Source organism: Chlorocebus sabaeus, chromosome 3 (genome assembly GCF_047675955.1).
Source record: "Chlorocebus sabaeus isolate Y175 chromosome 3, mChlSab1.0.hap1, whole genome shotgun sequence".
In the NCBI taxonomy this organism is placed as follows: Eukaryota; Metazoa; Chordata; class Mammalia; order Primates; family Cercopithecidae; genus Chlorocebus; species Chlorocebus sabaeus.
In genome coordinates, this window is record NC_132906.1 from 28,885,928 (window position 1) to 28,958,016 (window position 72,089).

Below are 72,089 nucleotides of genomic sequence, written 5' to 3' on the forward strand. Positions count from 1 at the left end.
GCTTTAAGGAGGGCAGAAGGAGAGAAGGGAGGATTTGTTCTGTGTTAGTCAAATGGAAATGGAAGGAGACACAGCAGATGAAGAAGAGGGCTTTAAGCCACAATTCTTCACCAAGAGTTTGGTGAATCTTCCTAGTATATAGCACAGTGGCCCCTTTATGAAGGAGATGCTTTAGGTCAAATTTTTAATCTATCTTTTCAAAATCTCAAATCAATCCACATTCCTTTGAAACAAGTGAGTCATAATTGCTAGCTGGGTCATAGGGAAACTGTGGCCTTGAGGCACAATTGACCCAAGCAAAGGCACCCCCGCTACACAAAGAGTTGCATAATGTTCCCTCTTAAAGTCTCATTGCTGCTTCATAAATCCAAGCTAATTCACGTTGCATGGGGTAGAACATATAATAGAAAATAAGAAAGCACATTTGGAGTCCAAATATTAGAATTAAAATTCTGCCCCTGTTGATTTCTAATCAGATAGACTGTGATTGCCTGAACATTTCAAGCCTCAGTTTCCTTATTCACAAACGAGAGGAAATTTATGAGATTTAGTTGAAAATCAAATAGTAACAAATGAAAGCACAACAGGATGCTCAATAACTGTGACAGGCAGTGCACATGAAAGGGTCATCATCAACGCCCAGCTTGTGGCTGACTGCTCCTCAGGGGCCAGCTCTCTCCCATGAAAAACCAGGGAGTCCTTGTACTGATTTTTTAAAATTTATGAAACATGAGCTCATTGGGAAATCTTGAACAAACAGAAGCTTTCCCACTCTTTTAATTCAAAACATTTCTAAAAGGTTCATTTGGCCCATTTTCTGGCCTTATTAAGTTAAACATAAGGGACAGAACAGAGTATTGATTTCAGCACTTGCAGGAGTTCCAGCATTGCTGATTAACGCTACAGACAGGAACATAGAAGAGGAGGTTGCACTGGGAAGGAGACAGAGAAGAAACTCGGGTCCAGGGAGGCCAAGACACGTCCTGTAGGCCCATCTGTCTGTGCACACCCAGTTAGGATGGTGCTGATTGCCCAATCCCTTCAAGCCTGCTCCTTTCCTAGTTCTCTCCGATTCAGTCAATGGCAGTTCCCTCTTCTGCTAGCTCCAGCGAAGGCCTTGGGAGCCCTCCTGGGCTCCTCTGTCACACCCTTCACGTTCACTTCATCAGCACAGTCTTGGACTTTACCTTGATTTCAAACTGAGAATCCCACTACTCCTCTCCACTTCACTGCCCCGCTCCATCCAAGCTGCCATCCTTTCTCCATGGATTGGCTCAGTAGCCTCCAAATGGATCTCCTCACTCTGCCCCCCACTTTCCCACTCCCCTTGAGTTTATTCTCAACAGGGTACCGAGAGAGATCCTGCTAAAGTGTGGATCAGATCAAGTCACTCCTCTATTCAGACTCTCCAAGGGCTTCCCCACTTTAGAAGCAAAAATCCTTACGATGATCTGCAAGATTCTCCACACTGTCACCCCTTGTTTTCTCTGTGCCTCACCTTAATCCCCTCCCCCACCCCGGCCTCTCTCTTTTAACTCTTTTCTGGCCTCTTCACTGTTCCTTAAACACACAAAGTAACCTGTTGCCTTGGGGCCTTTGCAGTTGCTGTTCTCTTTCTTGGAACATTCTTCCCCGAGACACCTGCAAGGCTGGCTCCCTCAGCTTCTTTCGGTCTGGATTCAAACGTTACTTTCTCAATGAAGCCTTTTCTGACCACATGGCCTAAAATAGTAACCTACTCTCCACTCTCACTCTTCCACATATACTTTCTATAACTGTTTTCTGCTTTATTTCTTATTAGCATTTAGGATTATCTGATACATTATACATTTGACTTATTGTTTTATTTTTCTTCCCTATAAAAATATAAGCTCTATGGGAGTAGGAAGCTTACATTTTGTTCAGGACAGTGCCTAGCACAAAGTAAGTACTCAATAAACAATTTTTAACAGATGAATGACTGAAATGACCAAATAAAAATAAAATCCCGACCACAGTTTTCATTTTTTCTTTTTTTAGAGACAGTATCTCGCTCTGTTACATAAGCTAGAGTGCAATCATAGCTCATTGCAGCCTTGATTCCCTAGGCTCCTGCGATTCCTGCCCCCACCTCAGCCTCCAAAGTTGCTGGGGCTGCAGGCATGCACCACCACACCTGGCTAACTTTTATGTAGAGATGTAATCTCACTGTTACCCATATTGATTTCAAATTCTGGCCTCAAGCAGTCCTCCAACCTCGACCTCCCAAACTGCTGGGATTACAAGCATGAGCCACCATGGGCCCTTGACTACAGTAGTTTAAACAGAGAATAGAAACCTAACACAACTAGAAGTTTCAGATTAGGCAGTCTAGGGCTCTACAACGATGCCATCAGAGGCCCAGTTTTTGTTGTTGTTGTTGTTGTTTTTTCGATTTTTTCATTTCATCATACTTAAGTAAGTTTTTGCCTCATGACTGCAAAATGGCTGCTGCCCCACCAGACAACACATGATCTTTCCAAAGCAGGGGGAAGAAATGCAGTGCAAAATAGGAAATGGCAGCATTTCTATTAGGAAAGCAAAAACTTTCCCAGAAATTCTCAACTTATATCTCATTAATCAGAACCTTGTGGCATGGCAACCCCTTGCTACAACACTAAACCAAAACTGGAATTTCGTTAATGAGGAATGGACACAGGGCAGGTGTCTCCCAGTATTTGTCATAGAGCAAAAGTCTCTGTCACCCTTCAACTTCAGCTCATGCTTCTCTGCTTGGGATAAGAAGGCGCTTATGAGACCCCAAGTCAAGAGAATGAGTTTGGGGAAGCCTTAGATCTAGCTGTTGCTGGAGAGAAAACCTGAGTCCTCCTCTGGCAGAGGAGCTGTGGAATCAGACACCTACAACACTTTGGCAGCCATGTTCCCAGTGTAGGAATGAAGGTGACCCAGAGGATAATGAAAATGTCCAGAAAAGGCTCACATTGTCCAGAGAGATAGTCCCATCAGCCTTCACCTCTTTGCTTCCAGGTGTTACGGAGGCCCCACTGCAAATTATTCTAGCTGTGGTGACAATGATGCTTTTATTGTGTGCCTTGACATACAGGAGAGACATCTGAGTGTAGACTTGGCTCGCTGTACCCTCTGAACCAGTGGTTCTCAACAAGGAAAGATCAGCTGGGAGATATGGCAGCTTCCACCTGCCCCCAACTACAATAACACGTAGAGAGCATAGAGCATCTCTGTGCAAACCCACTCCCTTTTCCCTCAAGGGAAGGAAACATCTCCCCAGGCAATTCTGATACCCAACCCTCTGGACAGGAAGTCCCTCTGTTCTCAACCCAGAAGTTTCAGTGTCAAGGAGCAAAGTGACAGGGGTTAGTCCTGTTCCCTTTTTTTTCTTTTTTATTGATACATAATATTTTTACATATTTTGGGGCTACATGTGATATTTTGTTATATGCATAGAGTATGTAATTATCAAGTCAGGGCATTTAGGATATCCATCACCTTGAGCATTTATCATTTCAATGTGTTGAGAACATTTTAAGTCCTCACTTCTAGTTATTTTGAAATATATAATCTATTGCTATTAACTATAGTCACCCTACTCTACCATCAAACATGAGAACTTATTACTTCTATTTAACTGTACATTAGTACCCACTAACCAATATCTCATCACCTGCCTGTCACCCTCCCACCACCCTACTCCATCCTTCCAAGCCTCTGGTAACTATCAGTGCCAGGAATATGGGCTTGGCTCACTTATGGTGTGACTGTAGACCTGCACCTCCCAGTCACTATCCTGTCCCAAGACAAAGGCGAACACCTTTGCAAGCTGCAGAGGCCACCCAGGAATGGGCCGTGTGCAGACCCAGAGCTTTGCTAGCCCAAAACATTAATGATTCTGCAGAGCCTTGGGTGGGAAAGCAGTCACTGGACTTCTTTATTCAGTTCCTTTTTCTTTGCTGAAAGGCCAGAATCCAAGACTTAGAGACAAGGTCTGATCCCTTTGGGACTCTTGTAAGAGAGGCCTACAGCCCTTCTTCAGAGAGGAGGAGATCTATGCCCTGTATTTGCTATAATTATAATGACGGGAAGCCAAAAACTTCAGCCTCCTCCCCCAGTGTTCCCACGATGCTGAGGATGGAGGATGGGACCCCAGTTTATTCACCTCTTCAGAGACCACTGCTCAGGCTGCCCTGAGAGACATCCTTGTCTTTGCAACTCCAAGCCAGTTACGGGCCAAAGAAGCCCAGCATGTGTGTTGGTTTGTGGGGAAAAGGAAAGGTGGGGACCTACATGCTGTGATTGTAACATCTAGAAGCCTTGAGAAAGGTCTCAAAACCTGTCATAAAAGAGTTGGTGGAAAGGCCTGAGAGGCTGACATGAGAGAAGATTGAGGGCATTTAATAAGGGACTCTAAATATTTGAAGGAAAAATTAGGCATATTCTTCAAAGTATCAGCAGGGAAAGCAAGGTAGAAGTTACAAGAAGTTGCAGAGGCGTTTTCTTTCTTTTCTTTTAATCAGCAGGAGCTGTAAGACAATGGAACAGATTTCCCCTGACGGTGGTGAGTTTCCTGGTTCTGGATGTGTCCGAGCAGAGCCTTATCTAACAGGCATGTTGCTGAGTTGACTCTCATTTCATGGAGGCAAAGACTAGATGTCCTCTTCCAGCCTTGAGATTCCTTAAAGGTGTGATATCCCCTTTGCCCACCCCCATGTGACCCAGGGCTCCATGTCCATCACTGCAGATGGCGGATCTCTCCCTCTTTCCCACATTGCCCTTTGAGGGAACAAACATTAACAATTCTCACCACAGTGTGAATGCTTCAGAAGGTTTTCTCCTATGACAGTGGCAATGACTCAGGGGAACTTGGCTGGGCTTCAGCTCACTCCTATCTCAGTCAACTCTTACAGATTAGTGGATAGCTTCAGTAAAGCCAGTGTGGTTACTCGGCAGGCTGGCTTTGGGACAAGTTCTCTAACTCTTACAAAACAGATTTCTGATATCTCTGATGCAATGTTGATTCAGCAGGTCTGGGATAGAAAGTTGTAAAAGTGCTCCCAGGTGATTCTCATAGTCATGTTTGGGAACACTTTCCTAAGCTTTTCCTCAACCAAACCCCTAAAGAGCCACTGGGAAGAATTATTTTTACTTTATTTTATCAAGCTTGAATCAACAGGCACTATGCCCCATAAGGATGGCTAAAGTTTTTCAATTCTTTCTACACAATGTTCACCTGGGATTTGAAACTAACGTACATGTTTCACTGGATGGTCATTGTTTGTCTGCACATCCTCCTTCCCTCCTGTCCTAGCCCCTACAATGCTCTAGTTCTGCCAGGGCCAGAACTATGTCTTTCTTCTCGGGTTTTCCTGCATCCAGCACAAAACTAGGAATAAACCAAGTGTTCAGTATTTGAGGAAGGAAGAAGGGAAGATGGGAAGGCAGGATATGCTTGTCCAAAGGATCATGTCAATTTCAACAAAGATTGCTTGAGTCTTGTGCAAAAAAATGCAAGGGACAGAGTGGGTTGGGAGTGGTTCTGTACTTGTGCATGTGAAATGGGCACTAAGTGTTACTAGTTTGTTTCTATGTCTCACCAAAGTCATAAGGCCTCCCAGAGCTAAGAGTGCAATTCACCACTCTTGCCTTTCCTCAGCCTCTTCAGCATGTTTTTGAGTGTTTATGCCGCTCCTCATAAAGATAGCTGCTGCTATCCTGATTGCAGATTTTTCTAAAGTCATTCACTTGCACTTTTATTTTAGTTAAAAACCATGAGTACCTTGAGATGAATACATTATGGAGACAACTGTCATCACGACCACATGTGGTATTATTTACTCATGTCAGTTTGAATGATTAATGTGGAAAAATGGCTGGGGAGCTAATATGATTGAGGGCTGGATAGGACAATGTCTGTGTGATTTCAAACAATGCCCATACTGTGCGTGGTGAGTCGCAGAAACATGAATAGCTGGCACTACTGCCTCCTCTCTCTGCCGACTCCCTTTCTTGGCTAGATTCTCCCCCAAACTCCCCACCCCCAGAGACTCCAATTTTCCATCTGCAGCCAAGGAGGAGAAAGCAGGGACCCTTTAAACTTTACCAGACTGGGGGTTGTGTGTGGTGTCAGCCATCTGGCTGATGTCATTGGTGACTCCTCAGCCAGCCAGAGGGCAGAGGAGACTCACGAAGCCTTGAAAGAGAATCCCGGATTGTTGGTTGGTCTTGGCTCTCTTTAATGAGTGGACAATATCATAAACCAAATGACGGTTTGTTCTTCAGAGAAGCATCGTTGCAGTGGAAGAGTTTTGTTGAGAACAAGGCGCTACAAATCCATCAGGGAATTGTTCTGTAGGCCTGCCAGGTCTATAAATATCTAGACTCCTCTTACCAAGCAGTGGATGGATGTACTTCTCCAGGTAATAAGAATTTTGTGTTGTTTTTCTTGTGGCAAGCCTGAGAGACCACAGGATGAAACCTTTTCTCAGCCTCCATTGTCATTGCTACCCCTGCAATCGTTAGTTGCCTCCCTTTGGCTGAGATATTGGGGTGGAGAACTTGCTAGATCCATGCTAAATGCCTTAAATGTGTTGCCTCATTTAAACATCAAAGTTGATGAAAAAACTGAGGTTCAGGGGGTTGAAATAACCAGCTTGAGGTCACACTGTGGTGAATGACCCAGTGGAACTGGAATCCAGGGCTGTCTGGCCCTAGAATTCGGGGATAGAGCTGGTCACACATCTGCCTTGTGTGTCATCAGCTTTAATCCCATTCTTTTGGCTTTGTGGTGTGTGTGGGAGGAAGGGCTCACTGTTAAGAGAGGAAAGTAGAGGGAGTGACAGAGGGCAGCCCCCTTCAGGCTGCCTACTACAGAGTGACCAGCAGGCCCGGGGGTGGGAGGGATGATGGGCAGGCAGGCTAACAAACAAAAGAGACAGTGAAAAGAGACTGTGGCTTTTTCCGTCTGGGTTACAAATCATGGTGCCAGTCTCAGCAATGTTGGTTAGGGAGGGTTCTTTTCTGTGACGTCACTTCAGCTTTGAGGCACAAGTTGTCTAGTGCATAAGATACAATGAGAGATTCAGCCAGCATGGAGCACTGTGAATGTCTCCTAGAAATGTTACTGCTTTGATCCTTGTCAAGAAATTCCCTCACCTTTTAAAAGGGACCTCATGCCAATGTGGGGCGCTTGGGGCTCACATGTGGCCATGGCTATGCTGCCCTTGGGGTCCTTGGTTCTGCTACGGTATGCAGATGGCTGTCAGGCTTTTCCCCAGTGCTATGGAATAACCCTGTGCACAACACTTGAGGACATGAAGATGAGTTTTCTGCAGAGTGCTGACACCAACAGCCCTTTGTGTGTGGTCTGTGATATGGTGTCACACAAGACCTGAAATCAGGTTCAGCAGCTTGTTTTCTCACAACATGGAAAAGCTCTGTCTTTCACACCAGTAGACACCAAGAAACAAAAAACAAGACTATGATTCTGCCTGAGAAATTTGTAAAAATGTTCAAGCAGGGGTGTAAAAGAAAACCAGAATGGAGTGACAATGTGGGATGTAAACATTTGACCTGTGACACTAACTTTTATTTTTTTCATTCCTATTATTTTAGAGTTGCTCATTTTTGAAATTCCTGTCTCCTTCCTGTTCTGATTTTTAATCCAGCATTAGTCATTTTGACCCAGAATAATCTCATACCATATTGCATCAGCATTTTCCTATCTTTATTCTACTTCGGGGATAGGGCAGGAATCCATATATACCTTATAAAAAGAAAAGTGATTTTGTACTTATTTCATTTCACTAAAATGTTCTGGCTAGAACTGCCTGATTTGACCTCCATTCTTTTTGATGTCACCTGACTTGAAGACAGCCCCAGGGACAGGCACCAGATAGTAAGGGATGGAGGCATAAATGGTCACTGGAAATCCACACTACTGGTCAGAGCATTAGTTGAGCCAGCATCCCAGGTTCTTTACTCTTGATAAAATTTTAGATGAAATTTTAATTAGTAATGTGACCACATCTCTGAATGCCAGTGATCTATCTGGATTGGATACTAGAGCTTCTCTCAAACTATGCTACAACATCTTCTACCCATGATTTGAATGTGGTGTTTTTCAAAAAATGTCGTTTCAGGAGAAAATCCTAGGGTGCTAATAAAAATGCAGATTCCTGGTCCCCACTCTAAACCTACTCAATATGACCCTCTGCAGATGGGCCCAGGGATATGTGTATATTTTTTAAAAGCCCTGAAAGCGATTTTTGGGCATACTGAAGTGAAAAAACTACAGGTTTAGACTTAAGGTGACTTAAGCAACACTTCTGTAGTTCTGCATAGTCAATATTAGTGATTAGGAAAGGTTCAGATGTCCTGAGAACTGGCATTCATCTACTCATTCAATTTGCAAGTCTTTATTGAATACCTTCCGATATTCAGTCTTGAAAGGAGAAGACAAGTGTGTGTCTAGGATAGTGGTTCTCAAACTTGTGTGTATGTCAACATCATGGGGAGCTTTATAAGAATAGTCTCTCTCTAAAACAAACAAATACAACTCCCTCACACACACACACACACACACACACACACAGCCCACACACACACTGTGCCTTTGTAGGTCTGGGATGAGACCACTACATATTTGAGATGGTGATTCTGATATGCAGTCAGCATTAAGGAAACATTTTATTAGAGAAACTCTCTGTGCACCAAAATACCAAGTGAACAGACTTTTATAGGGAAAAACTTTCCTATAATTGTGGAAAAAACATGTGGCACATGACTTCATCTTGAGCAAAATCAGTTATAGCTTCCTTGCAGATAATATTGGTCTTACACAAAACTAAGTCATGACAGTGATAGAGAGAAGGTGGGTGAATCATTTCAAGAGGGGCCACCAGGAGCCCCAACGGGCCTATCGAGGCATGTTTGAAAGACAATGGGAGTATCTATTTAGTTAGATGCAAGAGATACAAATTGTCATGTTTTGGTTGGTGTAAAAATACTACCATCCTCGTGATTTAATAATATTCATTATACTTCTGCCACTATTCATAGTACTATCTATCTTCACAAAATGGAAATAATTGCAACAAATATAATGGTAGCAAATTTTAATCAAACTTCCAAATAGAAGTATTGGTTTAGTGAAATATAAGTTTCAAGCTTTTTTCTAGAAACTTTGGAACACATAGGGGGAAAAATCACCCAGTCTTACCATTCAGAAATGATTATAATTAGCATTTTCATAGATAACCATTTTTCTCAATTGATATTACACTGTGATAATTTTCATTTTATTAAACATGATGCCTGAAAATTACTTTCAAATGGTTCAGCAGAGAAAGATAGAAAGAATGAGATAAAGCAGCTTTGTAAGATTTTAACAATTAATAAGACTAGGTGAAAAGTATACATTATATTATTTCAGCTTTTTGGTAGGTTTGAAATTTTCAAAATAAAAAGCTTTTTAAAAATTTTGAAATTTTCAAAAAAATAGGAGAAATCTATTCAGTGCAAGAAGTAGACAAGCAACAGGATGGATTACTCTAAACATCATGTGGTTAAAGGCTGGAACTAAAGATAATTTTTAAATAGTTAGAAAACTAGCAAGTCAAAAAAGTATAATCTATTATGATTTAGTGGGGAAATTTAACTGTAGGGAATGATTCTACATTTTTATCAGTATTCATGCAATAGCCCCAGTGAGCCCTCTTATTTTTATCTATCATCTTACTGACATTGTCAATGAACTGAGAGTCATGGTTTCAAATGTACACCATTAAATAATGATGCCCAGCTGAGATCAAAATAACAAAGGCCAAAAGACTTTTAAATAAAAGAGTCATCTGGTTGCAAACTAAATAAAGCCAGTTAAGTGCATGCAAACATTCTCTCTCTCTCTCTCTCTCTCTCTCTCTCTTTCTCTCTCTCTCTCTCTCTCTGTTTCTCTATAAACATGATTTTTCCCCCAATGGGCACACTTTAATTCTTCTGTGGAATAATATAAAATGTAAATAGATAACCCATATTATAATTAATTATCCCACTATTGGTCAAGTTGATTGAGTTCAATTTTTAGGTTCATAAATAATACCATGATTTTTTTCTAATTTCAACATTCCTTAGGACAGACATCTAGAAATGAATACTCCATGTGGTATTGAAAGTTGGCTTAGCTCTGCCTTTCCCACTGTTAATGACAAAGAGACAGGGTGAGTCAATGTCACTAGAAAAGCATGAATGCATCTTTTGGCCAGACTCTGACCCCACACCATGGGGGTAGTTAGTTTGGGTTGAAGTAAGCTGCTATAACAAAGAGATCCTAGGATATTGTGGCTTAATTAAGTTGGAAACTTTTTTCTCTCTCACTTTACCACTCAGATGTGAATGGTTCAGAGCTGATGGGGAGGCACTACTGACATTCTCAACAAATGGCTTCCATTTCTGGGTCCAAAGTGGCAATGCTTGTTCTTGCTGTTTTACAGACACTGGGAAGGGGTAAATGATCTGGGGAATGTATGTCCAGTTGTTTGAAGGGCGAGATCCACAAGTGAAGTACATCATTGTAGGTCACATCTCATTGGTCAGAATCTAGTCGTTTGTTTTACCTACCTACAGAGCTGATAGAAAATGAAGTAGTTACCAGGACAGCCATGGGCTCAGCTAAAACTGGGAGAAGAGATCTGGCAGCACAGTGAATGGATCTGCCTCAGCTTCTAGCTGAGTTCTTGGAACCCAGAGGGTGAGCAACTGAGACACTGTGTAATTGCTCTTTTTTTCCTATGATTTCTGTCTCCCTCAACATTGAGCCTCTGAGATCTAAGCATTGGAAACATTACAGTCAGATAGTGAAAAGTTTGCTAATCTGACAAGGAATCAAGGTTCATTAAACTCTTCCATGTGCATTTTTATAGGGTATGGCCAAACCGGATTTAGATAAGTGCAGATGTCGCTAGCTACAGGTTCATTTGAACTCCACAGTTCAATTCCCGCCCCCCACCTCTCTCTCTCTCTTTCTCATCCTCTACATTTTCTTTGTGCTTTTGGAACTCTCCTTTTTGTTACAGATAGGTACACAAATAGAAAATTCAGGGGTTCAGTGGAAACAAACAAGCTTTAAAGTAGAATTTACAATGAGATGCCTAATGAACAATGGTCTATTCGCACAGCTGAAAGCTCTACTCACAAATCTCTTTCCCTTTTAGATTTGTGAGGAACAAGGGATTGTATTCTCTGCATGGGATTTTGCTTCTGGGCTAGGGTTGACTGCAAGTTTATTGGACTGAGCACTACGTTTTGTTTTGTTTTTACCATAAGGGACTTCTGCAAAGAGCCCCAGTTCTCATCATGTGCTGCAAGAAAAATGGAGACGGTTTGCAGAACAGTTCTCTCTCTTTGTTCAAAATTAGGTTCAAGCTGAGAACCACTGTGGATATTTCAAGTTCTGTTTTGGATAAAATAAGCAGACGTGTTTGAATTAATTAACTTTATAAAGCAGCTCAGCACCGAGACTGAATTAGTGCTGAGGGAAGGAGCACTGTGTCAGGAGTCCCAACACTTCTGTCTCCGCCTTGGCCTTGCCACAAAATCTTCATAGGACTGTGGAAAAGTACCCAACATTTCTGTGCTGTGGTTCCCCAATTACATACATTAAGAGATACTTACAGTTCTAGAAGAATGATTTTATAGATACTGCAGTCTGCCTTTGTTATGGTAACAGGAAGACTGAGGTGAGCCTATGCCAATCCTTCCCTCCACAAACCAGGTACCATCAATCATGCATTTCTTGGAGACCCCTGGGACCTACACTCAAGCACCCCACACTGTAGATCCTACAGTATTTTGTGGCTTAGATTTTATTTATGGGTCTGCTTCCCCATGGGCTTTTTAAAATCAGAGCCCATTTCTTATTCATCTGTGTTGTCCCTGAAGCGCCAGTGCTATGCTTGGCTACATACTGGATGCTTGATAAATACATGAAATAAAAGTATACCTGATATCAGAAGGTTGGTTAGTGGCAGGGCTGGGTCAAGAATTCAGGTTTCTTTAGTTTCACATCAGTCCTTCTCATGCTTGACCTCTCCCTTCCCTTAAAAATAAGGATAAAATGTAATACCATGTGCCAGAAGTTCTTGGGCACTAGAGATGCTGGTGTAGAAAGAGATGACTGGTGTCCTCATCCTTTGCTCAAGATTGTTCTGCTTTTTCAGTCTCTTAGTCCTTAATGATGATTTATTCTCATAACATGTTTGTCTTCTTTCTCTCTCAAGAACCTCTGCTTAGAGTTGTCCAGGGAAGACTATATTGCAATGGGGCCCAGAGCACTTTGTAGGAGTTTCGATGCCAATATCAAAAGCCCAAGATGTCCACTATCTTAGACGAAGGCTAACATCTGCTCTCCAAGATGTAACCCTCACATGCTGCCCTAAATAAGGCAGAACACCTCATGCCTGTGAATTAGACACAAGGCACCAAGAGGCAAGTGCCTGGGGCCGTCACCCAGGTCATCTATGCTTGACACTGCTCAGCCTGCTTACAAATGGGGTTCTTGCTATAGCAGTCAAAATAACCACACAAGCCAAGGAAAAGACACAGACCAGAGTCTGGGGAGGTTCTGAGTGGGGCCGATTTTAGCACACAGAAGGGAATGAGGCAACCACAGCCACGGCAATGGGCCGGGAGGAAGGAAGGCCACTGTGGGTCACCAAGAGAAACACTTCCTGCCATTGTCTGGCTATACAGGCTCAGATGAAAATAAAAATAGGTGGACATTGAAGATATGCATGTGTACATCTTGAGCTAGACCCACACAGAGGATCCACTGGGGCTGTGTTTGGAGGCCATAAAGAAATAATTCAGGGCATTTTGGCTCAGTGAAAATGGGACTTAAGAAGCCATGTGCAAGTCAAAGACCCAAGGAGCAGGGCTGATGAAACCCTAACCATGCTCTAAGGCATCTGGAGAAGAGTTTCACATCTACGGGTCTCAGGTTCTCAGCCTGAGAACCATATAATAAAAACAGTATGGTAGAAGATACAGGGCAAAGCATGGGGGCACTATCAAATACTCTTTCATAAATGTTGGCAAAAAAAGTGGAAAGCCATGTTTCTAAAAGATTCTCAAACTCTTACCCTATTTCCCTAAGATTTGTTGATAGTCCAGAGAGGACTATTAAGGGATCTTGCATTCTTCTCAGGCACTTTTTTTCCTTCAGTTAAAATAAATTATATCATGGAAAATATCAACTATGAATACAAAAATATGCATAGTAATTTAATGTACCCCTGTGTACCCACCAATCACTCTTCAGCAATAATCAACTCACAGCCAATCTCACTTCATCGGGACCCACATCTACTGTCTCACTCCCATATTATTTGGAAATCAATTACAGATAATATATAATTTTATCTAAAGTATTTCATGTTGTATTTTTAAAACATAAGGACTCTTCATAGAAACATAACTATCCATTCTGAAGCTTAGAAAATTAGAATTCTGTCGTGTCATCAAATAGCCAGTACATGTTCAAATTTCCAGTCTTTTACATCTAATAATGTCTTCCTCATGGTTCCCTTCAGACCTACTCTACCCCCACCCAGAGAAAAAAAACCAAAGCAGACTTACACAAGCAAAGAAGCTCTGATACCCTGGCCCTTTGGTTTCTATGCTATAGTAATGTAACAAACACATGATATGCCAGGAACAGAGAGGTGACCCCCAAATTGCAGGCAAGCACACTGGCAACATAAAGAGAAAGTAACTGACAAATCCCTAATTCTGGAAGATGCCCAGAGCAGCTGGGCCTGGAGCCAGGAGCTTAACAAATTTCCATTGTTATTGGCAGCGGACAAATTTAGAAGCAGACAGGGGACCTTCTTATCATGGGGAATTTTGTTAGCTGAGGCTGTATGCATTTAAAAAGCACAATCAACCTGTAGTGAGTTGAGGGATTAAACATGATTTTTCTCAACTTGAATGACCCCTTTCCCTAAATTAAGCTGCCTATTTAGCGCCCTTAATAAATACATAGATAATTTAAACCATGTGGCAGCAAATTGAAAACATGGGCTTTTTGAACTATGTATTTTCTTTCTCATGTTGGAACACTTCCCTCGAGAAAAATCTCAGGTCTCATGATTATGGAAAAGAAAGATCTGTATATCTTTCTGATTAAGTGTCTCAGGATACACACATACACGTTGATCAAGTTTTTTCTTCTTTCTTGGCTGAAGTGAAGCATATGCTTCTGAGAAAAGTGTTCCATCGACACTTCTTTGGCGGCTGCCTGGTCTATTTGTCAACAAAACAAAATGTGAAAGGATTTTATTTCTATAAAAGTCATTACATTTCAAAGCAGCTTGTCATTATATACCATGTGGCATTACATTGAACCAAGATACAATTTTCTGCCTGATTGTTAGAAGTAACAATCTGTATTCACAAATCAGTAGAATACTCAGATGTGTATCTTCTCTGTTGCTTGATTGGGAAAAATAATACTCCCAGCTTGAGTACCTTGAGGTTGGGACCACATGATTTGACATGCCAGTTTTAGGATCTCTGTATTAATCTGATTCAAAATACAGCTCCCACCAAAAACAAATCACTATTTACTTTAATATTAGGCATCTTGATTTTGACCCCCAAAAATGTTCAAAAGGTGACAAAGATTTTCCTTTCTTTTAAATAAGTGAGTGTCTCAACTTTTAGCTACAGTACAACTTGCTTTTTGCCTCTTTTATGTGTGCCCCAAAAAAGTTCATAAGCGTTTCAGTGTTCATGGGCCCGTGAGACTCATCTGGTCTCCTCACCTTCTCTGTGGTTAGAGTGCTTTCTGAGACAGTTCTCACCACAGATTCTCAGAGATAAAGTCTACAGCTTCTTTTTGGTTCCCTGCTTTTAACCTCTCCATTATTGAGCAAAGAGTCTTAAACAAAATTCCATAATAGGACACATCTTTTTCATTTCCTCCCCAAACCTTTTTTTCCCAACTTTTACTTTAGATACAGTGGATACATGTGCAGGTTTCTTAGACTGGTATATTGCACTCAGGTAGTCAGCAGAGTGCCCAGTAGGTAGTTTTTCTACCCATATTACCCTCAATTCCTCCTCCCTCTAGTAGTCCATAGTGTCTGTTGTTCCCATGTTTATGTCTGTGGGTGCTCAATGTTGAGCTCTCTCCTATAAGTGAGAACTGCAGTGTTTGGTTTTTTGTTCCTGCGTTAATTCACTTAGGATTATGACCTCCAGCTGCATCCATGTTGCTGTAAACAACATGATTTCATTCTTTTTTTTATGGATGCATAGCATTCCATGGTATATGTGTACCACAATTTCTTTAGTCAATCTACCACTAATGGGCAACTAGATTGATTCCATGTCTTTGCTATTGTGAATAGCATGGTGATGAACATACGAGTGCATATGTCTTTTTGGTGGAATGATCTATTTTAATAGATCTTGAACTTCCAATTTCAAACTACACTGACTTTCTCTTGCTACAGATGCAAATAGAGCATCCTATGGGTAGGCCGTTCTTGGCTTATGCAAAAGGACATCCAAGACATTTTTTAAAAAGGTGATTCAGTCACCCCAGAATGGGGGAAGTAGTCACATGGGCAGATTTTGTCTGGTTAAAACTTGGTTTTGTCTTGGAAGACAGACATTGAAAAACAAGTCGTGATGGCCAGATTTCGCCAGGATGAGGAGGCCTAATTGTCTGAGAGAACATTGGCCTTTTGAGCCCATTAAGGAGAAACATGCCATGGAGCAAGCGCCCCCCTTTGAATTTGTTTTCAGAGTGTCCACTGCCTGACTTCTCTATGGCAGACTGTCTGATGTCCGGAATCAATGGTATCGTTTGAAGGAGCCGGTTTTTTAGACAGAGGCATGTGAACTCCTTAGGGAGTCTTTATACTGTATTAGTTTGTAAATCTAAATATTGCATGCAGCTCTTGGTTCAACAATGCTCCTCTTTTTCTAATAATTTGCTGAAACTAATTGAATACAGGACACAGCTCACTGGTGGGCAAGTAAAGATGTTTTACTTAGCTTCTAAGGCAACATATAGCTAAAGAAATCAAAACTACCTGGCCTAGGTTTTAATGAGGTGATTAACTTAGAGTATATCTCTACAAAGGATTATTTCACTGTCGAGAGGGTGAAAGATTGGCCTTTACTAATTATTTAGAGGTTATATTTGGAATAAATAATTAGTATTCATTTTATAGATCATCTGAATAGCTAGAAAATAAAAAGATGCAAGAGGGTTAAATATAGCTACTACACATTTCCATATTTTTACTTCTTTACCAGGATTACAGAAATCATAGACTTAGTAGGAGCAAAATAACTATTTGTGATGGCTTGACTCTTAATGTTAGATTTAGTGTTACTCATTTAATCACAAATGCAGAAGATTTTTCTCTTCACTTTGTTATATTGAACTCCTGTTTTTTGTAAAACATACATACTGCAGTGTTGTAACAAGTGGTATATTTTGGTAGTTTTGTCATGCCCAAATCCTAACTGAGGATAGTACAACAAGGCCAGTTAATGGTATAACTAGATTCGCTCTCTAGAGCTGTGCTATCCAATATGGTGGTCACTAGCCACAAGTGACTACTTTGATGTAAGTTAACTTTAATTTAAATTAAAGTTGAAAATTCAGTCCCTCAGTTGCACTAGTGCTTCAAAGCTACCGTATTAGACATTTTCACCATTGCAGAAAGTTCTAGTAGAAGGTGCTGCTCTGAAGAATCCTAAATTCACTGAGTGATTACTCTAGCTTGATCTCTGCATTTTCTCACCTAGGAAATAAGTAGGTGAGATCACCAAGTCTCTAGGATCCTCCCACTTCTGAGATTCTCATCACAAGCATTTTCCTAATACCTGGGGGCCACATCTGTACAACTCTCAGGAAGCCCCTGTGGTGAGAAAAGGCACTGGTGACCTGGTGAAAACTTCTTGGAACTTAGAGGACTTGCATGTAGTCCCAGCCCTTCAATGCAAGCTATATAACTCTGGAAAAGTCACTCAATTACTTTGAGGTTTTTTGCCCATTTATCTAATGAACGGACTCGGACTCTGCTAAACAATTTCCAAGGCCTGATTTACTCTAAGATTCTAGAATGTCATTTTTAAAATACTCCTCCCTGATGATGCTGGGTCAAGCAGATTTTGGTACTGCATCGTCTGTGATGTTTTCTTTGAAAACATTCTGAATTCTCACAGCACCCGTTCAAGGAAGGAGAAACTTATTACCATTTTCCTTTTGCTGCAGTGGAGCCTTCCCTGCACCCAACAGTTGGAAGATGTGTGAAAAATTGCCAGTCAAGCAGCTGTTTTCAATATAAAGATTCTTGGCATGTGTGCAGGGTATCAGAGGGATCAAAGTTTTCACTTTTTTCCCCAAAAGTTTGGGTGTCTTGTAGACTTACCATGTGAAAAATACTTAATTTAGTATTTGTGTCTGATCGTTAGCTAAAAAACTATTATCTTGACTCTTCAATATTATGAGCAGTATAGAAAAAAAATTAGTCATTTGATTTGAAAGTTTTGGCATAAATGTTTCCACCAGGATGGCCTTTGTTCAGTTGATGTTAAGTGATTAATTATAGAATACTTTAATTTGAGGAGTTTATCTAGGACATTAGAAGACTAGCGCTAAAATGAAGGAGAAAGATGTATATATTCATTTGAATACTTTTTAATGGCAGCCTTCTGTATGGAAGGCACTGTTCTAGTGGTGAGCACTCAGAAATAAACTAAAGAAACAGAAAATTCTGTTCCAAAGGTGCTTCTATTCTAAAGAGTCTCCTGTAGAGTTTTCAAAGCATGTTCCAAAATTTTTCAAGACATTAGAAGAGACTACACGAGCAAACACAGACTGTGCTCATATAAAGTTAGGAAATTGAGTGTTAAACAAAATTAAAGTTTTGTTTGTTTATTTGTTTATTGTGGCAGGATTTCCAGAGTTTTAAAAATGCTAAGTGCACTATGGATTTCTAAGACTAAAATATCATGGGCAGTGGAAAATAAACCATTTTTATTCCCATAAATAAACACTTTTTTATTTCCCTAGAATATTTCATTAACATGACTGAAGCTCTGTTGAAAGGAAATAGCTTGGTAGAAAGCCTTTATTGCTAGATAATGGGCTAAGTCATTAGGACTCAAACCTATTACATTCCTTAGATAGAGTCCATCTGATACTTTTAATTCACTACTAGTCTCCCCAGCATGGGGTGTAGCCTGGATTCTGTTCCAGGCATATTAAATGCTTGGACAGCCCATCAAATGCACAGCTGGTGCTCAGTCATCCTCAGCAACCAAAGGATGCCTGAGAAGGGTCGCCAGGGATGATGGGGATTTTGCTTTGTTAAATCAGAGCTGTAGCCAACACCATGCCAACAGTGTGGAGTACCCAAAGCTCTTGGATTTTAGACTCAGAAGGCCTGGGTTAAAACCTGAATTCTACTCCTTATTTGCTGAGCATCCTCAGATGAATTGCTGACTTCTCTGAGCCTATTGCCCTGTCTATAAGAAAGAGGAGATTATAGCGGCTCCATGGGTTCATTATGAAGCTCAGATGGGATATTGTGTGTGAGGGTGCTTTGCAGTTTTGACTCTGACTACAGAGCAGGCCACACTGGCATGGGCCACGTGGATGTACCCCTCATCTAAAGGGGTATTTTGGCAATGGAGGAAGCTGGGATCCACATTGTCTTCTTACATCTAACTGATAGAACATGGCTCTTCTGCTGCTTATAAAGGATTCTTACTCCAGCCGAAACACTCAGCATTGAGGATTCAGTAATAGGTACAAATAATGTTCAGATTTATGTAGTTTAGGTACAAAAAGTATGCTTATATTCCCAGTACATTTTCAAATATGACATTGCTTATATGTCATTCTTCTTTTTTTTTGTTGTTTGTTTGTTTGTTTTTTTGTTTAGAGACAGGGTCTCACTCTGTTGCCCAGGCTTGAGTGCAGTGGTATCATCATAGCTCGAACTCCTGGGTTCAAGTGATCCTCCTGCCTCAGCCTCCCAAGTAGCTGGGACTGCAGGTAGGCACCACCACACTAGGCTAATTACTTTATTTTTCATTGTTTTGTAGAGACAGGCCTTGCTATTGCTCAGGTTGGTCTTGAACTCTAGGACTCAAGCAGTCTTCCTGCCTTGGCCTCCCAAAGTGTCATTCTTTTTTAAAAAGGGAGCTTGATTATTTCTGTATGAATTATGCTATCACCTGATTTTCCTCAAGTAGACCAGTGCAATGCAGAAAAGATCACATAAATATTCTTATCATTCAATTATTAGAAAAACCAGAATTTCCTTGGATTATTCTGTGGAATTTACCATCTCCCAACCGCTATTGCAATTATTTGGTCAGCTGGTGGCCTGTCTCAACAGAGAGGTCAGGAAAGCAAACAGCAAAACAAAACTCTTGAGTAGAGTTCTCTTATCAGTCTCAAGTGGTTAAAGCTGCCATGCAGGGCCCTCTGTGTAAAGAAATAGTTCTCCCACTTCAACAACTCTGAAAAGTAAAAGAACAAAAGTGTGCTGTCTCCAAAAAAAGCATTAGTGACAGTTAGAAGGCTGAAGGGGAGAGATCTGCTGACTTGACAAACCATGATTACTTTTTACAGCTCATGAAACTGTCTTTTTAAGAGCCGTGCTCTATGACCTTAAGTTTATTGCACTCACGATTCTAGAAATGTCATCTTTTGGAAAGATGAGAAGCCTCAATGAGAAAAGACAAGATTAACAGCATAGCTTTTGCCCAGTGCTAAGCATCTTAGCATTTGTTGCCAAACAGGGAAGAAAATGGAGAGCAAGTGTGCTAGGGGACTGTGCCATCTGTCCACACAGACAACCCGTAACCCCACTTCATTCCTTAATAGCAAGGTCTGTTAGTCCCCTCTGCTTTATAAACTGATATGTAATGGCCTAGATTGAATCACAGCTTCCCTCCCTCATAGATGGTGACCTGGAATACATCACATTACTTTTTGTGAGTCTCCATTCCTTCTAGTATAAAAAGGGGGTAGTAACAGCCTTCTCTCTGAGAGTTGGGATAATTGGCAGCTAAAAAGATCTTGATAAAATGTAAGTCACATAATGTCACTCCTTTATTCAGAATCCTGGAATGGCTGCCTGTGTCACTCTGAGTAAAAGCTAAAATCCAGACAGTGGTCCACCAACAAGACCAGGTAGGATATGGTGCCCCATCCTCTCTGACCTTTTCTCTGACCTCTTTACCTCCAGCCGTGTTGGCTGCCTTGTTGCTAAGGCAGGCCTCTGCTCGTGGTTCTGCCTCAGGGCCTTGACACAGACTATTCCTTCTGCCTCGAGCTCTTCTCCCCTAAGTGTAAGCATGGCTTAGATCCTTAGCTCTGAGGACCTCTACCCAAATATCACCTTCTCAGGGATCCTATCAAGCCTATTCACAATTGCAAACTCTTTTCCCAGCCCCTTTCCCACTTTTCTGCTTTATTTTTCTCCAGAGCACTTATCACCAGATAACATGTGTATTTTACTCATTTATTACATTTATTATCTGCCTTTCTCTTCTTGAATGAAAGCCAGTGAGGGTAAGGGTTTCTTTCTGTTCACTGCTATATCCCAAGCTCCTGGAATACTGTCTGGCACATAGCACTCAGTAAATATGTGTTAGATGAATGGATATTAAATAATAACAAAATTAAAGCATGTAGCATTGTGCCTTTGGTTTAAAAAATGGTGGGAAGAGGTAATAGAAGAGGCACTTGAATATGTAGCATGTTCTACATTTTATTCCCATGACTTGTTGCAAGTGTTAAAGAATCAGCCCAGATTATTTGCTAGTCACAAAAGGAACACATGTGAAAGGTGTTTTTTTGTTTTGTTTTGTTTTGTTTGAAAGAAAATGCTTCTTTACAGAAGAACACTGTCTGATAAATACAGAAGGAATGATAAAATTAAGAATCACCATTTTATAATCCCTAGTGAAGTCACTGATTCTGGTATGGGTTTACAATAGATGCTAAAACCATAAGATGAAAGATGGATGGAAAAGTGGAAGCTGAGTGAGGCTAAAATATCAATCCACTGATTCCTCACTAGCCACATAGGTTAAAATATTGAAGAAAAAAACAAGTATCCTGTTGCCTTCCTTTGCAGCATCAGACGCCCCAAGAGATAAGAGGGAGGCAAGGAGGAGGAGCTCCTGGAAACCCACTTCCACCCATCCTAGAGCCACAAACAGAGGCCCTGAACTTTTTTCAGGACAGGGCTCCTGACACATGACACTGGTATGGGTTTAGAGCAACTTGCAATCTTTAAACTTAGCAATGGAGCTTATGAATGAAATTATATTAGCTAATGAAAGCAGTGAAATGCTGAGCTATATTTCCCCACTTATTCTATTTTTGCTTCTACTTTTCCTTTCATTACTAGACAATTTAATTCAAATTCTATTTAAGTTTAAAAAGAAAGCAACCAGTTACCAATTTCAGTGGTCTCATCTAGCCCCCTTGTGCCTTGTCATGCTTATCCTACAGTGGATCAATAGTTCAGAAGCCACTGCTGAGGAGGGAGCTTTGCGAGCCTGATTTGTCCACCCTCCCTCTCTATAAACTGTCAGTGAGAGCCTGGAATAGGTATTAATATTGCTGGTAATTGCACAGCCATCGAGTGCTTAGATTTTTTTGCAAAGAGAAAGACAACAAAATTCAGTTGTAAAGTAACTCCTGAGGAAACCAGGAATTCAGCGCCCACCCGTAAAGAATGGAGTCATCCTGCCCTAGGCATCCTGACGATTAAATACTCTATGAGGAGGTCCCACTAAGCTTAGTTCCTTTTTCTTTTCCCCATGTTCTGTTTATTCCTTTTGAAAGGAAAAGCAAAACTAGCTTTCCATACCCAGTGGAGAGTTTATCACGGGGAATAAGATGTCAACAAGTCTTGAGAGTAGCTGGACTCTAGACTGCATGGGGACTGGCTTGTAAGTGATAGCATTTTAAAAACCCATGTGACATTTCACAGGAAAGCAATACAACGTCCCAGCGCACAGTGCAGCGAGGCTGGCCAAACCCCAGAACAGAGCGGCCTCACTAACCACATTCCTTCTTCCTCAGGCCAGCCTTGGGAATTTTTCCTCCTGGGTTTGGCAGGCTAGCTTTCCACTAGAAAATTTACATAAAATTTAAAATAAAGAAGAATACAATTACTTTATAGATTTAAGTTTGCTGGTGTTAGAAAAAATGGACAGTGAGAGACCAGAATGCACTACCCCAAAATATGAAGGATTGCTGAGCTGATGGCATTTAAGAAAGAGCAATTACAAGAAAACTCTCCTCCCTCAGGAAAATACTTTTACAGAGACAAAAAGGTATCCTTTTCCCTCTCTTCCCCACTCGTCTCCCACGGAAAGCAAAGGCTAACCACTGAAGACAAGCTTTACTAACTAACCCTTCCTCCAGATTGACACCACCCCATACAAACTCAGAATCCTTTCCCTCTGTTTTATCATTTCTCTAAAGATTTACTGTTCTTTGTTGAAGATGCTATATAAGCTGTACTTCAAAGCCATCTCTTTGGGATGGACTCATTCCCTGTGTGTCTCCTATGTATATATAAAATATACATGTTAATAAACTTATTTTTCTCTTATTAATCTGTGTTTTGTGACAAGCTGGCTGGGTGGCCAGCTGAGAAATTAAGAGGGTTATTATTTTTCACCTACAAGACCAAAGGTGTACTTCTTGTTTCTGATTATGTCATAGCCAGAGGGCAAATCTGTGGAGGCCCCCATACCATAGATCCCCTAGTCTCTGGCTTATTTTCTTTCCCTCTTTGAGAGTAGAACTCCCAACTTTTATCTCCTTGGACTCCATACTTAAAAACTTGATTTTTAAGCTTGCACTGTGTCTTAATGTCTTAAGTGATAGCCCAGATGGACTTCTGGTTTTCATCTAACTGTATAAAATAGGCCTACCTGATATTCTCCTTGGATGAATGCACTGGGAAGTCTAGTTGATGAGGTCCTGGAGGGCTAGTCTGAGCATAGTCAGAGGTGGGGTGGAATGATCTGCCAGACATCATTTCCCATGAGTTCTCATGATCAGAATCAAGGCCTAGAATCAGGAGGGAGCCCAAGAGAATCAGCTCAGAATGGGGAGCCACATGGTCAGAGTATGAGGCAAATGATCAGAACAGAAGGTCAGGCTGAGACCTGGGGAAGCTCCCTAGATCACAGTGTGTCATTGCAGAGGCTCCCAGTGCCTTGAGCCTGAATGGGTGGACTGATGAAAAGAGCTAAGAAAGCAAATATCTCCAGGCACCAAATACCAATTTTGAGGACCTGCCCCAGACCAGGAAAATACACAAATGGACAGTTGTCAACCTGTACATGCCTGTAGGGCTGTGACCCATTAATGAAAAGAGTCAAACTCTGTAAGATATTTGAAAAGATTTATTCTGAGCCATATATGAGTGACCAAGGCCCGTGATACAGCCCTCAGGAGGTCCTAAGAACATGTGCTCAAGGTGGTTGGGGTGCAGGTTGGTTTTATACATTTTAGGGAGTCATAAGACATCAATCAAATACATTGAAGATATATACTGGCTTGGTCCAGAAAGGTTGGACAACTTGAAGGAGGTTGTGGGGGCTTCCAGGTTATAGGTAGATTTTAAAATTTTCTGATTGGCAGTTGGTCAAAGGCATTATCAATAGAAAGGAATGTCTGGGCTACCATAAGAGGTTGTGGAGATGAAGGTTTTACTATGCAGATGAAGCCTGCAGATAGCAAGCTTCAGAGAGAATAGATTGTAATGTTTTTTATCAGACTTAAGGTCTGTGTTGATGTTAATGCTGGAGGATATAGTGAGGCAAGTCTGACCTCCACTTCCCCTCATGGCCTGAACCAGTCTTTCAGGTTAAATTTTAGAGTGCCCTGGCTTAGGAGGAGGTCCATTCAGATGATTAGGCAGCCTTAGAATTTTATTTTTGGTTTATACCCACAACCTCTGGAGCAATTGACCCAGAACAATAAGGACTTGATCGATGACGGTCAGCTTCACTATTTTCTTGCCTCCACTTTCAACTCTAAACCACTCAGAGAAGGTCAAATATGGTCCCCAAACCAATCACATAAGATGCACCACTTCTATTTAGCCTGACTCTGAATGGCCTATGCCAGTGACCTCCAATCAGAGCATGCCTGAGGCTTCTCTTTTCACCATGGAGGATGCCCACTCTTCCACCTCTCTGTGAGTCTGCTAAATATTAATACAAGTGATGTAGCTGACTCTCTTACTATAGACTTATGTGTTCTCATTTGGATAGTCTTCATTTCCACAAGATCTATATCTATAATAGACATATGAAGATTCATTATTTAAACAAATATCCCAAGAACCCACACATCTAAATAGTGCCATCCTTTTCAAGTAGTCTCTGAAGAATTAAAATATACTCCAATGATACCATTGTTGGGGCTTTTTCACTCCTGTAGTTTGGCAAGCAGGAGGGAGTGGCACCCAGCAGTTTCTTCTCTCCTGTTGTTTGTTGAGCAGGAGGAAGGGTTACAGCTCTGTTATTCCTGCTGCCTGCAGCTTGGCAAACAGAAGCATTACAGCTCTTTCACTCCCACAGGTTGGTGAGCTCTAGGTTCTTGTCCTGCATCCAAAAGGAATAAGGTACGCAGACAACAGAGAGTGAGTAAGGCAGAGTAGAATTTTATTGAGTGACAGAAAGAAAGCTCTCAGATGTCAGAGGAGACCCGAAAGTGGGTAGCCATCTGTGAGACTGAGTCTAGGGTTTTTATGGGCTTACAATGGAGGAGTGCATGCTGATTGGCTCGTGGGTGGTCTTGGAAAGCACCATTCGATTGGTTAAAAGGCATCATTCAGAAGGAACCAATAGAGAGAGAGGGAGTAAGATGGGGATGGAAGTTCTCACTCTGGTCAAGGACTCTATCTGGAACTGGCAGCTTGGTTTTCAGGTTTTAAACTGTTCTTGGCTTGAGGGTCAGGTTTCACCAGGGACTCATCCCTGTCTGCCTAGGAATTTGTCTGTCTCCTGTTGCTATCACCATCATTTCTCAAAATATTTTTGGCACTTTTCTTTTTAGCATTGAATTTGGAGCCAATATAGAATTGTGTAGTGAGTTTACTCTTCATCTGATGCTTTCACATTTTCAATCATTCTCCCCTCTCTCTCTCTCTAACACACAGTAACATACAGTATCCCTGCACCCCTGTACTTTTCATTTCTGGCCTAGAATATACCCTCTACAAGTGGCATTATTAATCTTATTCACCAGCCTTGTCTCCAAAATAACTTCTATTTCCCCGATTAACCCACTCCCCTGCAAGAGTTTGTACTTTACCAAAATGCTATTCCAAAGAGTGACTCAAGGTTTTTCCATCTATTTGAGAGGAGACTTCTCACAGACTCTACCTGTCTTTGCATTTTGCAATACTGGAGAATATAGGCAAATATTTAATAAATTTTGCTTTGTCTCAGATACTCCCTAAGTTCATTCTCCACCATGTCCTTCCTCAGATGGGGGACACTTTCAGTGTGCATGCCAGAGTGGAGAGAGCAGACCCTCTATCACTGGCAAAGCAGATGGTGTGTTCTCATTTCTTTGACACACATGTGGGACAGGCTTTTTTGTGCTTGTTCTGTTCTTGTCTTGCAAATGGGTGCAGCAGCATCTGTGGCAGAGACTAGTTTGGGGGAATTATAAACTGCATGAACCCATGTGAGTTGCAAGCAATCACTTTTCTCAGTGTGAATTCCTACCATTAAATGGTACTTGTCCCTATACATCACTGCTTTTGTTAGTAAGGTTCAAACATTAGAAGTCTGCCAAGTGATTCTCTCAGTTCAGGTGAGTTTATAATGATTCTTTCTGGCTCTTGTAAAGAAACTGAACAAAGCAGCTCTGAGTCAGCTCTGGGGTTGCACAGACAAATGTTCAGGGCATGCTGGAGTGTTTACTATGTACGAGGCTATAGAGCTGAGAGTCCGCTGAAGCACAATTGCTGGAAATGGTCTATAAACAATTCATAATAAGGATATTCAAAAGGGGCACTTTGCTTTGAAGTGATAAAATCATTGAATTGTTCACAATGTCCACATTGATCCTTTGTAATTCTTCAGTCATTCCCCTAGTATGGTATGCTGTGAGGTTGGAGATGCCTGGCAGGATGTTTGAGCAGTTCCATTTTAATTCTTTACTCTATATTAGCTCTTGGGGGTGGGTGAGTGGAGAGGAAGTCTTCCCAATCCTTCTCCTCTCATTCTTGTACCTCAAGAAATTTCCTGCCCTGTCATTCCTTCGAAAACATCAATTAGTGCTCAGAGATGTGTATTGACACACCCTTCCTGTCTGCACAAACGACCTTGGGGCTGACAGGAAAAAAGAAGCCGACCCAGAGTCTGGTGACTGCCAGTCTGCACATTATCTCCTCGCTGAGACACCACAAGGTAAGGACATTTCCCCACAGATGTCACCTGAGCGGGAGATGGCAGCCATTTTCAAGGGCCCAGGCAGCACTGTGGAAGAGGTCACCCCCAGTCTGCTGTCCCTAACCTGTGACTGAATACCTGTCGCCTATTCTGTAGCACTCTATGCTGATCTCCCTCATAAGGATCACTCTAATTCCTTGTTTACACATCAGTCTCCCAAGAGGCTGTAAACTCCTTAGGGCAGGGGTTGTATTTTAGCATCGCTTTAAGACCAGCTGAATCAAATCAGCAACAGTGAGAAGCGACCAAAATCAAAATTTGATGCCAAGCATTTTAGGGAATCAGGAAATAAAATATGTAAGTATATACATATATATGTGTGTATCTATCATGTATATACATATATATGTGTATATCTATCATATATATACATGTATGTGTGTATGTATACACATGTACATACATACATTAGATGTGTTGGAATGGCATGGTTTTAGTCCTCTGGGAATTATTTGTGGAAGAAATAAATCTGTGTAAGATAAATCAAAGTCAAAATTTGCCATAAAACTAATGATCATTTTCCAACTGGCTTCTTGTAAGACTCAAAAAATTTCACAGATATGAAAATCACTTTGGAAACATAATGCTTTTTAGCCATAGATAATATGTTATTGATAATAATAATAGATATAACTATATCTATATAATCAATATTGTGACATGTCACTCATAAGTACTTCAGCATGCATTTTCTAAGAATAGGAACATTCTACTACATAAATAACACTTTCATTATGATAGCCAAGAAAAAATAGCATATAACATATCTAATATACAGGCCTTATTTGAATTCCCCAATTTTCCCAAAATTGACTTTCATATATTTTTTCTCTGATCCAGGATCCCGTCAAGATTCACACGTTATATTTGGTTGCTATTATCTCTGTGATCTCTTTAACTATAGTATAGTTCTCAGTTCTCGTGTCTTTGTACTTTTTAAAAGTTTTTTGTAGAGACAGAGGTCTCACTTTGCTACCCAGGCTGATCTCAAACTCTTGCTTCAAGTAATCCTCCCGCCTTGTCCTCCCAAAGTTGGGATCCTTTGTACTTTTTTTTTTTTTAATGATGTTTTTATGAATTCAAGGAAATTGTCTTCCTGAATGTCCCATTGTCTGGCTTTATATGATAGTTTTCTCATGATTTGATTCAGGTTAGCCTATTTGGTAAGATATTGCACATAATTTACATTTTTTAAAAATTATTTTAATCATAAATATAGTATAGTACTGTGGCAGAAAACTTGAAAAGTAGAAAAGAAAGAGAAGCCACCAATAATCCCACTGACTTGACTCACACAATATCATTCCAATGCATTTCCAGCCTTTTCCTTATTATTCTTTTTAATATAGTTTTAATTATACTGCCAATCCAACTTTGTATTCTGGTGGTTTTTTACATAATATCACATCCTAAGCAGTTTCACTATAAGTAATGGCATCAGTACTAACAATATTAACTGCCATTTATTGAGTACTTAATGAGTCAGAAGCAGTATCAGGCAAACTATATTTATTATTTATTTATTTTAAAGTTCATGACAGCCTTATGAAATAAGTTCTATTATTATCCCTGTTTTAGGACTGAGAAAACTGAGACTCTGATACCACAGCTGGTAATGAGTAAAGAAGATATTTGAAACTGGGTGAATGTGATTCTATTCCACTCTCTGTTTCCTATAATTTCTATTGAATGTGCTTCGACTGTTCATTTCATGTAAACACACTAGTAGCCCTTATCAGCTTAGGCCTGCCCTGCTGTTTTAGAATATTTCACAAACCCTAACTTTTTCTTTGGACTGCCCCTTCAACTTATGAGCAAAGCCCTGCACTGGCTTCAGAGACTAGTGCTATTTTTTGCCTAAGAACTTAAATCTAAACCAAATTTAGTTTACCCAGTCTATTTTTGTTCCTCAAGGAGGCAATGCAACAAAGTCATCAAAAAGACTGGGTAAGGGTGAGTGAATAAAATCAATCAAATGAGACTACTGCTGAGGCCAAGGTCTCAAGCATTCCAGGCCACCATGGGTGGTGGTGGCAGGTTTCTGTCCCTGGGCCCCAGAGGCCCCTCTTCGAGGAGGTATTGCCCTTGACAGAAGCATGGCTGTGGGTTGGGGATCTGTCTTCTCTTTGGCTCTCACAGGAGACCCTGAAATTTAAGCTGTGCAAAATGATCCTGATGTAAAGGGCCTCTAACCCAAGCACACCCCAGTGATTAGAAATGTGTCAGATGTGAAAGCCTGGAGAAGCACAAATTCTAATACTTCTCAATGCCCTTTAATGTGGGTTATATGCCTACATTTGTCTTATAGCCCATGGTGCCATCCAGGGAGGAGGCAGCAGCAGTAACAGAAACCTTTGCCAGTACAGCCTTTGGGAGGGCTGTGAGCACAGCAGAAAGGAGCCTAATGCATTTCAACTGCAGCCAAGTTAGTGGTTTAGACTTCATAAACATGTCTTAAATGTTATGACTCTTATCTTTATGCCATGGCATTCCTACTCCAAAGGACAGCTGCTTAAAATTTTAAATATATAAAAAATTAAAAACCCCAATTCAGCAAACAGTTCAACAACTTTGATGAGAAGAAAAGTTGATTAATCATTTTCTTGTTGCTTGCCTTTCTTTTGGCCTTTTCCTGACCTTTTCCAAAACCATTACACATCTGGGATGCTCAATCATTTACTAAAAGGGTTAAGGCAATATAACCTCTGTGTGATTAAGAATAAAAATGAAGTGGAATGGAGTTCATCACAGTTTTACAGTTTTACTTGACTCAGGGGTTGGAGGTGGTGATCAGGACCTAGAAAATTTCTATTATAATAATTTTCTTTAGTATTTGGTATTGAGAATGATGGGAAAAAATCAAGAGATGTGATTAACCCATGAAACTAGCTATATTTGGTTAAAGACTGCCCTAGCCCTATAAGTTATTTTGTGATGCTGTCTGTAATGAATTTAAAGAGCCTGTTGTTACCCACATGTGTCAGTTATCTATTGCTACCAGGATGCTTCATAAAAAATAAACACAAACGTTCAGTGGAATACAATAATAGATGTTTATAACTTCTACATTTGGAGTGCTTAGCTAGGCAGTATGCTGATCTTGGCTGTGGACATTCACATATCTGGAGGTAAATTGGCTGTCAGCTGATCAAGGCTTCCCTTGACTGGGATGATTGGGGCAACTTGGCTCAGTTCCAGTTGTCTTTCATTCTCTAGCAGACGTATTCTTGAGGCAATGACAGAGGCACAAGAAAGCAAGCCTCAATGTACAAGACCATTTCAAGTCTTTGATTGTGTCATACCTCCTAAATTCCATGGAACAAAGCTAATTTTGAGCCCGATTTCAAGTGGTGGAGCAGGTTACCTTATCCACAGTAGGAGGACATTACAAAGTTACCTGCAAAGACTTCGTTAAAGTGATGGTAAAAATCTGGGTCCATATACCAGGTGATACTATGTCATGTAGGGTTAAAGTCAGTATGAATTGTTTTACCAACAGCTAACATGCAGTGCAGATCCAATCATGAGGACAAGCTGTGTAAGAACAACAGGCGCCTTGGTGGCTGGCTTCCTAAGCCAAGGTAGAAGAAATAAATTAGTATCAAAAAGTAGCCAGGGCTGGGTAGTGGCTTACTTCTGTAATCCCAGCACTTTGGGAGGCCAAGGCAGGTGGGTTGCTTGAGCCCAGGAGTTCAAGACCAGCCTGGGCAACATGGAGAAACTCTTGTCTGTAACTACAAAAAAAAAAAAAAAAATTAGCCAGGCTTGATGGCATGTGCCTGTAGTCCCAGTTACTTGGGAGATTGAGGTGGGTGGTCTGCTTGAACCCAGGAGGTCAAGGCTGCAGTGAGCAGTAGTTGTGCTGCTGCACTCCAGCCTGGGCAACAGAGCAAGACCCTGTCTGAAAAAAAAAAAAAAGGTGGCCAGAAATGTCAATCCTTCCTAAATTGATCTGTAGATTTGATGCAGCCTCAATCCAAATCCTAGCAAGATCTGTTGTAGAAATCAACAAGCAGATTCTGAAATTTTTATGGAAAAGCAAAGTAAACAGATTAGTGAAAAGAATTTGGAGAAAAAGCAAAGTTAATCTAAAGAATTAACTGTAAAGCTACAGTATCAAAAGCATGCATGTTGGTGAAAGAATCAACACAAGTCAATGGAATTAAACTGAATCCAAAATAAATCCACAAATAAAAGGGTAATTGATTTTCAACTAAGAAACTAAGGAAATTCAATGGAGGATAGTTTTTTTTCAACAGATGTCAGTGAAACAGATACCGCTATGCAAAAATGTGATTTTCAACCCATCCCTTGCCTCAAATACAACTCAAAATGGAACATAGGCCTACATGTAAAACCTAACAATAAGAAATTTCTAGAGGAAAACATAGGGAAGAGATTTTTGGAACCATGGATAAGCACTACTTTCTTAGCTAGGCCACACACACAAAAATAAGTAGGACTTCATTGAAATAAAAAGTGCTCTTCTTTGAAATATACTATTAAGAAAAAAAGACAAGACACAGACTGGGACAAAATATTTATAAAATACATATATTATGAAAGACTTGTTTTCAGAATATATAAAGAACTCGGACAAATAATAATAAAAATAAACTAACAACCTAATAAAAAAATAGGTAAAAGAATTGGACACTTCAGCAAAGAAGGTATGTGGAAGGCAAATGAACAAATGAAAAGATACTCAACAGTATTCATCATTAAGGATATGCAAATTAAAAACAGTGAAATACCGCCATACCTCTTTTTAACAATTGAAATTTTAAAACGACAAGGTCAAGAGCGGATAAAGATGCAGAGTAGTTGGAACGCTCAGGTATTGCTGGTGGTAATGCTAAGTGCCACTTAAGAAGTCAGTCTGACAATTTCTTGTAAAGTTGAATGTCACTTACATGACTGAGCATTTGGATATTTACCCAAGAGAAATGAAAACATAAAGCATTTGAGTATCTACCCAAGAGATATAAAAAATCTTCATGTTTAGCGGTGTTATTCATAACCTCCAAAAAATTACAAACAACCCAAATAACCGCCCAGTAAATAAGTGAACAGACTCTGGTACATTGATACAATGGAATATGACAGCAATTAAAGAGAATAACTTGTGATATATGTAACAACATGGATGAACTCAAATGCAAAATGCTAAGTGAAAAAACGCCAGACTTAAAAGACCATCTGCTCTGTTCTTTCATATGAATGACATGCCACAAAAGGCAAACTATAGGGACAGTGATTGCCAGGGGCTGAGAATGGAGAGAGAGGACTGATCACAAAGGTGCAGAGAGAATGCTCTAGGTCTTGATTGTGGTGGTGCTGACACAACTGTATGTCTTTTTCAAGATCCATCAAATTGCACACTTAAAAAGGGTAAATTTTACCATATATAAATTATACCTTGAAAAACCTGACTTTAAGAAAAGGGAAGCCAGGGAAGCAAAAGGCAGAGCCTTAGTGATGTACGTCATACATCACTAACTAGGTGTATAGCTGAAGCCTCCGTTCCAGCCGCTAAGCATGTGCTGAGCCACGTGCCACCTTTTCTTAGTCTTTCCAGTCAACAGCTATTGTTAGAAAAGACATCTTGAACCAAAAGCTTAGACATTTTAGTACTCTTTTCCTCAGATTCCTTTTCCAGAAATGTGTCCTACAGAATGAATCTTAAATTACTTAAGTGCTGATGATGCCTGTTGTGCAGCTCTCTACAGCAATAGATGTAAGAAGCGCTCACTTTCTGAGCTTTGAGGTCACGTGTCGAACCTCTTCCGTTTCCCTTTAGAAAGAATATGTGCTTGAGGCAGGTCAGTCTGCCACACCTGAGCATTCCACACTCTCTTTCTGTAGTCAAATCTCTGGGGTGATAAAATTGATTACTGAGGAGATGATAACAAGATGCTTAACTCCAGATTCCACAGACTGCCTTGTTCTCCATCATAGACTATATCTCAGGCCGTACCCCCAGGAGGCCATGGCAGCTTAGAGGGCTACCTTGTAGAAACTTTGGTCAAATCAAGTCACAAGTCAAGAGAAGAAAGTGGCTAAGTTTTAGAAATTGCTGAAACAAATCCTTCTATGACTAGAAGCCACCCTGAATGGTTGCTCACTCACCCCATACAGCCCGGAAGAAACCAGGGTCTCTCCTAGGTTCCTATGGAAAGAGGTCAGGGTGTCTAGTCTAACTGTCATACTCACTTAAACCACCAAAGAATTTACCCTCAGTTCAGATTTGGCTTTATGGCAGCTGATTGGTGGTAGTACTAAGGGCAGGGGAGGTAATTGCCTCACTTCCCAAACTTTCAGTCCTATTGGAAGGTGACACAGCTGTAGTTTTACCCATCTTGAAGATGAGAAGGTGATTGGTCCAATCCCCTCTTACATAGATGAGGAAATGAACCCTTGAGGTCTAACTTTAAAGCCAGTTAGTAGCAAGTGATGCCACTCATTAAGCCTCCTGATATTCAGTTATGTGTCTGATCAGCTAGCTTCAGACTAAACTGAGTCTTTTGCTTAATAATTTGCCTAAGAAAAACAGTTACAACACACACACACACACACACAACAGAGAAAAATACAACTACCATGCATCATGTACACATCTAATATTACGGAATCCAAATCAATTCTTCTTCTTTTTTTAATTTATTTTTATTTTTTTGTTTTGTTTTATTTTGTTTGAGATGGAGTTTCGCTCTTGTTGCCCAGGCTGGAGTGCAATGGCGCAATCTCGGCTCACTGCAGCCACAGCCTCCCGGGATCAGTGATTCTCCTGTCTCAGCCTCCTGAGTATCTGGGATTATAGGCGCCCACCACTACGCCTGGCTAATTTTTGGTATTTTTAGTAGAGATGGGGTTTCACCAGGTTGGCCAGGCTGGTCTTGAACTCCTGACCTCAGGTAATCTGCCCATCTCGGCTGCCCACAGTGTTGGAATTACAGGCGTGAGCCACCACGCCCGGCCCAATCCTTCTTCTATTGGGGTTGTTATTAGAAGTAAATAGGAGAAAAGAAGGAAGTCTTAAGAGCCCAGGCTCTGGAGTGGGCTATTGGGATGCAAAGTAATTTAAAGTATTCTGTGCCTCATTTTCCTTATTTGTACAAAATGGATGATGATAATACCTCTACCATAAAGTTGTTATAAATATTTAACTGGTTGCTATATGTAAAATGCTTAGAATGGAGCCTGTCACATAAGTGGAAATTCACTATTACTCTCTCCAGTGGCCTGAAGCTTTACAATTGCAGCTGTTCGCATGCCATAGTTCCCCTTCCTGGTGCAGCTACCTTCTTTGTGGCTCTTCTCTTTAGATCAAAGTAGCACCAGATAGTGCAGTAAAAGATCATGTTCATGTTAGAGAAAACTGGTTCTTTACCTCAAATAGCTTCCCATATGTTCTGTGCAAGGTTGGTGCTATAATTTTTTAAGGTACCTGCAAATTGTGTTCAGAATAACCTTATTTAACTTTTCTCATATAAATGTGGTGGTTGTTCTGGAATAAGATTTAACTCCCTATCTGTTTGGGTCCTTGGACTTGGTTCACAACTTCTCAACAGCTGTCTTCAAACACGCAAGAGTCTACCCTGCCTAGGCTGACTCTCTCAAACACGGCCCTAGGGTGTTTGGAGCCATGCCACCTCAAGCAGGGTATTTTCTTTCTTTCTTTCTTTCTTTCTTTCTTTCTTTCTTTCTTTCTTTCTTTCTTTCTTTCTTTCTTTCTTTCTTTCTTTCCTTCCTTCCTTCCTTCCTTCCTTCCTTCCTTCCTTCCTTCCTTCCTTCCTTCCTTTCTTTCTTTCTTTCTTTCTTTCTTTCTTTCTTTCTTCCTCCCTTCCTTCCTTCCTTCCTTCCTTCCTTCCTTCCTTCCTTCCTTCCCTCCCTTCTTTTCCTTCCTTTCCTTCCTTTCCTTCCTTTTCTTTCTTTTCTTTCTTTCTTTTTTTTGACATAGGGTCTCACTCTGTTACCCACACTGGAGTGCAATGGCATGATCATGGCTCACTGCAGCCTCGACGTCCTGGGCTCAAGCAATCCTCCCACCTGAGCCTCGTGAGTAGCTGAGACTACAGACATGCATCACCATGCCCAGTTATTTATTTATTTATTTATTTAATTTTTGTAGAGATAAGGTCTTGCTATGTTGCCTAGGCTAGTCTCAAACTCCTGGGCTTAAGTGATCCTCCCACCTCGACCTCCCAAAGTGCTGGGATTACAGGCCTGAGCCACCTCACCTGGTTGTATTTTCCTTTAATCAATGACATTCAGCTTCCTGCTGTCCCCTCCAAGAGTGTGAAGGGCTGTCGTCAGGTTATTGCTGGAAATATTAAAGCAATCAGAAGGCTGGATCATTCCTGTAGCAGTATTGGCTGAGTGTCTACTGGGCTGGAGCCATTGGAGAAGCCAGTTCTGACCATTACCCAGGGTTTACATCTGAGTCCATGGACTTCACTCAAGTTGTTGGCGTAGTTTGGATAGTAAGCACTTGAGTTTATGACTTCTAGATAATTTTTCACTATAGCAGCCAGAGCTCAGGGTAAGCAAAAGGGAAAACTATGATATATTTATGGTTTCTCTCTGGCAGTGCCTTAGGACTGGAGGGTGGTACATTCTGGAAGGTGCTGGAAGTTGGGCCAGTAGGAACTGAAGGGATGTGAATAAAGCACTGATAGCATCTGCCACAGTCCCCGGTGAGTTCATTCTCATACACTTACATCCCTCTTAATTTCAATCTGTCTTGTCACTGATTCTTAGTGGGGGTGACTGTCAATACTTTTAAAAAGGAAAATAGGTTGGGCACGGTGACTCATGCCTGTAATCCCAGCACTTTGGGAGGCCAAGGCTGGCGGATTGCCTGAGGTCAGGAGTTCAAGATCAGCCTGGCTAACATGCTGAAACCCCATCTCTATTAAAAATACAAAAATTAGTTGGGCATGGTGGTGCATGCCTGTAGTCCCAGCTACTTCGGAGACTAAGGCAGGAGAATCACTTGAACCCAGGAGGCAGAAGTTGCAGTGAGCCGAGATTGTGCCAGAGCAAGACTCCATTTCAAAAAAAAAAAGGAAAATAATTACTGCAGAAAGGTTAGTGGGCCAGGGTACAGTCCCTACACAGAAGCTGGTTCCTAGGTCATAATTAATATTTATGACCCCAGACCTTAAAGTCTGAAGGGTCTGAGACCTCTGAGTTACTTCATCTCTATTAGTCCATAGTTTCTGTAGCTGCCCATTTGGTTACTACCAGGAAAGAAAACACCTAGAGACGTGCCAACAAATCCCCTTAAGAATCAGCCTCTGTAATATATCAGCGACTCTATCTCTTCCTGATAATCAGGTAACTTCTTTTTTTGCCTGTTGCTCTACAGGCATGAGGAACCCGAAATAACTAGATGGCAGCCATCACTTTAGGGCTAATGTAGTACTTCCTGTGTCTGCTGGCAGAAGAGCTCCCCATTTCCCAGTGAGAAACCATAATCTCTGGTCCAGCAGACCCTAACACTGGGGAGGGGGTGGGGGGACAAATTCCCCAAGTAGATCATGGTGTCAGGAGCCACTCCTCCTCTTACCCCTCGTTTCCTAAACCCATGAGTTCTTGCTGCTGGGGGCATTGTACCCTCAACAACATTGATCTAGACAATATGCCACATTTTGAATGACACCACCCAAACCCTGCAAGTGACATCCTCAGGCTGGAACTCCAGTTGTACCTTTAAAACACCATTCAAATTTTCTACCAGACTACCTCTAGGGTGATATAGTATAGAGTAGGACCAGTGAATACCATCGCTGTGTGTCAATTATAATGCTTCCTTCCCTGAGAAGCAAGTCTGTTGGTCCAGGAAATGTTAGGTGGGATCCTGAAAAGCTAATCAGACCCTCTATGAGTGCTCAAATATCTTTCAAATGCTAGTGGTATTACAGAAGACAATCCACCAATATCCCATCCAGATCCATCGCGAATACTACAGTACACAGGATAATTACCTGCCACTTATATCCCATCCAAATCTATCCTCAATGCCACATTAAGTTGGGGCTTGCCACCACACCACTTACCACCAGCAATGGGATTTGCTTATGGCTACTTGTCAAGCAAGTGATGTAGCTCCAGACTGTATCCCAAGGATCTGCTTCCTAGGATTACTTCTGGTACCAATTGTCTTAGCTTGTGTTCTACCAGAAGCAGATGCTGAGCTCAGTTTTTGAGTGTAAGTGGTTTATTGTGTAATTGACCCCAGGAAATGTCAGTAACAGCATGGAGAAAGGAGACAGCAAGGCTGTCTATAAAGGGCACATTATCAAATGAGCTTTGGCAACCATGGGTGACTGGAGCAAAATGCACTAAGGGGAACTCTGGAAGACCAAGTAGTGCCCATTCCTGAGTTATCTCTTCTGAGGGGCGAGGAAGCTGGGGCATTCATTTATCAGCTCCCATCTGTCATTGGTAGAGGCAACTCCCGGGGGAAGAGAGGAGGGCTATTAACTCCCCCACATTTCCAGCCTGCCACGGTGTATAGGGACTGAAAAAACTGGGTGTAGGAGAAAACTTTCAGGCAAGACTCACAAGTGCTGACACTCAGGAGTTGATCCTGTATGCCCAGTTGTGGGAAAGGCTGAGGCACTGTGGGAGTGGTCTGCTACAATGTGCAGGAATTATATATGGATACCAATGAACAGTTAACACTTATTGAGTGATTAATATGAACCAAGGGTGGCTCTATGCGCTATATGTATATCTCATGTATTTCTCACACCATGAGAATAGTAATAGGGCTTAATTATTACTATCCTCATTTTCCAGATGGAGAATCTGAGGCTTAGAGGTGTTAAGCAATTTCTCCAAGGTCATTCAGCTTGGATTCAAAATCAGGAACTCTTCACCTTTCCAGAATATGGAGGACTATGATACAACTGATAGTAAGTCACCAACAGACACTGGCTGAGTGAGATTTTCTTTAATACCAAAGGCATTAAACATCACAGAGGCAACTAAACAGAGCAGAAAACCTCATAGCATGCTCTTGGTTGTAGGTACTGATTTGAGTGCTCATGAGGATATACAGCTGCAAATAATAACAACGATCTGGAATTAGACCTTTAGCAGGCATGAGAAGCTACTCTGTTCCATGTGCACAGGCTTTTTACAACCTCCACATTCCACCCTTATGCTATCTAAAATGATTCTAAGGTCTATAGCGATATATTTACCCCAGCACATTTCTGAGGACTGATTGCGAGACTGGATGAATCAGTTGTCAGTTTTCTAGGTATCGTGTCATTCAGCAGGTCTAGGCTTCAGGCATGCATGAGGTTTGTCTTGCAGAGAGGAAGAGTGAGGAAATGAGGGTAAATCTCCTGAAGCAAAGAAGCCTTAGAGAGGACTCAATAAGAACTAGAAAGGCAAATGTCTCAGAGGCCAGTTAAGTATCAGAAAATGAGGAAAGCAGGCTCAGTGCAAGGTAACAGGGAGTGTGGCAAAAAGGCCAGTACATTCCCTGTCTAAAAGTGGCAGTTGCTACTCAGCTCAGCCAAGTACAGTAGTATCCCTTTATCTAGAGAGATATATTCTGAGACACTCCCCTCCCAGTGGATGCCTGAAACCATGGATAATACAGAACTCTATATATACTATGGCTTTTCTTCTATCTAATAACTGAAACAGCTACTAAGTGACCAATGGGCAGGTAGCATCTATGCTGAACAAAGGGGTGATTCACATCCCAGGCCACACAGAGTGGGACTCAGAGATTTCATTACGCTACCCAGAACAGCGTGCAATTAAAACGTATACATTGTTTATTTCTGGCATTTTCCACTTAATATTTTCAGACTATGGTTGACCCACAGGTGGCTCAAACTGCAAAAAGTAAAACTGTGGATAAGGGGGTACTAGTTTTACTATTTGGCAATGTGGCCCATTGCTTTCAGAGAATCAACAATTAGTTGAAAATACAAATTTCTATGGGTAGTTTTCTAATTTTCAAATGTCAGTAGCTAATTTACAATTATCTAAAATACTATGTGGGTTAATTTGTGAGCTTTGCCTTAATGTTTGTAAGACTAATTGCCACTGGAAATGGAATTCTGCCTGGCTGGAACCCTTAGTGATAGAAATAGAACCCGTAAGTGGCGGTTACAGAGAAATAGGCCTTGGTCCAAAATAAGAGCACATTTTCTATTTAATATTATTCAAAGGCAGAGTGGTCTGCTGTGGGGCATGAGTTGCTCATTTCTATAGATGTTCAAGTATCAATTGGTTGACATCTTTGCCAGAGCTGTGTAAAGGAAGACCAGATAGACAGGATGTTAGGCTTCACATCTCCCTTTCAAACCTGAGCTCCTTTGAATCAAAAGCACTACTTTTTCATGAAGGTTTCAATTCAAAGCTGGACTGGGCATTCAGAATGAGCCTTTTGGTTTTACGTTCTGTGTCGTATGTAGAACACATGTGTGTCTCTTCTGGTCTGTTAATATAGGATGGGACTGAGATGCCTTTTCCAAGGGAAAATGTTTCAAAGGCTGATTATTACTATTTTAGACTTCCTATCTCTTGGGTTTGTCTTGCTCTGAGTTGGCCTGTGTTTCTTCAAATCCACTCAGCAAGGTTCAGCTTGGCTTGGCTGTGTCTCTGCTGGTATTATTTTCTATGGAAATAAATGCACACAGACTCTGATAATTTATACACATTCAGATGTAACCATAAGGAGAAACCAACACTTTACTATATATTTTTAAATTGCCATAAATCTGGGATGTGGAAATGAACAATTTTTCTTCTTCTGAACACATATATTTGCCACTATTGGTATTTTCTGTACCCTCAAAAACATTGACTGTATCAGTATAACACTGAAAATGCGGGCATTTAAGCAAAAACAATTTGGCCAATTAAACCAGATACATCAATTAATTCAATGACAAAAATAAGTCAAAGAACTCAGCTTTGGCACATGGAGGCATTCAAGACACCAGCATCTGTTTTATTTTTGACAGCAGCGTCTGGTCCTTATATATTCATCTAACACTTTCAGTAGATCTTGACTTCAGTATGAAACTTGCTCACATTTTCAGATCTACAAAGGACAGATTTTAACCATTATTCTGAAAATGCTTTCCTTTCCATAAGAAAATGAAGAAGAAAAAAGCCTGCTTTATATTAAAATGCTTATTTTAGCCATGAAGATAAGCCCTAGCCATTCTCAGATGCTGAAATACTTTGGTTTGGAAGATCTTTACTGCATGGTTCTTGGCCTGGCGCCTCATCACGCTAGAGAATCCAATCTACGTGAATGTTCTGTTTTTCAAGCATTTGTTTGCAAAGTCTAATCTGGAAGGGGAATTAATATTATTAAGGACCTTTTATGTGCAAGGGCTGTGCCAGGCATTTAACATGTATTACCTTGTTTAACCCTCAGAATGACCCAGCGGGGTAGGCATTACTACCCACATGAGAAAGCAGGCTCCGGAGCATCAGAATCAAATCAGAGCCTGGGACTCAGGGCAGCCAGCTCCAAGGTCACACAGGTTTTGTTCTTTTCGTTTGTTTGTTTTTTTCAGCATAAGAAAAATGATGGGGGAAAGGAGAAGAGAAACCCATTGTAAACTTATGTAATCCAAAATTAAATTTCAGGGACTATTTATGAAATTATCTCTTTGAATCGTAATTCCAGTTACAAATTAAATTTAACTGTAGGGAGACCTGAGTACAAACATTCATTGATTCTTAGCCTTACAGTAAATTTGTGAGATCAAAACTTCCTAAATCCTGTTGCACATGGTACTAGCTACTACTGACTTTGACTTTCAGTTGTTAGACTGATCATTAGCAAACAACTTCTGGGCCAAGTGCCCACATCAGCTTTGAGTGAACTTCGGGATTTTTCTTTGCTCCGATTTGTAACAATCTCTGTATGCCTTCTTTGGTAACCCTGATGAGTGCTCAAAGTAGGACTTTCGGCAGATATCCTAAGGCTGATATCCCAAATCTGCGTTTGTTTTTTTCCTTGAGGTTTAAACAGTATGTTGAATCAACATTCTATCAAGAGGCTTTGTAGTGCTTTTACCAAGAAGTTTTTAGTGAGAGCTGCATTCAGTTCAACTTTCTTTCTCAGTTCCTTCTCCTACCCTGGTTTAGTGTGTTGAAAAATCCTTTCACATCAGCATTTATGCAGCATATAATTTTTTTACTCTCATCCAACAGGCACATTTGGATTTACTATTTCACTTGAACAGTTGGTGTTTACTGGCAGCAACAAGAACAAAATTTATAGCAGCAAATGGAAGCTGAACTCGCATGCTGGCTTTGCACTGAAGAACTTTGTGTTTGCCATTTCCTAATTGTGAAAACAATATGTCCAAGATTTTGCAGTCATCAGCATTCTGATGTAACGACTTCCATCTGGTCAAAGGAAGAAATTCAGAACCTCTATCTTCTTTTGAATTCTACTTCAATGCAAAGGTAACTGGCTTGGGGGAATGTTGGAAGACAGAAGAAATTCAGACAATACATTCTGAAAAGCAACTATAACATCCAGTTTTCCAGGGGATAATTTTCCTGAAGAGCAAACAGGCATAGGGAGGGAGTTTGTCATGATCTTCTTGATGGAAGCGGCTCTAACTGGAGCAAGATGACAGGATTACTTGGAGGTGAGAGAGGATAAAGAAAGCAGGATGATTTGTGGTGCGTTCCAATCAGAGGTAATAAGAAGTCAGAGATCCACAGAGACCATGCAATTGGAGAACAATACAGAGGCAATGGAGGCCAACAACGTGGTAATAAGAAGCGGTTTAACATCCCATCTCATCCCATCTGGCATTCAGAATTTGGCGCTGGTTATTGAAATATGAAGCTCCTGATGGTCCTCACACTCCTACAGTGACCTTCTTCACTCATTAGCCAAGAGTTGAAGCTGAAAGAAATGTAGCATATCTCAAATGCTTGCTTTGCATTTTTATATTCATTGATTCAACAAATATTTACTGAGCACTATATTACATTTTAGGAATGGCATTAGGTCCTGGAGATATGGGCTAACACACATTTCTTGGCTACCCATTATAGATAATTACATGAGAAACACGAAATATGCATAGAAGGGCCCTAATTTTGAGCTCAAACAACCCAGGAAGAAGACTTTTCTATAGCTATCTTTATACTTGATATTAATCTTTTTCTCTGTACTTTATATTCATCTTTTTCTTCCTGAAATGAGAAGGGAAGGAAAATAGAATTCTAGAAATAATCTTACAGCTGCCCTTCACTCTATGGAAAAAGTGAGCTCTTGACAGGAAAGGGATTCTATCCATGATCTGACAATTCCTAAACAGCAACAGCATCATGGACATATTTGTTCCTAGAGTCATAAACCTTCATACAGTAGGCATTCAGTTAATACATACTGATTGGCCTAACAGAGGAAGCTGGGCTTGATCATGAAATAAACTAGGCTATGAAATCATGGCTCCTAAAAGCTCATTAAAGGCAGCAACATGGAATGGGGACTGTAAGGAAGTTGCCTCCCGCCTGCCTTCTTCCTCAGAAACATCATCCTGCAGATGTGAAAACGACCCAGACTCTGCCTGCATGTGGCCTCCAGGACCAGGAAGTAGGGCCTTGCCCCACCCTCATGAAGATGGCGGGCTCTGTCACAGAACTGCTGCTCTGTCCCTGACTCCTCTCACTCCCATGCTCTGTTGGAAACTCAAGCTGTGAAATCACAAAATGCAGAGAGGAGGTGGTCAACTATTGCACATACTCAAGCTACGTAGTCTCAGTTTATTCCATTCTTGCAGGATCATTGTAGGAAGGCAAAAGAGTCCTGCTTACTGGTGAGCCACTGAACACAAACTCCCTTCTCACCTCTGCCTCGGATCCCACCATGCCTGAGGTCTAGGGCTAGAAGCGTTGTTTCATCCACATTAATTCAGGTCTTGGGCAACGTGGCTATTTTCTGACCTGTCTTCCTTCCCACCCTAGTGGTGAATTCTCTTTCTGAGATCTCAACTCCTCTCACCCAGCTTTTTCCAAGCAACCCTAATCTATCCAAACTATCGTTAGAATGTTAAACCTAAAAGGAAAAGCCATTCTGTGAGTACGTTTATGTAACAGGATATTAAAATGAGACCTTTCCTGTTGTCTCAGTGCTAGCTGACATCTTTGAACTGAGAAAAAAATGTTAAAAATGCTCATCTATGGCCGGGCGCGGTGGCTCATGCCTGTAATCCCTGTAATCCCAGCACTTTGGGAGGCCGAGACAGGCGGATCACGAGGTCAGGAGATCAAGACCATCCTGGCTAACACAGTGAAACCCCGTCTCTACTAAAAACATACAAAAAAATTAGCCAGGCGTGGTGGCAGGCGCCTGTAGTCACAGCTACTTGGGAGGCTGAGGCAGGAGAATGGCATGAACCTGGGAGGCAGAGCTTGCAGTGAGCCGAGATCACGCCACTGCACTCCAGCCTGGGCGACACAGCGAGACTCCATCTCAAAAAAAAAAAAAAAAAAATGCTCATCTATTCTCAAAAGATGTCATCTGCTAAGGAGTGACCCAAAAAAGGGTCCAATAACCCTGAAAACATCACTCAAATCTTAGCTATATAAGGGGAGACTTGTAAATTAACGAGGAGGGCAAGGATTTTATCAGACAGAGCTTTCAGGCTGCTAAAATGCTTCCTCCTCCCTTCTCATGTGTTTTCCCGTCATCTTACACAAATAAGAGGGGGCCAGAGAATCACTTGCAGAGCTGACCTAGGACCCTTAGGCTTCGGGAAACATAGAATGTATTAGTGTCTATTGCTGCTGAAACAAATTAGCACACATTTAACAGCTTATACCTCACAGTTCTCTAGGTCAGAAGTCCAGTGGGCACGGCTGGTGTCTGGGCTTCAAGCCTCACAGGGCTGAAATCAAGGTGTTGGCCAGGCTGCACTCCTTCCTAGAGGCTCTAACGGAGCATCTGTTTTCAGACTTCTGCAAGTTGTTGGCGGAATTCAGTTCAATTTGCCTGCTGGACTGAGGTCCCTGCTTCCCTGCGGGCTGTCGGCAGGGACTGCCATTGGCTCCTTGCAGCCTCTCTCTGATTCTTGCACAAAGGCGCCTACATCTCAGAGCCAGCGAGAGTGTGTGGAATCCTTCTCACGAGGCCACGTCTCTCTGACTTCAGTCGGGAAATGTTCTCTGCTTTTAAAGGCTCATGTAATTATTTTGAGCCTACCCGATAATCCAGGATAATCCCCTCATCTAAAAATCTGTGACCTTAACCACATCTGCAAAGTCCCTGTTGCCGTGTAATGTAAGCTATTCACAGGTTCTGGGGATTAGGGCAAGGACATCTTTGGTGGGGGCCTTATTCAGCCTACCACATAGAGATTAGTACCTGAAAAGCCAGAAGGTGAGAAGCTAGACAGAGCAGCCGGTGGCAGCTAAAGGAGAAAGGGAGTGAGAACTGGAGGAGTCGCACTTCCACCGATGGCATGGCAAAGGGGATGTTGCCCCGGAGGACTTGGAGAATGGAGCTGGGCTGTCTGCTGAGAATGGGACTCCACTCAAAAGGAGGAACCGCCAGGAGATGCAAGGAACCCCCGCAGGAAGAAGTCAGAGATGGAGGAGGGGAAGTCATAGCTGGAGGAGACACGTGTGTTAGGAAGCTGCAGTGGCAGTTCCCTAGTGGCAGTGTTTCGGAAGAACTCTGACGATGCCCCTTGAGAAAAGCATTGGCCTTCAGACAACGTTTACACCGGATAACGCTACCAAATCACAACCTTGCCTTTCTTCCCTACTGCTGTTCCGAAGTGGGAGGACCCAAAGGCAGCAGAAGAGTCAAAGAAGAGTAGCAGAAAGGCAAGGTTGGCTGTCATGCCCTGGCACACCTTGCTGCTACCCTGCAGCTCCCTGCCACCTGGCCATGTATTGCTTCCCCTTTACATCCTGCCTAGGCAGGTCTGGGCTGGGGACACAGGAAGCTTTGAGTTGGGTGAGCAATTGAAGCTTTGATTTTAGACTGAATTGGACCTTCAAGATCTCAAAACACAAAGTATTTGTTAGTAACTGAAAGGTGGCATAAATTTTAGATCACCTTGGATTTTGTCGCCAAATAAGGAAACAAGTTCATTGGGCAGCTCTAAGAAAGAATAGAATTGCTTCCTGCTTGGTCTTTTTTTGTTTAATAGATCAGATTCACAAATTCCCCAACCCTTCTCTAGCAACATGTAGGTTCTGATTACCAAGGGCTATCTCAAGAGAAGGGCCAAACATCTCCATTAACAGGAACTCAAGCCCTTGTTTCATTGAAATGTTTGGTTACAGCTTAATGACCACAATTGCAAAGCCAGAATATTGAGGTTTTATATGATATATTATTTACATGGAATAATGCCCTGTTGGTACCATATTGAACATAGTAAATTCTCTGATAATTGACGCTATACAGAAAGAGTACTTTGAGAGATCAAGGAAGGCTAATATTTTTTGATCTCTAATCCTTGGGCTACCTTTTCCGTGATGTCATGGAAAGAGCATTAGACTAGTTATTGTTCTAGAACTGGATCTCTCACTAACTATATACACATGGGCAGATCATTTTACGTTTTTGAGCATCAGTTTCTTCATGTGTAAGGTGGTAACAACAATGTCTGCCCTGCCTTGTTCATAGGATTGTAGGGAGAATCAAATGACATAATGGTCGTGAAAATATATTTCTAAGTTGTAATCTGTATAATAAGGTGTTACGAGTAATTGAACATTTATATATATTCTGTAACAGGTTGTAAACTTTTAAAGAGATCTAGTACACCATGCTTAATGGCCTATTTTTTGAAAGACACATCAAAAACTGTTGACAATAATTGCTTCTAGGTAGAGACATGATGAGAGTGATGGGAAGGAGGCAGACTCATTTTTCACTCAATTTCTTTTTGTATCTCTTGAATTAATACTATATAAACACATTATGCATTTAATTTAAACCAATGTAATTCAATAACTATTTGAGAAGTTAAAGAAAAAAGATATATCTATTCTGAATAATAAATTGAAAATAATCTAATTTTTCTGTAAAATGGCTTTTTAGGATCTTTAATACTTTAGGTTTAAGTGAGATGATTTAATTGATGCAACCAACACAGAACTTGGCACATAGTAGGTATTCAAAAAGTGGTAGAGCCCTTTGCCTTGAGGCCATGATATGACTATCCACTCCCAGTGAATTTGCTATATACAAGGATATAGTTAATGGGATGCTGGATATTAGAACGTTTATTGGATTTTACCAGGATGTTGGACACAGATGGTAAGTGGAAAATGCCAGAAAGTTGATGAATCATCTGGTAAACTAGTGGAAAAGGTAAATGGAGCCAGAAAGAGGCCAGAGAGGGCAAGGAAACAGAACAGGTCTGGAGAAAGGCAACTACACTCATTATATCATGTAACCCACTTTTCAGTTGCTGATGTTTCCAAAATGGTAAGTACATTTTGCAAACTGGAGTTATTCTGCTCTTCATGCTATTAAATGCTTATTAATTAACAAATAGCATGAAATCTCATTAGCTAGGCTGTGGGGTTTTTTTGTTTTGTTTTGTTTTTCAAATTTAGGATTTCTCTTCATTTTATGGTAAGGAGCAGTGAGTCCATAAATCAGAACACTTTATGAGAAGTTCTAACACCTAGCCCTAATGCCAAGACTGAGAATCTGATAGCATAGCTATTAAATATTAAGACCCCTAAAAGACTTCCATTTCTGCTAACAGCAATGCCCAAGGCAGCCAGACACTGTGTCTCCCTTTCTGTTTTAATGTAGTTGCATCAATTCTGCTATTCTGTTATAAAGCAAGCACCTATAATGACATTTACAAAGCAGGCAAAATGAAAACAGAACAAAAACTCGAACTATCACATGCAGAAATCACCACTGATGCTAAGACACTATAGGTAATATTGACATAGCTATGGGAAAATGTTAAATCTTGCTGCTCCAAGTGGTTCTTAAACAGCCTCATCAGCATCACATGGGAGCTTGTTTCCAATGCAGAATCTCAGGCCCTCCCCAAAGACCTACAGAATCAGAATCTTGAGTTTCACAAGATCCCTAAGTGATTTCTATGAATAGTGAAATTTGAGAAGCACTAATTTAAGTGTATCAGTGTGCTCCAGGTTTAAAAAAAAAATGTTGCTGATGAAAAGATAGCAATTGTGTTATCTCAGAAATGAGAAATGGTCAACTTTGGATTTTTCCTTGAGAATAAATAATTAATACATAAATTCAGCCCAAAACATAACATGGAAACACATTTCCAAAGAAAAAGCTTTGAGACAGTGGAACCATTTGGGAGCCATGGAAATTTAAAGAAGAAAATAGAAGAAAAAGAAGATCAAAGATGGAGGCTCTAAGTCTTGGCAACTGGTTGAATATAAAGTCCTGTGAAAACCGAAGATTCCTCTCTGGTGATTAGAATGAGGGGCTATTGGCTGAAAAAGGAATCTACTAACTAGTGAGGTACCAACAGAATGGAGCGCCAAACTAGGACATTTAAAACCTGGGATTTTTCTTCATGGGATTGTCCGTTTTCTGAATCAGTCATTCTGTTTGACAACCAAGAGTTGCTTTTATTGCTTTCCCCACCATAGGCCCTTGATTTAAAAGGCTTCATCTATCAAACACTCCCTTTTGCTAAATAGGAGTATTTCCCCATTTTTATTCATTAAAGTCCTTTTGATCGGTGTGAGATAATGTGTGTGACCATTAGATTTGCTGTAATTCTAGACAGAAGCAAAGAAACTTAATAATTTAGTTCGTATATATAGTTTTCCATATATGATTTTGGTTTGCTTAGAAAATAACTCAAGGACTTTCCCTAATTGTGCACATGAACAAGAATCCATTGCTAACCTGAGTGAAATTTCTCAGGACTAAGGTAAGAAGAAGGACTAAGGTCAACAAGGGGGGTTATAAAATAGGAAGAGTTTTCCTACTGTTTCTGTAATGAGGTCTTCCCATTAACAATTCAGTTGAGGTCACTAGGAATTAACCTACACACCTAGAAATACTCAGACCTGTCCCACTTGGAAACAAACTGGAAAAACAGTAGACATCAGCAATCAGCAGGTGACTCTTTATTTTGAATTTGGGAATAATAAAATAAAGAAAAACCATTTGTAACTGTCACTTGCGATGTGGAAGGCCCTCATCATTCTAATTGCAGGGGCCAGGTTCTAATCCATTACCATGAGTAATTTCTTCTGGAAAGTGCCTATATAGTAAACCAGACATAAAGCCAACTTTATGTTACGTTTTTGGTGATTTAAGGAATTCTGTTACAACAGACGACATTTTTGAGAGTGGAAATATACTTACATGGAACCAAAGTCTTAACTCCATGAGTAACTTTTAGTTGGCAGAGGTGAAAATTCTTCTTGAGCATTTAAGCATGGAGATTTTTAGTAAGGTTTTCAATTAATTAAAAAATTTAAAAACTCCTTCCTCATATAGAGTAACTTTAATAGGTACCTAAACTAGCTAAAAGATTGAGTTCTGTGTTGACACTTTTGGAGAATAATGTGGCAGCTGTTATGTTTGAATGTGTATTTGGATCCCAGCATGAACAGACAGGAAACAACTGTTTAAAATCTCTTTTCTCTGTGTAGGTTTAGGTGCAGTCATCTTGGATTTGAGTCGTGTTTGTGAATTTTCATGTGTGTGAATTTTCATGTGTTACAACAACCAGGTGAATATATTGCTGTGGTTCAATGTCAGTAGGAATTAATACGTGCTTTAGTTAGCAAGTTAGAATTGGCTCACATTAGATGTGACTTTCGACAGTTTTATAAGAAAAATGGAATGAATTGAATATAATCATTTGAATTAGAGTATCTTTTACAGTTTCTCTATTCCTTTGGAGCTGATGGCAAGCCTGGAGAAGCATGCTAAAACAAGCTGACCCGAAAATCACATTCTTCTAGTTCTCACTTTGTGGAGTAGGCACAATTCAAATATTGTAGAAGAGTATCTGTTGACTTGGGGATTTGTTAACAAAGTTGAAAAACAAGCAAATAATAAACCGGTATTGTATAATAGATAACATTTGTATGGCTATCTCAGTGGTTTCGTTGGTTCCTCCTCCTGGGCTGGCAGCTGATCCTGGGCACGCTCTCACAGTAGTACAGAAACACAGGAGACCAGGCCAACCTCCAGGACATCATCCCTTTTGCCTTCTACTTTGGGCCAAAGCACATCATGTGGCAAGCTGAGAGTAAAGGGGCATAGATACAACCTCCAATATGTTTCCGTGTGTTTTCTTTTTTCCTTTCTTCCCTTCCTTCTTCATATGCCAGTCAAACTTTGTAAGATCTTTCAAAATGGGGCTCTTGCAAGCCTAATGACTAGATCAGGGCAAGATTAGGCTGAAACATCCTTTAGGTGAGCCAGATCTAGTGCTTTGCCTCCTGCATTTTGGGAATGTGATGCTGTATGTGAGAGCACCACTAAACTGCAACATGTAACCTGTATGAAAGACACACAGATACCATCCCAGACTATTAGACAGTTTTGTGGTTGTTATTGTTTTATTTTCATAGAGAGGAGCTATTTAATTTACTCAGCAGATTAACAAATTCTCAAACTAAATTCTATCTTAATATTTCTCCTAAATTTGTCCTGTAGACATGTGGGACCACTTTCTCACTTATTTCTTAACAGAGAGGAATAAGAACTGGTCACAATCCTCTCTATACTTAATTTGACATGGTAAATTTTTTAAGATGAAGAAAAGTAGCTCCCTAAAATTATAGAAAAGGTGAGCAAATAATTGTATAAATCAGGAAAGGGAAGCCCTTTCTAAGTAACTTAATGTCAAAAGCAGGAGCCCGAAAGGAAAGAAAACGTAGATTTGGCTATATATGAATTCAGAATATTTATATATTAAAGCCCAGCGTGATGGTTAATATTGAATGTCAACTTGATTGGATTGAAGGATGCAAAGTATTGTTCCTCGGTGTGTCTGAGGGTGTTGCCAAAGGAGATTAACATTTGAGTCAGTGGACTGGGAGAGGCCGACCCAGCCACAATGTGAGTGGGCACCATCTATCAGCTACCAGTGCGGCCAGAATAAAGCAGGCAGAAGAAGGTGGGAGAAATCGACTTGCTGAGTCTTACAACCTTCATCTTTTCTCCCCTCCTGGATGCTTCCTGCCCTCAAACATCAGACTCCAAGTTCTTCAGCTTTCGGACTCTTGGACTTAGACCAGTGGTTTGCCAGAGGCTCACGGGAGGCTCACGGGCTTTCGGCCACAGACTGAAGGATACACTGTCAGCTTCTCTACTTTTGGGGTTTTGGGACCGGGACTGGCTTCCTTGCTCTTCAGCTTGCAGACGGCCTATAGTGAGATTTCACCTTGTGATCGTGTGAGTCAATTCTCTTTAATAAACTCCCCTTCATATATACATCTATCTTATTCTGTCCCTCTAGAGAACCCTGACTAATACATCTAGCATTGAAAAAAAAAGCAAAATGCAAGTGATAAACTGGGAAATAATATTCATAATATATATGACTTAAATGTGTATTATTTTTTGTTATTTATGTTAGTACCAAAATGGCAAAAAATGAATAAAAATAATACTAAATTATAAACAGAAGAAGAAACAACGGGCAAAAGAAGTCAAATTTTTGAAAGATGGAGAACAGGTAAAAAGATCAACAGAACTGAAAACTCGACCATCAAATACCTGTGAAGGAAATGCCAGTGAGAAGCAAGCCAACTCTTGCAAGGCTAGAAAGTCTAGGAATGGGAAGTACTAGCTAGTGTGGAAGGCAGAGTATTTCACAGCAGGAACAACACAACATCCAGTAAGTACGAATAATACTTTCAAAATCACTAGAAAAGAAATGCAAATTTTAAAGAGATTTATATCAGGCTGCAAAGGCTGAAAATATAATATCCAGCATTTTTTTCCATTCATTCATCAAATATATGCCAGAAGCCAGACAACCCTTTTGAAGAACTTTTCTGTAAAGGCCATTTACATTTCCTTCACAAAGAAAGGTGATAGCAAGTAGAGAAGAACATGGGGCTGTGTGGATTGTGAGAATGACCCCGTTTCTTCACTCATCTCTAGAATTAAGCCCTTTATCAGGTAACTTGCAGTGTCCTCCCAACATGGCTGGAGTGACCTGCCCCATCCTTGACTCTCAGCTTGCCATGTGACATGCTTTGGCCCAAAGAATAAGGTGGAAGGGATGATGTCCTGGTTTTAAGCCCAGAGGTAGGCCTGGGCTCCTGTGTTTCTGTTTCATTGTGAGAGCGTGACTGGGCTCACCTGCTTTTCCAGGAGGAGGAACCAGTGGGAACACTGAGATGGCCATAAATGTCTTCTCTATTACACTATTCCCTTTTCTAATTAGTATTTTCACTTTGTTAACAAATCCCCAAGTCAGTAAATATTCTTCGATAATACATTTTTTGGAGATTCTTGCCACTATATTTCTGGTAAATAAATGAACAAATTACATTTTCTATGTATTATTTTTCTGTTTATTTACATTAAATAAAAAAATTTCACAAAACAAGAAATATGCTATTGCAGAGTGGGTTAGGCAGTGGAATTACTTTCCCAAAATATAATTTTATCTATTTAAAGCACACTTAGCAACATGCTTGGCTACCTTCACAGAATTCTCTACCATAACATTAATCTATTACTTTAGAGTTTCAGAACAAGAATCCATCCTCAAGTACTATTGTCCTTCATAAACCATTCCCACAATTTTTTTTCATTATTTAAAAAATTTAACTTATTTTGAGATGATTATAGATTTGCATGTAGTTGTAGGAAATACTACAGAGATTCTGTGTACCCTTTATCTAATTTCTCCCAATAGTAGCATTTTGAAAACCCACAGTACAACCTGGCAACCAGGATATTGACATCATAGCATTCCATTGATCTTATTCAGATGTCTCCAGTTTTACTTGTAGTCATTTGCAAAATAACTTTAGAGGCTATGGAATATTCTATTGTATTGATAAATATATCAAATTTTCTTAAGCAATTCCTTAATACTGAACATTAGTATGTTTCTAACTTTCAGTGCAATAAAGGTTTCATAAACATTGTAATATAAATTTTATTGCATACATCTGTTTTACAGATTAAATTTCTTCAAGTGGAAATATTAAGTGAAATAAATTACCTGTTTCTAATAATTCTTATTAAAGAAGTGAAACCTAGCAGGAAGAATTGTATTTGGTAACTAGACTTTCAATTGTATTTGATAATTAGCCTATCTATTTTATTTGATAATTAATGTATATTCTTCCCAATATACATTAACATCCCCTAGTTTAAAAAAAACAACAAAGATTGTGGACCTCTATATCTATTAGCTACCATTGCATAATATTCTTCAGTAGTTTTAAACAATAACTGTACACATACACACACACACACACGTATTTGTCATCTCAGGCTTCCATAACTAAATACCATAGACGGGGTGGCTTAAACAACAGAAATTTGTTTTTCATGGTTCTGGAGGTTGGAAGTGTGAGACCAGGGTGTGACTGTGGTTGGGTTCTGCTGAGAGCCTCTTCCGGTTTATTGACAGTCACCTTCTTGCTGTGTCCTCACGTGAGGGGAAGTAGAGGGAGAAAAACCTCTCTGGTGTCTTTTTTTATAAGGGCACTAATCACATCGTGAAAGTCCTACCCTCAAAACCTCATCTAAACCTATTTATCTCCCAAAGGCGCCATCTCCATATTCCATCACACTGGAGCTTAGGGCTTCCACCTATGAATATTTCTGGGGTGCAGTATAGTTCAGTCTATAGCAATAAAAAATAAATAATATATATATGCACACACACACATATATATATAATTTATATTCATATATACTTATATAGTTGAAAGTCTCCAAGATCATGAACAAAATGCTGAATGGTTATTTCTGGGTCATAGAAGGAGAGCAAATTCTAGAACTTTTTCTTTGTGTTTCTCTGTGTTTTCCAGGTTTTATTCACTGAGCATGTACTACCCTTGTGTTTATAGAATATTGAATTTTTAAAAGAAAAAGATGTTTTAAATTATGAGGTACAGAGGGTCAATACATTTAGTAATAAAAGTTGGAATGGCACATAGCCCATCACTAATTGAAGAAAAAGCTTTAGATTATGTAGTCCTTTAAACAAATTAACCTAAAACTAATGAAATCCCCTTGTTCGTGATGATAGTTGCTATCACTCTCGTCTTACTGTTTTTCAAAATAATGATCAAAGGCTGAATCTCTTTGCCACCAGTGTTCTAGTTATTAACTTATATTATCAAGTTACTTTTTTCTTTTGTGAATGCACACCATACTTCATCTTTTATCTCTGGGGCTCCAAGGCAACATCAGAGTGGGATCTTTTCGTTAGTCTCAGATATTATTAAAAAGATGCCGTGGAGGGTTGATGAAAGCACACAATATCACAGCTCCTCTTCCTCTTTTCCTACTGATGAAATCTGGCAGGAAAAAAAAAAAGCAACAACAACAAAAATTAAAGGACTCCCCGAACAAGGTGAAAGTGAATTAGAGGGAAAGTTGGGATAGTGAAAGGGAAGAGAGGCACAGAGAAAGAGTCAATTGCCTTGGAAATGATAGAGGAGATTCTGTCAACCAGGATATGTTGGGTGTTGCTGCAGTAACAAATGCCCTCCAGATCTTATAGCACATACCTCATTCACTGAAGCTATCAGCCCATTGCATCAGGGTGAGCTCTGCTCATCAGCATTACTCAGGAGCCCAAACTGTGGGAGCAACCACCATTTCAAATGTCACTGATTGCCACACTAAAAGCAAAAAGAAAGTGACTCTGAGGGTCCCACACTAGCAATTAAATGCTTCGGTCTAAAAGTGGCATACATTATTTCTGCTTGTAACATACATTGCCTCAAACTATTTATATGATCCCACAACAAAGGGCAGAAGGCCTTCCTACCACAGGTCTTCCAGAAGACGTGGAAATACTTTCCAAACAGCACTAATATCAATAGCCCATGGTCTGGCCTGACTGTATGTATGTAAGCCAAAGTCAGTTGACCACAATGCCCAGCTCCCCGTTTGCAATGTCCTTGAGTCTCTGCCTGGTGCCAGCAGTGAGCTACCTTGCCTCCACTGGCCACAGGTATGAAGTGTCTGCAAAGGAAAGCCCACTGACCCAAAGAGAAGGGAATCCAGATCCCAATCTCTGCCAGCCAGTCAAGTGGTCATGGACTGTGATTTCCTCATTGACAAAATTAGGAAATTCCTAAAATCTCCTTCTGTTCTAACCTGCTTTGATCCTTAGTGATACGCACTTGTGCACCACTTTGCCAGATTGTAGGAGGATGAGAGGCTGTGTGCTGCTTAAGAACTGAGGTTTGGTTTTTCCTTCCTTAATCAAGACAGGCTCTGCGTGCATGGAGCTCCTGCCCAGCTCTGCCTCAGGTCTGAGCCCAGACAACAGCTGCTCCACCCCTAAGGCTTGTGGAAATAGCTATCTATGAGATTACAAAGGAATTAGCTATCTATGAGATTCAGAATGAAAAGTGAGCCCATGTAGCATAATTTCATGTTTTCATCAAGAGCTAGTAGAGTTTAAAAATTAACAAAAAGAAGGCAGGAAATCAAGTAGTGATTAGGAGCAGGGGCATGGGAGGGGAAGGAGATGCTGTGTCCACCTAGAGCCATGGTTCAGCTGCTGGGTTAATCTGACAGACTGAACAGAGTTTGACAAAGTTTTTCTATTTTATTTTATTTTTCTGTACTACATCAACCAGTGGATTTTTTTTTTATTTCAATAAGTCAAACAATTATTTTACCAGTTTGAGAGGTATTCTACAACTACTAACAAGGAACCCTAATCATGAAGGTCTTGGTGTAGACTTAATTAGTTTTTGGTGGTTTGGATTGGAAATACATTATTTTTTTCATTTACTTATCATCTATTTTTGCAGCATTTTTACAGCATCATTTGTATGCAACTAAGCATTATGTCAGGCCTCAAGGATACAAAGATCAAGGCAGTGTGATTCCTGCCTTCGAGGGACCTGTCAGTGTCTTGGAGAAGCAATGGTGAAAATTATAGTCAACAAACTACATGACTGCTTTCCCTAATCCTGTCCTGTGATCTCAGGACACTTAAGTAACATAGCCTTGATAACCTCTGGGTGCTATTAGACTCATGAGATCCCCAGCCAGGCCTCTCCACCTCAGTACTTTGTTGATTTGCCTTCTTTGACCATCCCCCAGGGCAACGTGCCCATTCCTTTTTCTGTTTTTCTAGCTCCCCCACACACCCCTCCTCAGCTGACAGTTTACTTCTCCAACTTCAACAGCTTCTACCCAAATCCCCCTGAGAGCCAGCCTGCAACAGCCACCTGACTTTCCCCCCTCCTCCTTTCAGGGAGCACAGGCTTCCATTTAACCAGAAAGACATGTTTTTTAACTTAAATTTCCCTTGAAAATACACAAGGGTTTAAATTAAGGGTAAATGTTGCATTTTCAAATCACAAAAGTTTTTGCCAAAATTCACAATGTTTGAAAAAAATAGGTTGAGACACTTTCTGAAAGGTTTTCCCATCTGCAGTGAAATTTGTGGATCGCACGGGAGGTCTTCATGTATGAGTGTCATCGTTCTGAGAGCCCACTGGCTGTGCCTTTTACTTCTCCAGGCATGGGTGCACCTCGGGGATGGGCTGAGTACCTGTGAGTCTAGGTGGCAGTTTCTAATTAGGGCTTGACCTTGACCACGCCCCCTACTTTCCTGGGCCTTAGGGAATGAAGATGGAACCAGCTTCACTCATAACAGCCTGGAGATTTTATGTTTCTAGACTTACTGAGGTTATTGGATGACACATGCCAATTAATCCAGTTAATCTTTTTCTTATCAGCAAGAGGCAAGAGGAAAGTAGGGGCATGGGGAAGGTGAAATTATTTATATCCTCAATTTTATATGTTTCTCTGGGCAATGTTTTGAGCACCGCACATACCGTACATCTGCTAGAGGTACCCAGCAATGTGAGACAAAACTCATAGCAGGAAATGGAATGAAGAGCCACCTCCTCCGAGCTACAGAATCATTGCTATGCTGACTACTATAATCCTGTGAGGTCTATGACTTTTTTGTCCTTAATATGTGCTAAGTGTTACCCAAAAAAGAAGTTCTGTACACCCTTGCATACATGTGTGCGTGTGTGTGTGTGTGTGTGTGTGCAAGGAGGTTTCTGAATGTATGAAGATGCAGAGATTGAGAAATTATCTTGTGATATTTACAAGTATGAGCTCTAGGTATTTTTTTTTTCTCTGTTTTTAGTAAGCATACGTGCATGCTTATGTGGGTGAGGATTGAAGAATTAACAAAAGCTCCAACCAAATACTAATTTGTTTAGTGAATGTGAAGGTAATCCAGGATGAGGCCTGATTTCACATTTGCATGCAATCACAGTATTTTCTTTGCCACTGAGTTGGTCACCTGGGAAGTGGGGGTCATTAACACCCAACTGGTTTGAGGTGCCACACCTGTGAAGGGCTGCGCCCATCATTCTCACCTGACTCTTGTGAGAAGCTACATCCCCCAAGGCCTGGGCTCCCTGTGATTCCCAAGGAATCACGTCGGGAATACCTGCAGGGTTCCTGTGTCTGTTGGTCTCAGTTCCCTGGGCCAGTCTTCTTTCAGTTCCCTGAAGAGATTCCAAGTTATTCTCCTGGCTTTTCTCAGACCCTACACTGATCCCCACTACACCCTCAAGATGTGCAGAGCCACACATTGCTGTGACTTCGGGTTATTCTGCATGGACACTCAGTGTCAAAGCCAGGCAAGCTGGCTCCGCAGCCTGCACCATCTTCCAGAATGAGACATCTTCTCCCTGCTTCTCCCCTGAGGACGATGGATCACTGCATGTAAGTCACCTTGGGAATCTGGTGAAAATAAAGTTTCTTTCTCAGTAGATCTGGGGTGGTGCCTGAGAGTTTGCATTTCTAACAGCTCCCAGGTGCAGTCCTGACTTTTTGAGAGCAAGATTTTGAAGTGCACCTCAGGCTGCAGATGTTCATACCTGGCAGGGTCACCTTCTTGGCCTCTGGGTCCAGCCCTGGCCGCAGGAACACCTATCAGGAGATAGGAAGAAGCTAGTGCTTAGGTTGTAAAGAAATCACATGAGATTGGGCTTTGGTGGGGGCGGGGATGGGTGTCTGCAGCTTTTTCCAATTACAGATAAGAAACTAGTTATTTTAAAGACAAGAAATATAACAGACTAACATTGCAGTTCCCTAGATATAGTCTAAGAAATATTGGTCCTATGTGATGTTAATAGGTCTTATGTGCAAAAGGGATCTCTATGCTCAAATGAGTTCTAGAATTTAAAATCTAAACACAAGGTTAAACAAAGTTTAATAGGTTTTATACTGTAGAACTTTTCAAAAGCTTTAATAAGTGAACTTACATTATAGATCTCCAAGAAGGACATAAAGTATGCTACACTCCCTAAAAGTATTTTCCCAGGAAATCTCTATTTTTTTTCAGTGAGGTTAATAGGACTAAATCTCCATGGGGAAGGGTCAAGTTCTTTGGGAAAGTGTATCATAGGCACCCACCAAGCGTTGACTTCATCAGCCTTTCTCAGCTCTTCTTTTGCCTGCCCCAAAGATTACAGAAGTGTTTGTTTTCTCAGATTTATTTGTGATAATTTAGTCATTTTAAGGATGTTCATGAGTCCATTGACATTTTTTTTCTTTACAAGTAGCACACATTTCTCTCAAACGCTAAGCCTGGAATATAAAAATTATGTCATCATGTCACCTGTTCATGTGCACATCATACTCACTACTGAAAGGTATTCCTTTACCACCATCTCCCCTCCTTAAAATACAGTTGACCCTTTACAGGGGTGAGGGTTGGGTCAGTGACACCCATACCTGCACAGTTGAAAATCTTTGTATAACTTTTTTTTTCAGAATCCTATCAGATATATTTATTTATTCGTTTGTTATTTTCGTTTCAGAGGGACATGTGCAGGTTTGTTACATAGGTACATTGGTTTCACGGGTTTGGTGCACAAATTATTTAACCACCCAGGTATTAAAATAAGCATAGTACTCCATAGGTAGTTTTCAGATCCTCACCCTCCTCCCACCTTTCACCCTCAATTAGGCTAACGTGTTTGTTATTCCCTTATTTATGTCTATGTGTACTCAGTGCTTAGCTCCCACTTATAAGAAAGAACATACAGTATTTGGTTTTCTGTTCCTTTGTTAGTTCACTTAGGATAGTGACCTCCAGCTCCATGCATGTTGCTGCAAATGACATGATCTTGTTCTTTCTCATGGCTATGTAGTATTCCATGGTATATATGTACCACGTTTTTCCTATTCAGTCTACTGTTGATGGGCACCTAGGTTGACCCCAGGTCTTTGCTATTGTGAACAGTGCTGCAATGATCACTTGCTTGCATGTGTCTTTATGGTGGAAATATTTCTATTCCTTTGGGTATTTACCTAATAATGAGATTGCTGGATAGTACTTCCGTTGTAAGTTTTTTGAGAAATTACCAATCTGCTTTCCACAGTGGCTGAACTAATTTATAATACAGTGTGTAAGCAGAGTATAAGTGTTCTCTTTTCCCTGCAGCCTTGCCCTCATCTATTATTTTTTGACTTTTTAATAATAACCATTCTGACTGTTGTGAGGTGGTATCTCACTGTGGTTTTGATTTGCATTTCTTTAATGATTAGTGATGTTGAGCGTTTTTTCATATGCTTGTTGGCCGTGCGTACATCTTCTTTTAAAAAGTGTCTATTCATGTCCTGTGCCTACTTTTTAATGGGGTTATGTGTGTTCTATAACTTTGGACTTCCTGAAACTTAATAGTCTAGGAGCAGAAGCCTTCCAGATAACATAAACAGTTCAATTAACACATATTTAGTATGTTATATATGTTATATACCATATTCTTACAATAGATTAAGCTAGAAAAAAAGAATGTTATTAAGAAAATCATAAGGAAGAGAAAATACATTTACTATTCATTAAGTGGAAGTGGATCATCATAAAGGTCTTTATCCTTGTTGTCCTCATGTTGAATAGGCTGTGGAGGAGGAGGCAGAGGAGGGGTTGGTCTTGCTGTCTCGGGGTGGCAGAACTGGAAGAGGTGGAAGGGGAGGCAGGAGAGGCAGCACACTCAGTGTAACTTTTACTGAAAACAGTCTGTAAGTAAGCAGATCTGAGCAACTCAAACTCATGTTGTTCAAAGGTCAACCATGTAAGTAGAATGGCTGAGGTGGAGCAGAGGAAAGGTAAGAGAAAGAATATTTAAAACAATGAGAGCAATACATTTCCCTCATTGCTTATCACTTGCAATTAGAAAAGCCCAGCAGATTGATTTGGTTAAACATTTTTGAGTGAGCTTAAGAATTTTTCTTTCAGATTCAAGAGTTCGGGCAGATAGTAGAAAAAATACAAGATAAGTGAACTTGGAGAGCAATGCTCCCTCTAGATTCTGCTGAGGGGTCTCCATCCAGGTGAATATTTCCTTGAACATAAAAGTAAAAATATTTTCTAGGGAATCCCCTCTTTTTTAAATCAGAGTGTGGCATGCAACTGGAATTTCTGTGGTTGTGTTTCAGGCAGGCAGAAAAGGCATTTTACAACTTCAAATCTGTAGGCAAGGTGGAAGACTCCAATTCACTTGATGGCTGCATCCCAAAATTCTGCATCCCAAGATTACCAAAATTCTGTTGGTAGTCTTTGAGAGAATTAGATAAAAAAGATGGAGCAAAGAAGATGTGTGTGTTTGTTTGGGGGTGTGAGGTAGGAGAATAAATAGAGTCTGGAGACAGGGATTCCAAGGCTGATTCACTGCCTTCCTAGAATTGAATCAAAAGGAAAACCCCAGCTCTCCACACCCACATAAAAAAAGGATCAGAGGCTACTCCCTTTGCACTGCATAGCCGATGAAAAATTGAAAGTACCCCTGATTGGTCCCCTCCTGCAACCAATTGGACGGGTCGTGGCCCAAGTCTTCATGTCTAACTTTGTAACTTCACTTCAGCCTCTGATTGATCATCTCCTGTGACCAGACTGGTCTAGGCCAAGTCTTCATTTACATAGAGTGTAACCAAGTAACCAATGGGAAACCTGTAGTGGGTATTTAAACATCAGAAAATTCTCTAACCAGTGCTCTTTAGTGGAGTGTACTTTCGTTTCAATAAATCTGTGCTTTTGTTGCTTCATTCTTTCGTTGCTTTGCTTGTTTTGTCCAATCCTTTGTTCAAAATGCCAAAAACCTGGACAACTTGTAGTCAAGGCCCTCCACCGGCAACATGTGTATGTGTTTTTGAGGTAGTAGGCAGCTGAGATTGAAGATGAGTGGATTTATGAATTAACAATATCCTACTTAAAAATGTTAAAAGTTGGAAATCATCTCTTATTGTGATAACATATTTCTCCTCCCTGGGAATCTGTTGGACAGATTGGAGCTGGCAGGGTAGGGCCTGTATTGTTGAAGTTGCCATGGCTACTGCAGGAAGTGAGCTTTCTTCTAAAAACCTCACTGGCCCAAGAACAAGCCCAGGCAAGTCTACAATTCAATGACTTAGAAGTATTTCTTATTCTAAAATGTTGCAGTGATAATTGCTAAAAAGTATAAACAAAGGAAAGGGAGGCTGTTTGTGTTTGCCTTTCTTCCTAATTAGTCCCTTTCGTTACATTTTCTTTAATTACCTACACACCTGAATACAAGTCCCTTCCAATTACAAAGCCAATGCCTATTTTCTGAAACAAAATTTTAAAAGCTTTTTTTGCCAACTTGAACATATATTTAAGCCTCTAAGTGAAATTGTTAAAAATCTACTGATAATATTCCATTTATTAAACTACACATATGTATATTAATTGCATAAAACTGAAAAGAAAATTATATATACTCATACTTTGCAATATTGCTTTATTATACTCTGACAGTTCATGAAACAATCTGTTCACATGTGTCATGTGCGTCTTGCTGTCAGCAACTTTGCCATCACTGGAAACCCTTTCTGATTTTTTCAAACAGTTTTCCAAAACACACTATCTTCTCTGCCACCCACGTTTTTATAACACAGCAATTTTAAAATACAGATGTAATGCTATCACGGAAAATTTTATCCCAGACCACAAGTATCTATTTTTTTTCTTTTTTTTTTTTAATTATACTTTATGTTCTAGGGTGCATGTGCACAATGTGCAGGTTTGTTACATATGTATACATGTGCCATGTACAAGTATCCATTTCTACAAGCTAGGACAGGTTTTCTTTTTATAATTCATCATCCATGTTTTAGTGATCTCCATCATGTCTCACTTACTGTATTACTTTTTTAAAAGAGCTTATGTTCGAGCTGGGCACAGTGGCTCATGCCTGTAATCCCAGCACTTTGGGAGGCTGAGGTGGGCTAATCATGAGGTCAGGAGTTTGAGACCAGCCTGGCCAACATGGTGAAACCCCATCTCTGATAAAAATACAAAAAATTAGGTGGGCATGGTGGCAGGTGCCTGTAATGCCAGCTACTCAGGCCAAGGCAGGAGAATCACTTAAATCCAGGAGGTAGAGATTGCAATGAGCTGAGATCGAGTCACTGCACTCCAGCCCGGGTGACAGTGTGAGACTCCATCTCAATCAAAAAAAAAAAAAAGCTTGTGTGCTTATGTTCAATGGCATGCAAGGCTTGAAAGAATGAGTTTAACTCCCAAAGGAAAAATGATCGTACTATGTTAAATTTCTTTGATTCCTTTTTTTAAAATTCAAAGTGAATTCTATTAGATGACCTAACAAAATAGCAGTAGTAACAACAACTAATATTTCCTGAGCCTTTGTCATCTGCCAAACACTGTTGAAACACACTATGCATAGTAACTTACGTAAGGGCCTCTTTCTCAAGAGTGCTTCCAGAGTGTGGCAGAGTAGCCTCCCTGAGCAGATATGGCTGTGGACCAGACAAAACATCACTCACTGTGGTGTCCTGAGGGCATCAGACGGCTTCTACTTGTGTGTGCCTTACTGCTGCTTAATCTGCTGGTTATCAAACACACACGCATGTATGCACACTCTCACACACAGTTGACTACCTTTTCTTTTTCTCAGAGGAAATAGAAGATCTCAACAGCATGCCATTGTTTTAGATAAGTGGTTCTCAGCACTTGTCTGCGTATTAGAACCATCTGAGGAGTATTTTAAAAACAGCGATGATGCTGAAGCCTCAACCCAGAGCAAATACATCAGAATTTATTTCTGGTGGAGCCAGAGCATCAATAGATTTGAAAGCTCCTCAGGTGATTCTAATTTTTAACCAGCCTGAGAACCAATGTATTAGATTATTGCACACAAACCAAATGTCCTCGTATTTCTTCCTAGATGAATTGAATGTCCTGTATCTACTAGGAAGTTTGGAAACACTAACCATACTCTTTCAGTATTCAGCAGCTTTTCAAAAGTTCTGCTTCAAGGAATGCCTGGTGGAATCATGGATTTTACCTGTATGCTTAGAATGCATCCAGGTTCTTCTGGACTCATAGCACCACCCAGAGACTGGTACAGGGAATCTATCTCCCCACCAGCTTCTCCCCACTCATTAAGGGGGGCACCCAACTCCTCAACTCTGTCCCCTACCTACCCACACTCACACACACACATTTCCTGTCTCATATCTCTCAATCTTTAGTTGATCACACTAGAAACATTCTCTTTCTGATCTAACAATTCTCCTTCCACAGTTTTTTCTTCTAATAAAGCCCACTTAACAAAATAATAATAGTAACTTCCGCTTTGACCATGTTAAGTATCACATATTTACTAGGTAGGCATTTTATACAATGATCATTTAAGCCTCACAACAAACCTAGGATAGACTCATTTTGCAGATAAGGACACTAAAGGCTGTAGAGAAAATACAGCCTCCTTAACATAACCTAGGTAGCAAGTAGCAGGTCTGGGATTCCGACTCTGATATATTGATTGTAATTCTGAAAGCTCCAAGCTCTATTACCACACTCTCTTGCTTCACTGATGTGCAACTTATACAGTCACACTGTACAGGACATACTGTCCTGTGCTCAGAGGGCATCAAACTTGGTGTGATGCTGTCTGTCACTGTCTGGAAATTCTGAATAATTTTTGAACAAGGAGTTCCACATTTTTCTTTTGCACTGGACTCCACAAATTAGGAGTCCTGCTCTTCTGCTCCTGCCAGAAACAAATCAAGGCAAGTCACTCTATATCTTTTGAGAACCAAAAGTGCATTCAAATCATGACCACTTAGAATAAAAGGAGTGTAGTAAAGAAAAAAAGTATGTTTTATTGTGAAATTAGACCTGATAGAGAATTGGTACTGCTAACCTTCGAAGTTCCAGAAAATGTTCAAAATCTTCACTAAGGCTGCTTTCCACCTTATCCTCTGAGTAACTTAATTTTACTCATATTGGCCCTCAAAATACATTGTTTTAAAACTTAATGATCTAGTTTTTTATTTCCATTCTGTAGCTAATCCCATCTCCAACTAATACCCCCACCTCCCCAAAAATAAAGATCAGTCATTTCATTTCCTTTGGGAACCAAAGTACACTCAAATTGTGATCATTTAGAAAAAAAAGGAATGTTAACATTTAGAAAAAGCTATGTGCTTAAAGATAGATTAAAAATACCCAATCTGAAGAACAGAGAGAAAAAAGGTAAAAAGAGGAAGAAGATGAGGAAGAAGTTGAGGAAGAACAACAATGAAGTCCCAGGGACTGGTGGTTAATATCTAAAAGTCTGACATGCATATTACTGGAATCCTAGAAGAAAATAAAAGAATAAGGTAGAGAAGTATTTGAAGAAATAATATGTAACAATGTCTAAAATTTGGAGAAATATATAGTTTTACAACTTAAAGAAGATTAATAAACCTCAAACAAAATAAAGATAAGGCATACCTACCCCTATCTATAAGAGATAAACTTTAAAGAGACAGGAAAGTAAATGAATAGAAGAATATATACCATGCAAACAGTAAATCTTAAGAAAGCTATATGACTATATTAACATTAGGCAAAGTGACCTCAGGAAAAAGAATATTGCCAAAGTAAAAGGGGACATTTCATAATGATAAAATACCCAATTCTCCAGGAAGATTTTTAGTTATAAATGTGTATGTATAATAACAGAGCTTCAAAATACCTGGAGCAAGTATTGAAAGAATTAAAGGAAGAAATGGACAATACCACAATCATACTCAAGGAATTTAACATCCTTCTCTCAAACAATGGTAGAGCAATTAGACAAGAAAATTCAGTAAAGACATAAAACATATGAGTAACACTATCAACCTTCTTACCCTAATTGGTATTTATAGAGTACTTCATCAAGCAACAGCAGAATAAACATTCCTTTCAAGAGTACATGTTCACTAAGGGAGACTGTATACTTGGCCATAAAGCAAGCATCAATAAATTAAACAAAATTAAAATTGTAGCAAATTCACTCTTTATATACTATGGAATTAAATTAGAAATCAATAACAATAGGATAGAAAACCCCCAAAATTTGGAAATTAAATAACAAATTTCTAAATATTATAATTATGTCTCAGAAAAGAAATTACAAGAAAAATTAGAAAATACATGAAACAAAATGAAAATATTATAAACTGTGCATCTAACAAAGGTCTAATATCCAGTATCTATAAGGAACTTAAACACATTTATAAGAAAAAACAACCTCATTAAAAAGTGGGCAAAGGACATGAACAAACACTTTTCAAAACAAGATGTGCATGCTGTCAACAGGCGTATGGAAAAGGCTCAATATCTCCAGTCATTAGAGAAATGAAAATCAAAACTACAATGAGATACCACCTCACATCAGTCAGCATGATTATTACTAAAACGTCAAAAAATAACAGATGCTGGCAAAGTTGCAGAGAAAAGGGAATGCTTATACACTGTTCGTGGGAGTATAAATTAGTTCAACCATTGTGGAAAGCAGTGCGGCTATTCTTCAAACAGCTAAAAACAGGACTGCCATTCAACCCAGGAATCTCATCACTGTATGTATACCCAAAAGGATATAAATAGTTCTATCATGAAGATACATGATATGCATCTTCCATATGTATATGTTGTATATATGTATATGTATGTATACACATATACATGCATGTATATGTTGATTGCAATACTATTAACAATAGCAAAGACATGGAATCAATCTAAATACCCATCGGTGGTAGACTGGATAAAGAAAATGTGGTACATATATATCATAATATTGAATACTATGCAGCCACAGTAAAAGAAAGAAATAATGTCTTTTTCAGGAATATGAAGGTCACCATCCTTAGCAAATTAATGCAGGAACAGAAAACCAAATACCACATGTTCTCACTTATAAGTGGCAACTAAATAATGGAGAACACATGGACACCTAAAAGGGAACAGACATTGGGGCCTACTTGAGGGTGCAGGGTGGGTGGAGGGAGAGGAGTAGAATAAATAACTATTGGGTACTAGGCTTAGTACCTGAGTGACAAAATAATTTGTAAAACAAAACCCCGTGACACAAGTTTACCTATATAACAAATCTGCACATATACCCCAAACCTAAAATAAAAGTTAAAAAAAAGAAAAGAAAGATGTATTTAAATTTGTGAAATGTAGCAAAAGCAATCCCTAGAGAAAATTTTATAGTTTTTAATGTTTATATTACCAAAGAGGAATGATCTAAACTTGGTGCCAAGATTCTGTTTCAAGAAGAAAGGAAATAAAAACACAATAATTTCAAAATAAATAAAAGAAAGGAAATAATTTTAGAAGTAAAGAAATTTAACACAGCTGATATTTGGAAAATACAAAAATTGATAAGCACCCCATTGGAGAGAAGGGAGAAATGCAGAGGGAGAGAGACAGCACAAAGTATTAATACCACCAAGAATGAAGGAAAGATTGTTACTACAGATCCTACAAATATTAAATGGATGAGAAGAAGTATACACCAAAAATTTAGCAACTTAGTTGAGGTTAACAAATTCCTTGAAAAATGCAACTTACACAATGTGAAATCTGACACAAGGTGAAACTGAAATCTTGAATGGCCCAATATCAATGCAGGAATTATTTTAAAATAATTCCTACAACGAATTTAAAATAATTCCTACAATGAAAATTTCAGGATAGCTTTCCCGATAGTTTCACAGGAAAAAATTTATCCAACATTTAATGAGTTTGTGGGGTGGAGGAACTCCAATCTCATACAAAATCTCTCAGAAAATGAAGAAAGATCACTTCCCTATTTATTTTGTGAGGTCAATAAAACCTTAATACAAAAACCTGTCAAAGACATTTAAAAAGAAAAAACTGCTACACTGGTATCTCTCCTGCACATAAAAGCAAAAATATTTAACAAAATATTAGCAAATTGAAATCGTCAAAATATAAAAAGATAATATATTATGACCAAATGGAGTTTATCCTAGGAATTCAAGATCGGTTTACCATTTGAAATTTAACCAATTCCAGGCATACCTCATTTTACTATGCTTCACTTCATCGTGTTTCACAGATATTAAGAGTTTTTCTTTACAAATTTAAGTTTTGTGTCAACCTTGCATCAGCAAGTCTATTGGAGCCATTTTTTTCAACAGCGTGTGCTTGTTTTGTGTGTTCACATTTTGGTAATTCTTCCAATAATTCAAGTTTTATTATTATTATTATATCTATTATGGTGATCTGTGATCAGTGATCCCTGATGTTACTATTGTAATTGTTTTAGGATACCATAAACCGTGCCCATAGAAGATGACAGACTTGATGGATCAGTGTTGTCTGTGTTCCGACTGCCCCACCAACTAGCCATCCCCCATCTCTTTCCCTTTCCTTGGGCCTCTGTATTCCCTGAGATACAACAATATTGCAGTAAGTCCAATTAGTAACCCTGCAGTAGCCTCTAAGTGTTCAGATGAAAGGAAAATGTCTCTCTTCCTTTAAATTAATGTCTCTTACTTTAAAGTAAAAGCTAGAAATGATTAAACTTAGTGAGCAAGACATGTAAAAAGCCAAGATAGGCCAAAAGCTAGACCTCTGGCACCAAACTGTAAACCAAGATGTGAATGCAAAGGAAAAAAAATTTTTGATGCAATTTAAAAGTGTTACTCTAGTAAACACACAAATGATAAGAAAGTGATTGCTTATTGCTGATATAGAGGAAGTTTGAATGGTCTGGATAGTAAATCAAACCATCCACAACATTCCCTTAAGCCAAAGCCTAACTCAGAGCAAGGCCCTGACTCCTTTCAATTCTATAAAGGCTGAGATAGCTGCAGAAGAACTGCTTGGAACTAGCAGAGGTTGGTTTATGAAGTTTAATAGATGAAGCAGTATAACATGTTAATGGTAGAATTCAGATGGTGAGTTCTTAACGTAAAATTATTTCAACTTTTCTATATGTCTGAAATTTTTCATAATAAAATGTTGGGGGAAAAAACCTCAACAGTAACCACTGCCATTGTTTCAAACCTAGACTCACAAAAAATTTTTTGGGAGAGGAGTATTTTATCACTGACATTGTTTAGAATTGCCAGTACATTGTGGTAATAAAAAGCAGATCAACTTTCAGTCAGGCTTATTCTTGTTTTTAAATTCTCAATGGCAATGCACACCTTATTGCCTGCTCCCAGGGTGGGCTCTCCTACTGCTTTTGGTACATGATTAGTGTCATGGAATTGGAAAAAGTGTAATGACAAAAACCTGCCTGATTCCAAAGTTCTTTCCATGCTAACAAACTCTTTCCACATTTTTCTGCTACCTACACAGCAAATCATACAAAGATGAAAAAGATACAGATCTTGCTCCCAAAGAGATCATAGTATAGTGGAGACAGATCCATACTTATATATTTGTGATACAAGATGAATATTATATATTTTCAAATAGCATGCTGGAAGAAAATGGGGGAAGTCTCTTGGAAGAGATAGTGTCTGAGGTATTCTGTGTTTGCTACTTAAACTCATGCAGTGTTCATAAGCTTATATTCAAAATTCTTAACATGGTCTACAAGTTCTTAGGTGATCTGGTCCCTTTTTACCTCTCTGTCCTCGTCCTGGACATCTCCCAGTGAGCACCCCCTAAAAAATCACACACACACACACACACAATCACTGGCCACACTGGCCTGATTTCTGTTCTTATCATGTTTTTTCCTGCCTTGTGGCTTTACCAGGGCACTACCCTACCTGGAATGCTCTTCCTTTATTTCCTTCTCTCCTCCCACCTTCTACTTCACCTAGCTCAATGCTACTCATGCTTCAGCAGTTAGATAAAAGACTGCTTTCTCAGTAAATTCTTCTCGGACCTCTCAGGCTGGCTTGCTTCCCCTTTTTTCTTCTTTGGGACACAGAACACAACTGTTACTAAACCATTTCTGTGTAAATTTCGTCGTGGTCCAGATTAGAAGATCTGCGTCATCTGGAACCAAGTTTGACTTGTTTCCTACAGTAACCCAGTAGGCATTCAATAAATATTTGTTGACTGAATAGACCTTGATGACCTAGTAGGTGAATCCATGAATGAACAAAGGGCAGGCCTTTAACACTCAGTTATGAATGGAGATGAAGGCGAATACCATCTGGAGACAGGCAAACCTTGAGCCAAAACCCAGAGTGGGAAGGAATGAGAAGAGAAATAACGACATGGGTCATAGGTACTTTCTGAGAGTGATTTTTTTAATGGAATTTTAACAATCAACTCTCAAGAGTCTTTTGTGCTTATCCTGGAGGGGACCAGACATGAACTACCTTTTGTAAGAAATAGGTGAATTAGAGGAACGAGAGAGAATCTGCAAAAATTCTCTCACCAGCCATATCTCTAATTAGAGTTTCCAGGGAATGTTCTTTTTCTGCTACATCTCACAACACCAAAGAGACCCAAACTGGGATGTGGCCAGATCCCTGAGAATTCTCACTTTCTCATCAGCACAGTCCAATCCTACCTAGTCCCTTTTGGCCAAATGCTTAGATAAATAATGACACTAGACTCCCTGTTGGGGGCATATAAAGCTTCCCAAAGAAATGATTCTAGATGCCTAGATTTTTTTTTTATTAAATCAGAAATAGGTTAATGGTAGGGCATATAGAGAGAGAATGTGTAGAGAGTTGATCCCTGCCTTGTTATCGAGACCACACACTAGTTCATTGATTTCTGCTCCATTTCCTTAGTGCTGACAGGGATTTAAATGTTTCACGTTCTTTTAAGCCTGAAAAGGTTTCAAGTTCTTTAAGCCTGAAAATGTATGAAAATTCCAAAGAGGTGCTCATACATTTTTTCCTGGAGTATTTAGGCTTCTATTTATTGATCCCTTGGTACATTCCATCCTAATGATGGGCAAATAGGAAAAGGATGAAAACTAAAACAGTATGCACAACAACCCCAAACCATAATAATGTAACAGTAAACTACTCTCTCAACATCTGGAGTCCTGTGGGCAACTTTCCTAATAAGAAAATCAAGTCAATTTAAATCCATGTCCACACAAAGACTTACAAACCATAGGCTTATTTCTTTTAATCTTTTCTGAAATTTCTCTGCGACTAAACCTGAATTTCAATTTCCTGGTGTGCATAAAATTAGGATATTAGACTAATGGAGTTCTGCCTACTCCCATGACAGATAAAACAGGCATTGCTAATCACTTACAGAAAACTTCACAACACAGTATACCAGGCAGTCACTACCATTCCACTCAAGACTATATATGAGCTGAAATCTATTTGCTGTCCTGGAACAAAGAGGTCCCTAAGCCTTTTTATAGCTAATCTCTCAAATCTATGGTTCTAAACCAAGCCTATATGAAGTGATAGTCTCAAATACAGAAACATATACATTTACAAGCTCTCAGCTTAAGAACTTTCATAGATGCAAACAAATGAACCAAAGCAAAAATGCACCCACTCTATTAAAAACCCTTATATTAATATTACTTTGATCTTGTGAGTAAATGAAACCCCAATCCTTTTTGTACTATACCTGCTTATAAGTGAAAAGCCTTCTGTACACCACACTTTTCTTTTCCATTATCCTCCTTACATCCTCAATTCTTCCTAAACTCATAGAAACACTTGGAATAGCCTTGTTCATCCTGGGCACCTCTCCCCTCAACACTCTGGGCAACTGTGTCCCTACCACCACCTGCTTCCCCATCAAAATCTCTCTCAGAGAAGATCTAATAAAGTCAGCCAAACTCAGATATAGTTGAAAGCTAACATTTAAACGGTGTTCTCTTCTCAAAGTATTTCTACTGTATTAGGAACAATGCTCCAATGAGAAGGGATGCATTTCTAGTTGTATAATTATTTTGTTTTCCAATTAGAAGAGTTAGAAAGTTATTTGGAGGAGCAACAAGAGAGAAAGGCCTTCTCAGTTCCCCTAAATTATTCCCTGAAGATGTATGCCTAATCCTCCTCCTCAAATACCAGCTTTATATCCATCTATTAAAATACCTGGAACATCTCTTCTGAAGATATGGCTCATGAACCACCTAAATCAGAAAGCCGTGGGTATTTGGTAAGTATGCAGATGATTGAGCTCTTTCCTCAAACTAAAAATCTAAATCTCTTGGGCTGGGCCCCAGGAATGTGCAATTCATCAAGCTTTCCTACTCTGACCAGGGCAGTTCTTATACAAAAATAAATTTGAGGACAACTGTTTCAAAATAAAGGCTCAGCACATATATCTACATCAACATTTACGCTTTTCCTGTTTTATTGGTTTCCCAGCCAGATTATAAACTGCCTGAGAGCCAAGACTGTATCTCATATTTGAAGAATTCCCCATTGCTGTTCCTACCTTAGCTTTTTAACAATTTTACATTTGAGGAGAGCTTTCCCAATTATTATAATAAGAGAAATAGCGTTTCTCACTAGAAACCATGATAATTCAATGAAGTGGACATTAATCAGACACTTAAATTACATATGAATTAAATAAGAATCCAAAAACACAGTAACTCATTGGCCTTTGTCCATTTTAGACTTTTCTTTCAGTTTTTCCATAGGAGGGCCAAATGCACAGTACATGCAAATTGTCAAACTTAGTATGCTCTTCAGTGCATTACTACGATTTTATTATGTATTGCAGCCAAATTGACTTTCTTCAAAACTGGAAATGATCTCACATATAGATGTTCACTTTCAACACAATTCCATGAGTACATCTACTAAGTTAAATAAATTAAGCAATATGTATTGTGCCCTAAGATATTCAAAAAATTTTTCTAATATTACTTAAAATTGCTTGTCCCAGAATTGGGACAAGTCTGTAAGACTGACAGAGAAATTTAGGTACAAGAGATTTTTATGGTTTTGGAACAAGAGTAATAGTATACAGATATATTTGTGTTTTCCAATTTTCTGGAAAAAAAAGGAATGCAATCAATGAATCAATAAAAGAGCAAAATTAAAAATTACTTGCTTTTTTGTGTAAGAGCATTTGGTGGAAAGTTTATTGTCCTCTTATGTGTACTCTTCGAAACTGAAGACTATGGCATTTGCTTTTTTCTTCTTTATGTTTAAAGAAACCCTAAAATGTCATAATTGACCCAAGTTCTTTAGAAATCAGGCAACACCTTCCACTTACCCAAGGAGTGTATATTTCTTGGAGTAGGGAACACCATTTTAAGGCTAACACAGGAAGCCACACTCAGGGTTCAAGGTTTATGATTTGTATTTAATGTGGTTTGCAGCCCTGTTTTCTTTATGAAGGTGATGACTGAAGAGAAACTCTTCAGCCCCAAGGCACCAAGATGAACTAGTTGCAAACACTGATGAGGTGGATGAGAGATCAGCTGGGTCATTGTTCTGGTAGCAGGGGCCAGAAAACTAACTGTAAAGGGCCAGATTGGAAATATATTTGGCTTTTGGGGTTAAACAGTCTTTGTTGTAACTACTCAACTCTGATGTTTTGTGAAAGCAGCCAGAGACAGTGCATACAAGAATGAGATTGTTTCCCAATGAAACATAACTTACAAAAACAGATGACCCATGGGCTGAAGTTTGCTGACCACCTATATAGAGTATAAAACCCTTTTTGTGTGATGAGAAAGAGTCTAGCACTGATAAAACTCATGTCTGGAGTTCAGGGCAATACAGGATGCACCTCCAGAGGAGAGTCACTCTCCCTAAAAGGTGGCAAAAAGTTCTTACTGAAAGGGTTATGTACTGAGTGATCAGTGCTGTTGCTTTTCATAGTGAATAATTCTTTCTTCCCTTTGAATAGCCCTGTGGCTGAATCATTAATGGCATCTGTAAGAAAAAGGATAGAGAGAGAGAATGAAAGAGAAAGATAAAGGAAGGAAAGAAGGAAGGAAGGAAGGAAGGAAGGAAGGAAGCAAGGGAGGGAGAGAGGGAGAGAAGGCGGGCAGGCTGGCTAGATTATCCAAGGAAATGAACGTGTTCTGGTGGACAGGTTCTATATGCACAGGCCTGTGGGACCAAGCAGGTTTGCTGACAGGGCATCAAAACAGAAGAGAAGGCTAGAGTATCTCTGTGAATGTCTTTA

General features: G+C 39.9%; 1 long non-coding RNA gene across 1 annotated transcript; it reads left to right on the top strand.

Moving 5' to 3' along the window:
* Positions 1 to 5,974: 5,974 nt before the first annotated feature.
* Positions 5,975 to 51,440, top strand: LOC140711411 (uncharacterized). Its single transcript, XR_012092581.1, has 4 exons — positions 5,975 to 6,410; positions 10,615 to 10,738; positions 20,143 to 20,215; positions 40,729 to 51,440. It is a non-coding gene; the product is annotated as an uncharacterized lncRNA (long non-coding RNA).
* Positions 51,441 to 72,089: the final 20,649 nt, after the last annotated feature.